The sequence below is a fragment of the Pipra filicauda genome, unplaced genomic scaffold (assembly GCF_003945595.2).
Source record: "Pipra filicauda isolate LSUMZ 115617 unplaced genomic scaffold, ASM394559v2 scaffold57_size4234018_pilon, whole genome shotgun sequence".
Lineage (NCBI taxonomy): Eukaryota > Metazoa > Chordata > Aves > Passeriformes > Pipridae > Pipra > Pipra filicauda.
This window is the reverse complement of record NW_024104731.1, coordinates 500,624-570,441: the sequence shown is the minus strand read 5'-3', so window position 1 is coordinate 570,441 and position 69,818 is coordinate 500,624. Positions and strand designations below refer to the sequence as shown.

Sequence of the window (69,818 nt, the reverse complement as noted above, 5' to 3'; positions counted from 1 at the left end):
CGTAAATTAAGTTGTTTTGATTCCTAGCTAAGTTCTGAAATAAGTATTTAGACTTGATTCAAAAATCCCTCCCTTTTCCCGGAATACTGATTTTTCTTACCTCAACTGTGTTTTATTTTAGCCATAGGTAAGTTTTAGAAAGCTATTATGCTCTATTTTGCCATTTTGCTTTCTCTTCTAGTTGTCAGCTGGCCTGGGTAAGTGCCCAGCAAATAGACAGACTTCACAAGCAACACTGACTCCAGCCATGAATGAGTTTAACACAGCTGGCAAGCCTTTATGTGATCAGTCTGTAACAGTAGGCAATGAGGTATTTCATACTTGATATTCTGTGACTTAAAAAAGTTCCAGGTGACTTGGACATGTTTTTAAGTACTTGGTGTGGGGAGTGGAGTGGTAGCCTTTTTAACAAAACTTTTATAACTTCTTTGTTTTGTTTGTGGAAAGAGGGAAATCCTGACCTGAACTGGCAAGACATTTTTCCCTAAATAGAGTGGTTATTGCCAGCTATTAATGTGTAAGCTGAATGAATTTTGAATTTTTACTGTGAACGTTTGATAGTGTATACCATAGACAAGTCATCCATAAAGAAAATGATGGAAGTATTTGAAACCTAGTTTATCTTCAATGCATCTTGCTTCCCTTTTTCCTCCAAAATTGTCTTAAGTAATGATCTGGATCTTACATACTCTCTCTGAAAATTATGGTACCGTTATACTCTTAATTCTTCCATTTTACTTCAAAAAGTTATGGTCTGAGATGAGAAGACATGAGATTTTAAGAGAAGAACTGCGACAGAGAAGAAAGCAACTTGAAGCTTTAATGGCTGAAGATCAGAGGAGGAGAGAGCTCGCAGAAACAGTATCTACTGTAGCTGCATCTGTTAAAAGTGAAGGATCAGAAGCTCAGTGTACTCCACAGCAGAATAAGACAGAAAAGTAAGAGCAAAAGTCACTCTGTGTTAAGCAGTGAGTGCTTCTGTTTAGTGAGATGTCAGTGTTGGGGCTATTTCCTGTGTTTGTCTGAGCACTGAATATGATGATATAGCAGAGCAGTAAATTAATTTCTTGACTTCTGAAAGTGACTGTTAGTTGGCAACTTGCCAGTTTTGTGGGGTTTTCCAGCATATTTAATCTCTCCTGTTTTATAAGTGGGTAGAAGTTACCTAAGAAGAAAAAAATTAATGGAAAATGCCAAATGATCAGAATAATTGTTCTTCATCTCTGTCCCATTTATAATAAAGTAGTATTTTTCCAAGACAGTAAGTAATTTCATTTAACTGTCCCAGTATTAGAAGAATACAAGTTTAATTTTGCATTGGTGAGATAATGTTTTAATGCATTTTGGTGCAGCTTGATTAATTGCAGATAGACAGACGTGTAATTGTCAACAGATTGTTTTAATAATGTGTCATAAACTTAAAAAAAAAATACTCCTTTCCAAACATCCCTGTTCTCCCCTCGCCCCTGCAATGTTCACTAGGACAATGGCTACCTGGGGAGGTTTTACCCAGTGTGCACTAGAGGAAGAGAATGGAGATGAAGACGGTTATGTCTCTGATGGAGTTGGTCAGGCAGAAGAAGAGGAAGAAGATGCATCGAGTTTGAATGACAGCTTCTCTATTTATCCCAATAACAACATACCAGAAAATGCCTATTTTGTTAAAGAAAACAAGGATAGGTTTGTAGCAATACTTGTTGATCTTATGTTTGTCAGAGTATATTTGGAAGGGGGTAGAAGAAGCATTAACTACAAGGCATCCTTACACAGGAAGGGGAAACTTCTTTCTGCATGCTAGGGAGATGTGAGTAGTGGCATTTTCTTGTCTGAGTCTTTGTAGCTGCAATGCATATGACTAATTTGGTTATTTCTTCTCTTTTCAGTCTTATTAAATGTCTGCCATTGAGCTCTCCAGTTGTCTGGCAGAGGCTCCTGATGTTCCTGTGTATTTTTAATCAGCTTAAAAGATAATTGATGTGACATTTTTGCTGTCATATAGATCAGTCTCTTTGTAAATAGTAGCTCAGAGAATTAAACTAACTCTGAAATTTTTCCTTTTAAATTGTTGGCTTTTGTAGCTTTGGAAACTGTTTTTCAAGTCTTGTGAATATTTTTAACTCTGGCTTACCTGATTGACTTCCTTAATAAGTTTTGTGTGGCTAAATGAAAGTGCTATGTTAAAAGTAATCTAAATATCTTCAGATATTCTCTCTGGTTTTGATACCAAAATAATTTCGGTAGATAGTGGCCTTCTAGTCGGGGGCTGGACTTGTTAATGTGCTATGTTAGTGACTTCTGTTCTTACCTGAATTCATATTATATAGCAGTAAGGGACAATACTAAAAAAAAATCCAGAAACATCATCAGTTGGGGAGATCTTATTTTCTATTTGTTTAGGGTAATGTGGGATTGACAAAATGGCAGGGTGATTAGCTGTCACACTCAAATGGCTTGTGCCAAGTGACTTGTTGACGTACAACTGAAACGTAATTTGAATAATGGACGTATCATTAGAAGTTGTTTGAAATGTTGGATTTTTTTCCTCATTCTTCATTTTTTTCCAACCCAGGTGGAAAAACTGCCGTCCTCTTTCAGCAGATGGGAATTACCGTCCAGTGTCTAAGACCAGGCAACACCAAAACATAAGTATGCGGCGTCAGGAGAACCTTCGGTGGATATCTGAACTTTCTTATGTGGAAGAAAAGGAACAATGGCAAGAGCAGATCAATCAGTTGAAGAAACAGCATGAATTTAGTGTCAGCATTTGTCAAACTTTGATGCAGGATCAGCAGGTAGATATGAAGAGCAGTTGATTTGCTGTTCTTACTTTGTCTTTTTTTTTTTTTCCCCCCTAAATCTTTCCTAGCAGTGACTTCTGGTTTTGGTACTTTGGTCACTGTTATGTATTTTCTTTCCACAGACCCTCTCTTGCCTTCTACAGACATTGCTTACAGGCCCATACAGTATGATGCCACATAATGTTGCATCTTCACAAGTACATCTTATTATGCATCAATTAAACCAGTGTTACACTCAGCTGACTTGGCAGCAGAATAATGTCCAAAGGTTTGTTGACTGTATTAGTGCTTAACTATGGATTTTGAAATGCTTCAGTAACAGGGAACATGGTTATGTGAATAAAAGATTACAAATAATGATTAAATATGAGACTTTTGAACTTTTAAGTTGATTTCAAGCTTTTGAAATTGTGTGCAACATTTCTGGTTGGTTTTTTTTTTTTCAGAACTGCTTTAACACCTTTGAGCAGGTTCTTTTTGAGTAATCCTCCTTTAAGAGAACCAAAAGTGGGCAGCTCTTCCAAAAATCTTTTATGACAGCTTTATTTGGCTTTTTTGATTTAGGCTTGCTTTCCTTGAATACACTTTGTGTCTGTAGTTTTTGCTGGACTACCTGGCAAGATTCTGGATTCTAATGGTAATAGACAGCAAAACAGCTTTTTGTCCTTTCTTGGTGTTGTCAGTTAGAATTTATGCTTCTTACGTTTCATTTGGATGTCCTGTTTTTGCCTTCTGAACAAATGATCTTTTTTGAAAAAAGTTGTAATAGTCATTTTAATCGTTGCATGGAAGTTCAAGCTCTATATCTCTGCTTTGTATTTGGTAAGTGGTATAAAACTGTCCTCTCATACAGTTTTTTAAAGTAATATTAACTTCAGTTCTACAAATATTTTGTGTATTTGGTTGTTTCTATTGAAATTTCCTTTTCAGCATGCTTATTTCTTTAGAATGTAGTCAGTTTTTGTTGTTCTTGTAACAATATTTAACCTGTAAACATGACCACTCCTACAGAGCAGTTGGTTTTAATCCTGTGCCTGTCTGTCACTTGAGCTTAAAGAGAAGTTATTTTTTTCTTGAAGTTTTTTTTTATTAGCTGAATGGAGCAGTTCTGTGCATACATTATATGGTGCAGGTGAAATTATAGGAAGCTCAAATTACTTTACTGTAAATTGACAGTGTTTCCTTAGCATTCTTCTTTCTTTCCCAAGTCATTGTTTTTTCTTGTTTTCAAGGTTGAAACAAATGTTAAATGATCTTATGCGCCAGCAAGAACAACAGTGTCAAGAGAAGCCATCAAGAAAGGAGAGAGGCAGTAGTGCACCACCACCTCCATCTCCTGTTTTCTGTCCATTCAGCTTTCCTCCCCAACCTGTGAACCTCATCAATGTTCCAGGATTTACTAATTTTTCTTCCTTTGCTCCAGGTGGGTATTACTATAGGGCTGAAAAGTAATATGAATTTCAAAAGCTTCCATTCCCTCATTTAATTGAAATCTTAGTGTGAACTTGCTGAAACTCGGTAAATTTTCCTTTATATTGAGATGATCTTAAGCAGAAATTTAACATTTATTCCTGAAGAATTGTATGTTTTTAATTCAGTATGAAAAGCAAGACCTTCTCAATATGAATTTGTTTACAATTGAAAATACCAACTCCATAAAGTTAAGGTTTCAAATGTTTGAAGCATTTACATACCTTCAGCAGTCATTTAATAGTGTTCTGACTAAGTGAACCCTCTGATTTCAAAGTGGCACCTGGTAATTATTTCTGTTTTTCTTAGAACTTCCAACACTCATTTTTGTTCTATATACCTGTAAATGGAATGTGTGAACTAATTTTTGTTCCCATCAGAGCTGCAAAGTAACTGTTGACTTGGATACAGTATTCCTAATCTCATTATCAAATCTACTTTTGGTGTTGAATTTGAAATGGAAAAAAAGTAGGTATTTTACTGTATAATCCAAAGTTGCCAAAACTGTCTTAATATATTTCAGTCTTTTCAAGAAGCCAGGAAGTAGGTATAGAGCTAGACTGTAGATTGCAGATTCTAAAGTCTGTTTTCTACTTTGAGAACATGTTAAATTATATGGAACTTGCACAGAAGAATAGCTATGTTCAGTTTGCCAATACCATAAGGATTTCAAGGTTAAAATTTAAGTATTTTGAATCTGTAACTTTTTTGGCCCTATAAATACTTGAACCATTGGACTTTTCTTGTAAATTTGACAGTGTTTGAAGTATTCAGGCAGACAGAACTTTGACTTTTTTTGGAACTGTTATTTTTATTTTCACTTATAGGAGCTCATTACTCGGGTTTCTTGAAGGACCTTTATCTCCACTGATGGGATTGTAGTATTCAGTAGTGTTCGAAACCTGCATTTAAGATAAATTCTGATTCTTATGGAGCTTTCAGGATGAAAACAGTTCTTGCTTACTTCCCCACTGTGTTTTTGCTTCATAGTTTTATGTTTCCACACAGTCAGTATGTCTCGAATTGGACTTTTATAACAAATAAATGAGGTAGGATCTTCTGACTCTCTTGTTTACTTTGTAGGTATTAACTATAATCCAGTGTTCCCTTCTGGTTTTGGAGATTTTGCACACAATATTTCCCCACACAGCAGTGATCAGCAGGAGCAACAACATCCTCTAGACAATAATGCTTCTGGTAAAACTGAGTATATGGCATTCCCCAAACCTTTTGAAAGCAGTTCTTCTAATGGAGCAGAAAACCAGAGGTATTTAATGTCAAAGTGCAGTTCTCCTTTAATAATTTCTCCTCCCTTTCTTCTCCCTCTTCTGGGGCTTGTGGGAATTCATCATTTGTTGAGGGAGTTTATTGTAGTAGGATTATAATAGGTTGAAATAAGTGATAGTTGTGAATTTCTGTAATTTTCCACTTCAAAGGGTTCTCTAGATTTTTTTTTTCCAATGTTCAGTTGGTGCCTAATTAACAAGGGCAGATAACTTGCATTATGGATAAACTGTTTTCCTGGTAATACATGCTGTTTCTATCTGAGAGACTAGGTTATGATATATTGAGCTCTGTCTGTCCTTCTTTTTCTTTCTGACAGAAGGAGTCATAGACAACCTGAAGAGGAAATGGAAAAAAGATCAACTTGGTTTAATGATAGCCAGGAAATGAAAAAAGATGATCAGTTTCAGCTGAGAGCAGGTTTTGCAGTTTCAGTACAAAATGTTGCTTCTGGTCACAAAAATCAGTCTGATATGAGCCAGAGAAGAGAGTTTGATGAAGAGTCTTTGGAGAGTTTTAGTAGCATGCCTGATCCAGTAGACCCAACGACTGTGACAAAAACATTTAGGTCTAGAAAAGCATCAGCACAAGCAAGCTTGGCATCAAAAGATAAAACACCCAAATCAAAGAATAAGAGGAAGAGTTCTTCTCAGCTAAAAGGCAGAATTAAAAATACTGGTAGGTTGTAAAGTGATCTTAAATACTGTTGCAAACTCAGCTTGGATTGTAATCATTTCATCCCAGAAAGTTTGCTCTCCATAAATAGTACCTATAATAATGAAAATAAGTTACTGAAATATGAGTTCATTTTACATAATGTAACTACACAAGGTTTTTTAGTATTTCAGTAAATAGAAAGCATACCTGATTAGAATATCACGATCGTGAAAGGATCACGGATGCAGATACATGAAGATCTGGAGTAATCAGGAACTGGTTACATCTTCATTGTCTTCATGTTCAAACTGAATGATTTGCTGAAAGATATGCTTCAGTAAAATACTGAATGAGAACAGGATGACAGTACAAGATGTATAGTTGTATTGTTGCAGTCACTAAGCATTTAGTACTACTGTATGGCTTCAGTGTACAGAGGAAAATTTTTGGCTAGGAAACATCATTGGTGTTTTGCATTTTTAAGAATGCCCATGAACAAATTTTTAAGAGTAACAAAACATTTGTAAGTTTGTTTTTTTGGTTTTTTTTCCTCCCATTAGGTTATGAAAGTGCAAGTGCTTCTAGTGTGTGTGAACCCTGCAAGAGCACTAAAAGCAGGCAGTCTGATGAGGTGGTTCATGCAAAGGTGTTTAGCAAAAGGAATCGGGAACAGCTGGAAAAAATAATTAAATACAGTAGATCTACAGAAATGTCTTCAGGTACTCTTTTCTAAATGTCTAATTGTTTTCTGAACTCTGAGTAAAGGACTTCCGTACTCAGTTGCTAGTGTTATTAATACCTCCATACTTAGTTGCTAGTGTTATTTAATAAGTGGTGTATTTTGACAAGAAAACAGTACTGTATATTTAGCATATGGATTTTCCATTTCAATTTCTAAGGATGCTTCAAACACAGAAGTGAGTAAAAAGTTTGATACTGATTGCTTTTGTGTGTTTTCTGTAGATTAAAGTACTTGATAAAAGTAATTTAGAAACAAACCTGTTACTGTAAGACAAGCAAAAATGTAGCCAATCTTGCCCAGTTGTTGGTGATTTTATGGAAGGTAAGGGCACAACTGATGAAACTTTGCTGAGTGTTTAAGCTACATCCTGTACTGCATACATGTCTTTTTTCTAGTCATGCTTAAATGAGCTCCATCAAATATAATTCAAATTCAACCATGTAACATCACATAAACCCTTACATTTTTGCCATCTGCTTTTCTTATATCTAGATCATAAAAATACTCTCCTGTGTCTTTTTAGGTTCTGCCAGTGTGTTTGTTTCGTTTGAACGATGTAGAAATTTTAGTCGTCACAGAACAATATCCAGCTTTGCCAGCGTAGCTGTGTCCACACTAAGAGCTGTTTATTAGTATGTGTAGTAGCTTTTACTCGTCAAGTGCTCACAATAAGCAGCTCTGATGTGGTTTGGATAACTAAGCAGTCTGCCTTCTGCTGTTTTGTATAGACCCTGTCTTTATTTCTGGTGCGCATTTTTGTGTTTATCACTGTCTATCCCCACTTTCCTACAGCGCATGCTAGGAGAATTCTGCAGCAGTCTAACAGAAATGCATGCATTGAAGTGCCAGGTAATGCATTCACTGCTTAGCTTCAACAATATCCTATTACTTTTTTTTTTCTTCTCTTTGCTTTGGTCCTATAACTCACTGTTTAGCAGATGTTCAAGATTAGTGCTATTGCGGCACCTTCCCTATAAACGAGACAAGAAGTTACTTGTAATTTGCATGAAATGCACTGTTACAGACTACTTCGAATTACATTGTGGACAATGTGTTTACCGCTTTGTTGATAGTAACAATTACAAATAGAAAATATGCAGGTAGATAGTACAACAAAAAACTAATTTTAGGAGGCATTTTTAGTATGTTTAAAAGCTGCTATTATGTTTTATTAGTGGGGGAGGGAAGCAATTTATGATGACTTCTATCAAAGGTGGAAAATCTTGCCTTTGCTCAAAAATACTGGTAAACTATTTGCAGATAATCATATTGCACAGTAATGTTTGCTGTGTTGCTAATAACTTCATTAACTTGAATACTAACAAATACACATCTGTTAAACTAAGCTGAGTTTTCCAAATTTAACTTTGCTTCCATTCAGCACTTTCCAAATTATGTATGTAATAATTGTTGTGATGCAAGGATAATCCTTAATTTTCAAAGGAATGGGAGAGATAAGGAATACATTGTCTTCTGATACCTATGTAATAGGGCTTAAGGGTAGGAGGTTTTATGTGAACTCAGGAGTGATTCTAGATATGTATGAGAATGTAGCATTTATGCTTGTGTGGCAAGGAGTGGTTTTCTTGAATTCAGTCTTGAGCTTTCTCAATGCTGTGTCGCAAAAGTGTGGACTACTTGTATAAACTTGAGACTTTTGGTTATCTTGTGTGAAATATCTTAAAACTCGATTTTCAGTGTTCAAGTGCCTATTCTGAAAGCAACATTGTGGTGTGTACAATATTCTCTTTTATAAAGAGTACTTTCTAAAGGTATTGTTGAGAAGTATAAAGAAAATTTTTCCTATGAATGCCTTATGTTATATTTTGTACATAAAAGATTGCATAATTTCAGAATGTTTAAATATTTGCTCTTCAGGACATGAGTAAGCTTTACGAAAGCAGCTATATAATGGAATCTACAATGATTGAGATATAATTTGTGTACCTGTAACTTGCATACCTGATAGGCAGTTGTCTTTCAAATGGATGCCTGTCACAGACTTAACAAGTTCCTTTCTTTTTCTGCAGAAACTGGTAGTGATCTTTCTATGTTTGAAGCTTTGCGAGACACAATTTATTCTGAAGTGGCAACTCTTATTTCACAAAATGAGTCTCGTCCCCACTTTCTTATTGAACTTTTCCATGAGCTTCAGCTGCTAAATACAGATTATCTGAGGCAAAGGGCTCTGTATGCTTTACAGGTATGCACAAAATTGTTGATCTTGTGTATGAATCAAACAAACCTTAGATCCCTTTTTACAGCATAGATTTATTACCTTTTCCAGGATATAGTAACCAGACATTTATCAGAGAACAATGAAAAAGGGAAGTGCGCAAAATCACTGAATTCTGCAACATGGATGGCATCAAATTCTGAACTCACTCCCAGTGAAAGCCTTGCCTCTACAGATGATGTAAGTTTTCAAATTCAGAAGCTGGTTTACTGGCAGCTTTTTCTGTATTTCAGTTTACGCGCATGCTTGTCTACTGAAATATTCATACTGGTGATTGAATTTGCTGAAATTAGTATGGACTTTTCTAAACAAATAGTTGCAAGAGAATCTTTATGCAAAAGTGATAAAATATGGTAGGATTCTTGATGCTGCAAATGAATGATGTGTCAGGAATGAATGGAACATGGAGGGGGATGTAAATAGTAAACTGATATTAGGAAAGAGCTCAAATCCTTTTCTGCGTAGGATCAGGGCAAGTACTTATCACAAGATTCTCCAAAAATTTTTACTTTTTTTAATTTAAGAAATCACTGATGCCTTCTTACAGTTTCTTATGAGTTTTATAGTTAAGTCTTTGAAAGAGATATGGTAGAATCACCTGATAGATATATATCCTGAAAGCAAGGTTCTTCTCTAGTCAGACCACCTGGTGACACGTCTTGATACCACAACATGTGGCTGAAAAGAATTGCTGGCTTGTTGACACATCTCTGAGAGTGTGGTGCATTCTTTCTTTGTATTCAGTTGTTTGGTGTTTTTTAGGAAACTTTCGGCAAGAACTTTCCTACAGAAGCATGTCAAGATTGTGAACAAAATGATGCAGACAATGGGAGTACTATGTCTACATCTTCAAATTTTGAACCCTTTGCCACTGATGACCTTGGTAAGAATGATGTGATTTAGTGTTGTGTTACTCCTTCCCTCCCAAAATGCCTGCAATTCTCTATGCTTTAGTAGTACACTGTTATTTGATTTTTAGTGTGTAATCATATTTTCTAAACCAAAATATAGATAGATTAGCTTCTTGTGAAACACTTTGAGTTGATCACAGTGTGTAATAAGATATTATAACTCAACTACAGTTATACGTAGATTTCAAAACTTGTGGCATTGAATTAATTTTTATAATTGTTTACTTGTCTATCAATTGAAAACTTTTTATATAGATTAAAAAATGTTTTTATTCTAAATATAGGGAACACAGTGATTCACTTAGATAAAGCTTTGTCTTGGATGAGGGAATATGAGCGTATGAAAATTGAAGCTGAAAGTACCCTTGACTCTGAGGGCTGCTCTAGTAATTTTCAGGGTGCTTCTACTGCTAAATTAGAAGGTATGCACATATACACATATTTTGCTTAAGTTTTAGAAAATAATTATTCTGACTATGAAGAATCATTTAATTGGCTGAATTGCTTTCCTCTAGTTATATTGAAAACCTAGCTAAGTTTCGAAGGATATTTGCCTACTTAAGGAAATACAATTTATTTTTTAAAAAGGAAAATATGTTTTTGAAATTGATATTTCTTTAATAGTAATATTGAATGTCTTAACTGTGCCTATTTTTTAAATTAAAACGAGGTCCAGGTACCAGTGAATGTCAGCCTGTGCCACAGTCAAGTGAAGTTTCTGCTGTTCCATGTCCTCGTATAGATACTCAGCAGCTTGACCGGCAGATTAAAGCAATTATGAAAGAGGTTATTCCTTTTCTGAAGGTAAGAACTCTTTGTAATATAGTGTGAATTAGAAGAATAGGAAAAAGATTTGCGTAACTGGACAGAAGAATGTAATTTAAAATTGATCACTTGCATCTTAGAAACAGCTATCAATAAGTATGTGTTAAGTTGCAGACCTTGCTGCTGATGAAGTAAGAACTGAATTCTTCCGCAGAAAGGTTCTGTGGAGCTTCTAGTAGGAGAAAGAAATGGTGAGGTTTCTAGATTTCACAGGGCTGGTGGACTTGACATCAAAAAGAATAGAGTTTGCTTGCTTTGGAGCAAATAGGAATGTTTGAGCAAATATTCTGAAATATTTGCTGCCTTTCAGCAAAGAGAACTGAGATAACTGATTAAAACTGTTACATATAAGGTAACAAGATATTTTTAAAGAATAGCTCTGAGTTGTTGATTTTTAGCATTATTTTCTTAAGTTTACAAAGGTCTTTCAAGTTGTTGAGAGCTTGTCAACTTCTGTGAATACAGAGCAGAAATGTACTGCTTTAAAGAGGGAGAAATAGTCTTTGCGAGGTGAAGAGCAGAGAAGATTGCGTTTTAAGATGCTTAAGTCGCCTCCCTGTTCCCTTTTATAGTAGGCACAGTATATAAGCTTAGGTTTGTGTAATAGGGTTCTCGGTTGATACTAGGTTTAAAAACTGAATACTGTTGCCATGCCAGAGTTGCACTGCCTGAAGACTTCTGTTTTGCTTGCAATTTTAGAGCTGCATGTAACAGTAGATATCTTAGCATACACTTTAATACACAGCCACAGTATATGAAGATTCTTAGTTTGTCTAAACATTATGAGATGGCATGTACTCGTATTGGAAAAATATATAATATTGGAAAAATAAAGCTTTGTGTCATGACCAGTCAGTCATTAGAGAAGTATGGTCTTTGTGAGATGGATTAGGACCTGTTTGTGGAGTGCTGTTCCTTCACTGGACAGGTGATTTTTTTTTATAAATTAGTGTCAGTATTTCAGTTGATGGCTAACTTTTCTTTTGAAGTGATAACTAAGCTCATTCTGTGATACTTGTTTAGGAACACATGGATGAAGTATGTTCTTCTCAATTACTGACATCAGTAAGACGTATGGTCTTGACTCTTACACAACAAAACGATGAAAGTAAAGAATTTGTGAAGTTCTTTCATAAGCAACTTGGCAGTATACTTCAGGTTAGTAGTTTTTCAATGCTGTTTTGCAACTCTTCCAAGTTGGCTAATGAGCAACAGACGAACCAGCTTCCCTGAAGTTGTATTTTACAGCTTCGATAGCATAGCTGCAGTTCTCCTTCACCTTTGATACAGTGATGAGGTGTTATCTTCTTTCCCAAAATTTAAGATTTGCCATGCACAGAGCTGCTTTTTCGTCACTGCCATATAATGAGAGGTGTATCCCTGGCCTGTGGCTGTCTTCAAGGAGAGCTCTGGTGATGCTTTTCATGGATATTTTATGTAAATTCCTGAAAATCAGTAGTTTGCTCCTTTTTTTTTTTTTCTACAAGCATGCAGTTTAAAACATGAGCTTACTTAACCCAGTGTTATTTGACTAGAGATTCCACTTAAAATCTGTTTAAGACACTAAAACATTTGAAAAAAATACAAGCTATTATATACATAACTAATTTTGAGTTACTGGGAATATGAACAATACTTAGTCTTTGAAGTTTGAAAGCCTGTTTCAAAAACTGAAGAATTATTTCTTTTCACAGGATTCACTGGCAAAATTTGCTGGTAGAAAATTAAAAGACTGTGGGGAGGATCTTCTTGTGGAGATCTCTGAAGTGTTATTTAATGAATTAGCCTTTTTTAAACTTATGCAAGACTTGGACAACAACAGTATTTCTGTAAAGCAGAGATGTAAACGAAAAATAGAAACTACTGAAGCGATACAGTCTTATGCTAAAGAGGTTTGTTTTATTGTATTTTTGAAAAACGTAGCTTTTCTGAGATTGTTATATATGTGTATTTCCTAAACTAGTTTGATTACCTTATTTCATATGTTGTATTTATTTATTTATTTACTTACTTATTTTACTAATTAGTACTGTGTAATCACAGTAACCAGCATGAACTGGTTTTCATCAATAAGGACAAGTCCTGCATTATAAATGATGCCTGTTACAGATAACTAATTGTGTAGACTTGGTACATAATTCAGAGGAAATATTTTAATGGTTAAATGTGCACATAGGAAGGAGTAGACAAGTGTTGAAATAGTATTAACATCTGGGACCATTGAGTAATTGGTTTAACCCCAGTAGGCAGCTCAGCCCCACACAGCCTCTTAATCACTGCCCTCTGGTGGGATGGGGAGAGAATGAGAATGGTAAACGGAGAAAGCTCATGGGTTGAGATAAAGATAGTTTATTAAGCAAAGCAAAAGCCATGACCACAAGCAGAGCAAAACAAGGAACTCATTCACCACTTCCCATGAGCAGGCAGGTGTTCAGCCACTTCTGGGAGAGCAGGGCTCCATCATGTGTAATGGTGACTTGGGAAGGGAAATGCCATCACTTTTAATGTCCCCCCCTTTGCTTGCTCCTTCCTCAGCTTTACATACTAAGCATGATGCCGTATGGTGTGGAATATCCCTTGGCTCAGTTGTGGTCAGCTGTCCTGGCTGTGTCCCCTTCCAGCTTCCTGTTCACCTTCAGCCCACTTGCTGGTGGGGTGGAGTGAGGAGCAGAAAAGGCCTTGACTCTGTGCAAGTGCTGTTTGGCAGTAAGAAAACATATCAACTGTTTTCAGCACAAATTCCAAATGTAGCCTTGTACTACCTACTCTGAAGAAGTTCGACTGTCCCAGCTAAATATTTTGACACATTCGGTGTTCTAGTTCATCATCTCTTCAGTTATGCCTGCAGGTTTCCTTGCAGTAGCTTAGTTTGGCACCATCTTGACCAAATTCGAGTAAGTTCTATGAAGTTATCATGTAGTTGCTTTGTTGGCATATGCAGAAAGAATCACTTTTTAGACTTGCAGTATAAAATATACATAAACTTTCCAGAAATATTCAGGACTTTGGGCATATTCTTGCTCTAAAAAAGCAAGTTTGGATTGGTTTTCACACCATTTACATTTTTAATTTTAGTATTGCTTTTATTAGGAGCATAGCTGGTTTTTTTTAAAGTTGTATAAACTGTTTACAGAACAAACAATAAACTAGATTATGGTCATGTATTTATGATTTCAGTGTTCTTTCGGGTTTCTCTAGAAACACTAATAGCAAAGCAAACCCTTAACTCATTCTTATTTTAAAATGTCAGCAGAAGATACTTTTTGAACCTGTCATAAAGTCCTACAAGTATTTTTAGGAGTGCCATCAACTATATTTCAAGATAATTTAACTTAGATGTACCAATAGCATGGCTAGTAGGAGGGAGACTGTGGAGTGCCCTGGAAAGAGGCCAGAACACTCTGAATCAAAAAAGATTTGGACATGAGTTCTTGTTTTATCTGAAGTTACTCATTGGGCGCGTGTTACATAAAGATTTGGTTTATACACTGCTTTGAGAAAACATGGAACCAGCTTAGGTTCAAGGTTTCCTCTCCTCTCCTGGAAGACAGGGAATTGGGTTTAAGGTCAATGTTTACTTCATTGCTGCGGCAGCACTTCAGACAGAGCCAGAGATGAGCCAGAAGTGGTAGGTTCTGGTTACTTTGCACAGACCTGCACAATTATCTCTGTATGGTTTTCTCACAGCCCTCAACTCTGGAATCCCGATGCAGGCACATTTTATCTTGCACGATTTTTGTGGCTCTCTTGATTCCAGTAAAGTAACCAGTATTAGATTGCTTGCTGAAAAGCACAGCGCTTTGTCTTGATCAGAATTAGAATCATAGAATGGTTTGGTTGGAAAGGACCTTAAAGATCATCTAGTTTCACCCCCCTGCCATGATGCATCTAATTGCATATGTTAAATATGATTCAACCACAGACTGTAGAATTAGCCCAATATAAACATAATTGTTTAAATAAAAAGGGCTAGCACAGTTTTTTAATGCTTTGCAACTGTGAAATTTTGAAGACATCTGTGTATACAGAAGTCCCTGTGGCTTACTGCCGTTTTAAGATAGCAGTTCTTGGTAAGATTGGCATTTCAGCCTGGCTTTCATGAAGCCCTGGTTTGGTTCACTATTTCCAAGTTATTTCAGTTTGGAATTGAAGATAATTTGTGTTTCTTCTAGGCAAAAAAAGGTCTCCAGGTGGATGTTTGTTCATCTGCTGAAGATGTCGATGAGGACAAAGTATGTGTATGCTCTCAACTGTCTTTATTCTTCAGATAGTTTCACAGATCGCTAAGTCTTACTGTTCTCTGTTATAGGAATCAAGTATTTGTAAGGATCCCATTTCCCAGTATTTAGAAATTTATTAATCTGTTATTTTCAGTGATTTACTTTATCAAACTAACAGAGAAACTTGCAGATTCCCTTCTTAAGGAGAGCTTAAATATTTTTAGCAATTAACATTTTATTTTTTAATGGTATGGAATAAGTTTTTTTTACTTTCCATGTAAGGGAGAAGGTAGATGTTCTGAGTTGGGACACATGGTATTTGAGGTTTCAGAGCCCAAGTCTGCCTGTGCTCTGAGTATTAAATATAGTGCTCAGAATTTCTCCTTTTTCTTTTTAAGTTTGCTTTGAAAACCAATAATATAATTGTTTGGGGAGATGAGTTGTGTATGAAGTTTTGTATTTTCTGCTGGAATGTTCAGCTTTCTCCAGTCAAGGGAATGATATAGGTAAAGTACTAAGTAGAATGTTGATTGCATTCCTAAATGGGCATAGGTGTGTGAATAGGCATGTATGCTCATGGAGTCAGTGCTTTCTCTTAGGGCTTAGAGCTTCTGTCACACTGGAAGTAGAAGGGGAAGCTGTATATCACTTGTCATGGTTGCTGTAGAAGAGTCCTTTCAAGATCTGGAGCCAAACTCAGGGCTTTGTTCATATAGGAGGAGCAGAATTTTCTCACTCAGTGTATTTAGCAAATCATTCAGCAGGGAGACTGCTGAGTAACTATTGCTAAAGAAGTGAGAAGCTGCTGTTAGGAATATTTTTACTTCTCATTTAGAAGGAGCAGGAAAGTTGCTAGAAGGTAATAATGCAGGTGTGTCTTTCTTCTTGCTAACGACAAATCTAAAGAACCTTTTTTCAACCTTTTCAGATAATGAAATAGTAGTTACGAAGTCCTTGATAGCTATGTCTGAACAGTGCATGATCTCTCATAGGAAGTTCTGATGGTCTCTTTTAAGGAGTAGCTCTGCAGTATTCATTTCAAGGCCTCAAGGACTACTTAAACAGGTTTTTAGTCTGTAGATCCTTCTTTATTTTTGAGAATTAAAGGTGACTCCTTGATGCAGAAACCCTAGTTTAGTCTTCAGATAAACAAACATGAAATTGCACAGTATTCCTTGTTTCCCTAGGACAAGGATGAGACTGAAATGGTTAAACAAGTACAGGACTCAGAAACGTGTGCTGGTAATGGAGTTCCTGAAAGCAATAGGTCTGATGCGTCTGATCAAGAGGAAGATGAGGAAAGTGATAGTGGTCCAGTGGCAATAAGTAAGTCATGTTTCTACAGCTCATTATTCTGTGCTTTCACTGTAGTTTTGAGCAACTTAATTTTACAACAAGATTTGCATGAAGTACTACTGTGTAACACCTTCTCTCACAGATTTTCTAGTCAGTCCTTACTCAGTGAAAGCTTTGCAGTACTGTATTTACTAGTGTCATGTGAAGGGTTAAACATTCCAATTAGAGGAGCTTTTGTTCTTTGTAATTAGTAAAAATACATTAGAATCAGATTCATTGTTATGTATCTTGTCTCAGCTAAACCTTTAACCTGAATGATGTGAAAGCTGCTGAAATTTTATGCAGTTTTTAATTTAAATAATGCGGGTTTTTAGATATGCTTCTACTTAAACTTGCCTGTTTTTATTAGTTTTTTATCCTGTTTTTCATCTGACACCAACTACTCCTGTCTTGGATTCCTTTACCATTTACATTCTTTACACCAACTTGTTTAATAACTTAGATCACACCAGCACAGTGGTGTTTGTTCATAATATAGCTGATGTAAAGCATATGGATATTTGAAAGTTAAGTCATTACTGTATCTTAATTTTAAAGAATGTTTTGGAGCAAAACTGATCATTGCAGTGAATTCCCCAGTGGAATTTGGCAATATGAAGGTGATTTTACATTGATTTGCCTTTAGGTTTATCAAAAGCAGAAACCCAAGCTCTGACTAACTATGGCAGTGGAGAAGATGAGAATGAAGATGAAGAAATTGAATTTGAGGAAGGACCTGTTGATGTGCAGACATCACTACAAGCCAGCAGTGAAACAACAACTGAAAATGAACAGGTATCACCAAAACTGTAAATGCAGAACAAAGCTATGCTGGTGCACAGCTTTTCAGTACATATTCGTATGTAACTCAGTTTTTCTTGTTGCACTGTTTTCTTACTATAGAAAGTAGAAGAATGATACAAGAAATTGCATGATACCAATAGCTGCTACATAAAAAATGTAGCATTCCTCACCTGAATTTATTATTGGTATAGCTGATGCCAAAATGGATGGGTGGACACAGACAAAATTAATGTTTACATCTGCTGTCAGAGAGAAAAAAGGTTAAACAGCAAATGAAAAGTTAAACTTCCAAAAAAGGATCATGTTTTAAACCTTTAACTGGTTCTTTCTCTGTTTTCAGACATCAAGTTCTAGTTGTGAGCCACTGACTCCTGTATTCTAGCATGTCTTTGATTTGTCTTTCCTCTTTATCATGTGATGATTTTTTGTAGAACAATAATGAAATGTTATTGTCATTTCAGTGTTAGTTGTCTTTAAAATATTTGGATGTGTGTGACCTGGTTTTGGAGACTTGTCATGTCTTTATATTTCAGTAAATAAGATTGACTTCTGAATCTCTTGAAACTTTGGTTTACTCAACAGGTATTAACATTAGAAAAGGACATAACTGGAACATTTTACTTTAAAGGCTAAAACAATAGATCTTTTCTGTGGAACCAAAGAGTTTACCTGGCAGCTACTATAGTGAAAAGAAAATGTTCAAATAATACACGTGTGTCAGTGTTAATGGTTTTGTAAACTATTGTTGACCAGCTGATGAACAGGGAGAGTGAGACTTGCTTTGTTTCAAACTAGTGAAAAGATGAAATCATGGAGCAGGTGTGCAGTGTGTTTCTAGTTAGTAAATTAGCCAATAAGATACGAAGCTATCAGTAGAATTTGTTGTAACTCGTTTTTACCTTCCCCAATAGAATTCAAACCAAGAATTGAGTAAGGCAAAAAGTGGTGAGATTTTGTCATCAGAACAAGAATCTGTTAATATTAAAGGTAAGCCCTGTATGCAGTAACTGAGGGACTAACACTTCCATAAAAATTTGCATACTGTGAGAATTATCTTGGACGTTGCCTGTGATACGTGTAATTAAGAGAAAGATGATCAAATTTGCAAGAGCTTACTGGACTTTTTCATGGAACTGTATCAGTTGCCTAGATATGTCTGTGTTGATACTGACACAGCAAATCTTTTAAAGAGAAAACCTGGAATAATCTGAGGTAGGTAGATGTGGTTTTGATGCTTGATGTGAGCATGAATTTTAGTTGATTGTTGCAGCCCTTGACATACAAGTGTAGCAGAGTAAATTTGTTACAGTATTTTGATGTTTGGATTTGTCTAGTATTTGCTTTTTCTGCTACTACCCTTTTACTAGCAGTTGAAATCACTTTGTATTTTAAAGATTTAAAGATCTGTTTTTTTTCTGTGAGTAATGCTGTGTTGTAACTGATTAAGAACTGAGAAATCATTTTCTGTCAAAAGATGGAAGCCCACCGGGTGGTATGCACGTTACTTCTGATGTAACTGTTTTTACCATCACCCTTCCTGTGTTTTTCTGTTGCAAATACTGGGTTTGTTCTTGGCCTATTTTTGTAGACTAAAAGCAATATTTGAGTAGATCCTGTGTGGCAGAGTGTTAAGGAATTTATTGTTCTGTATTACATCTCCTGATACTTAGAATGGATATTTTATAGTAGGTCATTTAGTTCTGGGAATTGTTTTTTCTGGGTTTTGTTTTGGGTTTTTTTAACTGTTTTGAGTCAGAAATCATGTCATGTACTCTCATGTGATAATTGCTTATACTTAATTGTATGAGAATACGAATAACTCATGTTTTATTTCAGTCAGCTTTGTGTTGATCTGAGAGACTAATTCACTTTCATTGCTCATTTATGGCTTTGGATCATAATTTGTAAGAAAATAATAATCTAGCATTTTTGTACACTCAGAACCTTTTACTATCTTTGCCAAGATAAAACGTAATTTTGTGTTTTTAGGTGAACAGGATGTGGCTACAACTGTGCCTCATTACCTCAGTGTCAAGGAGAATACACCACCTTTAACAATCAATACCCCAGAATCCTTTATAGCAGCCACTGTGAAAACAGAAGAATCAAGCTCATCTTTACCAGTAAATGAAACACAAACATTAGATACCACATGTGCAGGAAACAAATCCGGTGCAAGTTCTGAAAGCTCCATGGCTGGCAGCCCTGATACGGAGTCCCCTGTGCTAGTGAACGAATATGTGCGTATATTTCGGTTAAGATACATCCAAGAGACATGAGAAACTTTTTTCTATTTCAGTGTTATTTCTAGTTTGCAGACTTGTTGGGCATTGTTTTTTTGATATACTTTATTAGTCAAAAAGTGAAAATAGAACAAAATAGCACTATTCTCTTAAATATCACTACTTTTATTAACAGGAAGCTGGTTCTGGAAATGTAAGTCAAAAATCTGATGAAGATGACTTTGTGAAGGTTGAAGACTTGCCCCTCAAACTTGCTGTATATTCAGAGGTATTTGGCTACTATTTGTGGGGTGTTGTTTAGGAGTGCATACCTAAATGTCTTTATTATCTAGACAGCACAAAAAATTATCCAGAATTTTGAGATTTGCTTTCTCTGTTATGAAGGCAGATTTAATGAAGAAAATGGAAACAGAGGCACAAACCAACAGTTTGTCTGATGAATTACTGGATGGAAGTGGAGCTCGAGATCAAGAATTAGTAGGAGATGCCCAAACTTTGAAAGAACCTGGTAAAGATTATTTTCTAAATCTTACATGCAAATTGGGAATACACTCTGGAACGCTAGAATTCAAATATCACTGAAGTAAGGAATTATTGTGGTGCTGAAAGAATATCAGGTTTTGTTACCAATAAAGTATTTGAAAATACTTTATTGATATGAAGGGATTTTGCCTTCCTTGTCTCTTTGATATACTTCTGTTAGATTCTGTCGCTGATAAAGTCATAAAAATTAACATATGTAAAGTGTATGTCACAATGTAATGGTTTTGAAACTTAGTCAAGTGGAGTAGTATTTTTGTTTCATGTTATGCAAGCTTGGGTTTAATTGTTATTATCTGATTTAATAATGCTCAATATAATTTTCTGACAGACTGCTCGGTGTTTTTGTGATAGAAAAGTTCAAGAGACTTTTCAGAATAGTAAAATATCTCTTCCAGAAAAGGAAATTATTTTTCGTATGAAGCATAAAATGAGGTAGAAAAAAGTTAGTGTGTATGATAGCAATAAAAATTTGTCACTTTCAATAAACAGTATTTATGCAGCTACAAAAACTTAATGGTAATGCAGGTCAGAGAATTTTTTTTTTTAATATAATGTTGATATTGTGACAAAATTGCAGTATTAGAGACTTCTATTCTATTGTTAGACTTGTAATTCTCCGGTGGAGAATACAGTAAGGGTGTATATAAAGACATGAAATGGGTATTCTCATAGTAGCAGTTTTCTGCTAGTGTAGCTAGTTCCAATTCCTCAAATATGCATTTTTTTAATGCATTTGCAGTCACAGCATAGATTTTTCCAGAACAAAGTGTGAAGAAAGGTGCATCTTTCCTTCCATTTCATTCACTGCTTATCAGCATTCTGCTTGTCACAGCCATGCCAGCATAAGTCGTGCATGCCCATTTGATGGATACTGATGCATATGCCTGCTGTGGGAGCAGTCTGGCTGGGAATGCCATGCCACACCAGATTTGTAGGTAGCACTAAGCCATTCTAATCTGTGTATGTGGGGATGGCTGTAGCTGTTCCAAGTAATCCATGGCTCAAAATGCTTGTGAGGATGAGATATTTCATCAAGGTGCTTCAAGGGATCTAGAAGTTGAAATGTGGTCATGAGCTGTTTTTGATGCCTTGTAGCTATTAGATAATGATGAGTGTACTCTTACTTTACAGAAACTTTTGGAACTCAAAATGCATGAGAATAACCTCAAGATATCTGCATTTATAAACTCCATGTATACAAATGCATACAGAAGATCAGCACTAATTTCCCATAATTCTGGAACTGTATAAAAATGTAAAATTTTTGACGCACTGCCTCTTAGGATAGGTATGTGAACTTCTGCCTGTGGCAGTTTAAACAGCTGGAACTGAATTCACTTCAGTTTTGCTGCACTGTTCTTTTTCTGTCTTTAATTTTTTATTTTTTATTGTGACTTGTTTAGTAATTTTAAAATTGTTCAAAATAGTAGTTTTAAATAAAGTTTGGACTTGTCTGTAAATTTTGTCTTTTGAAAAATTTTCCTTTGGCTTGCAAACTGGTTTTCTGAGTTTGTTGCTGGAAGTTAACTGACTTTAAGTGTTGGCATACTTGTAGCAGTTTGTTACTTCTCTTACAAGAAACACTGCTCATTTTCCTGGGACAAGAAATTCTTGTCTGACTAAGTTTCTCCATCTTCTGCAAATACGAGGTGTAGACACAGTACATACCTACATGTTGCCTTTATAGCCTAGAGTACAGCTGGTTTGTAACAAAAAAGTTCCTGTTCATGGCCTGTGGAATTCCTTTGTATCAGCACATTTATCTGAGGTGAACTTAAAATACCCCAGGTGTGTAGTTAATTGCAGAAACCAGTGGTATTTTCCTGCATTTTCTGTTTTGCACTTTCAGTGTTCAAAGGAACAAACCTGTCTGAAAATGCCAGTATCCTTTCACAGGTAACAGTTAAAAATGATGTAGAATCTGTTGCTAAAGTATTTGACTTCAGTTGGAATTTCCTAAATTTCCTTACAAAGTTAATGTTTTAAAAAAACAGTCAGCAACTAATGGAATCTAATGGTAAAGGTGGAATTAGAATTGTAGAAAAGTAGATTGGAAAACTTTCTTCACTTTTTCAGACCAGAGTTGCTAATAACACTGAATCCAAAAATTGAGCTAGAAGTAGCTTATTCAGCAGATCTGCTGCATTATAGACATCCCGTTTACCTTAAACACAAGGCTTTTCTCACAGTAGTTAAAAAGCACTGGTCATCTTTAATTCAGGTTTGCGGTGCTTGTGAGGTTAGTGTGATAATATGGCTATATACCATGGGTGACAGTCTAGTGACAGTGAAGCCTAAATATGTGTGAAGTTTAAATAAAAAGAGAATGTAATTCTTTTGTGATTTAATTTTTTAGTTTGTTTGGAGTGTCTCTAGATATTATGAGTGAATTTTGAAATGGCAGCTTATGGTCACATGCTTCTCGTGTCCAAAAAAGTTACTAGCAAAAGGTTTGAAGACAGTTTAGTTACTGTGCAGACTTTAAACTTGAGGACATGAAATATATTGTGGCAAAGGTAAACCTGTGAACGTGAACCAATCAAAGTTATTAATGACTAGTTTAGCCCAAGAATCACTCAGTAAACCTAAAAGAGGACATTTTTTATGAAGTAGAACAAGATTATGTGTGCAGGTTTGAAACAAGTCTAGTTTATATGGTGAATCATTAAATTCTAAGCTCAAGAAAGAGCATGAGCACACACCATTCCTGATTTCTTGCCCTGGCAGGGTGCAAGTTTAATCTCAGCCAGTGCCTAAGCACCAAGCAGCTGCTTGCTTACTCCCCCACCAATGGGATCAGAGAGAGAATTGGAAGAGTGAAAGCAAAAAACCGCATAGGTTGAAATAAAGACAGTTTAAGAGCTAAAGCAAAAGCTGTGCATGCAAGCAAAGCAAAATGGCAGGCAGGTGTTCGGCCACCTCCAGGAGAGCAGGGCTCCATGAGGCATAACGATGACTTGGGAAGACAAATGCCATCCCTCCAAATGTCACCCCCTCCTTCTTCTCTGAGATGTATATGCTGAGCATGATGCCATATGGGTCTGGAATATCCCTTTGGTCAGTGGCAGTCAGTTGTCCAGGCTGTGTCCCCTCCCACCTCCTTGTGCACCCCCAGCCTCCTTGGTGGAGGGGTGGGGTGAGGAGCAGAAAAGTCCTTGCTCTGTGTAATCCCCACTCAGCAATAATGAAAACACCCCTGTGTTATCTACACTGTTTTCAGCACAAATCCAAAACACAGCCCAACACCAGTTACTGCGAAGAAAATTACCTCAGCCAAAACCAACATAGTGTGTGTAGGAAAAATGCACTGAAATTGTATTTCTTTGGTCATACTTCCTCTCCACCGTTTCATCACAGAATGGTTGAGGTCAGCAGAGACCCCTGGAGGTCAGCTTGTCCAGCTCCCCTCCTCTGGTAGGGCCACTCAGAGGTGTTTGCCCAGGTGGCTTTTGAATATCTCCATGAGAGACTACAACCTCCCTGAGCAACCTGTGCAAGTGCTCAGTCACCATTACAGTACAGTGTTTCCTAATATTCAGAGGGAACCTCCTGTGTTTGTTTGTGCTCTTCTAGTCTACTTTCATTATCCCTTACTGACGTAGCAGAACTGTTGAAAAGTTAAGCTCTCTCTTACATTCTAATGCCAGTCCTTCTGGCATACTACATATGTAGCTCAGTTCAAGTAGAATTTGTTTCTTGCTTAAAAAGAGCACAGGAGAGTGTGAGGTAGGAGAAGCAGAATCTTGTGCTTAATACATTGCTTGCTCCTGTACCAATCTGGACCAAAGTGAATGTTACATCTTACTGTTCAATGCCCGTTGCACAGTTCATCACTTGAGACAGTTCTGTAGAGCAACAAGTACAAAGAAGTGTGATGATTACTTTTAGGATGAAAGTTCAAGAGGCCAGAGCTGGTTCTCATCTAATGCTGATGCAATTCAGTAACAGCTCTTCCCTTGGAAGGAGATTGCTGTGTGGCATCTATCCCTTACTGTTGTGTAGTGAGTGACTTAACAAAGTAATGCGAGACTGGTATAGAGCAAAACCGAATCATACTGGACTTGGACTCATCTTCACTACTGGAAGTAACTGCTACTTTTGAGAGGAAGGTGGAATAACTGATTTCTTACAATAGATTGCATCACTGCTTTTGAAATGTTATTTTAATCAGATCCCAACGTGTCCTAAAATGATTCATGCTCCAAAACTAATTACATCACTTACAAAGTCTAAGCATTAAGACAACAGAAAACACATAGTAATTTTGGGTTGCTATGGCTGCAATGTTAGTATTTTGAACTGTAGTACCTACTACAGGATTACTATCTTGCATAGCCAAGAGTTGAAACAAAACTTAACCCTTCAGTGGTAAACTTTAAAGAGCATGAGTTAGAAGCCTTCACCCATTCTATACAAGTGTGCATATTCACACAGTAGCATTTACTCAAAGACAGACCGAAACATTTCTTGTCCTACTTTTATATAAACTTCTCTCTCTTCTTTTGTCATAAGAGAGACAAGCTCTGGATTTTCACTGACTTCACCATATGCACGTGGTTGTCCAGCTACCGTTAAAATAGGACCTAGAGTTTCCTGTTCCTCTTGTTCAGAGTTGCTGCCTGCTGCTTTCATTCCTGCTCCTCTTGAGCACTTGGCATCCTCTTCAAACTCGCTACTATCACTGCCTGATTCATGTAGTTTGCTTTGGACAACAGGAGCCTGATGTGTGCTAGATGATGACTTCAATTCATGGATCAGAAGAGTCTTGAGGATTTCATTGTTGTTGACAGTTTCTTTAACAGTTTCTTCAATTTCTTTAGAAGCATTTACTCCTAATACACAATACTAAGTATTAGAGGGGTCAATAGCTTACAGTTACCACAGACATCCTACATAGATGACTTTTTCTACTCTGGATGTTTTCTACTCACACTAGAATTCTACTGAAAGTACAGACATTTCCAAGAGCTTCCCACTATAAAGATTACCACTAATGTTATTGCATGGTTAGAGCCAGAAGCTTCAGGACCTGGTACCTGACCTCTGGCTTTAGGAATACTACCCCAGTCAGTCTAAAGGCTAGTTTTTAGAAACTATGATAACCACTAGTGCAGAATTGAAGCATTATTCTGTCTTCTAAACCAAGCTCACTACATTTTCAATAGGAAGGCTATATTTAAATGCACTAAGGCTGATGAATTTATTTGCTAATGCTTAAAACTTACCACTGTTGTTGGTGGCTATTGTTGCTCCTTCCACGGTGCTCTGTGACAACCAGATAGGTTGCTCTGTAGTTGTTTTTTCTCTTTTCTTTTTGCGCTTTGAGTCTTGGACATCAATAACTACATTTTGGGTGTATGTAATGCTGAAAGAGGAACTTCTGTATGCCCATTTTTCAGGGCAGCTGCAGGATTCCAGAGCACTTGAGCCCAACTTCTGATCAAAGCTAAATGGAAGGTCACATTTTGAACGGGTAAAATTCAGGGAAGAACACCCTCAGTTCCCATAAAAAACCCCAAACAAACAAACAACAAAAACCAACAACCCCCCTCCCCCAAACCAACAAACAACAACCTCAAACAAACAAAAAGAACCCCAAAACCATGTTTTGTCAGCAGACTAACAAGTGCTCTGGATTAAAACAATTTGCATTCCCTGTTACCTCATCTCAGAGGCAAGTGGTTCTGAACCGTTGATTTTTGCAAGGTTTTTTCAGTAGTGCATCTCAAGGTGAAGCACACTGATAATGTTACTTTCTCACAGAAAGAGCTATAAGCACTAGTTGAAGGAGAAATCTGAAAAATAAATCACTTAAAAAAGGTAGCAAAAATAAAATTATAAATGCATAGCAATAATTTAGAATGCCTTAGATATTACAGACTTCGTTAAACAGCAGACTGTACAGAACACAGCAGAATGGAGTACAAAGTAGGCTGCAAGTTGAGTATTTCAAAGATTTTACACTGGAAAGTTGTTGGGGTTTGCAGTGATCAGAAGTTCTAGAGGGTTATGTTTATACCTTTCTGATAATTCTGGTATTTCTGTTGGCTGAGGCTCCAGCAAGTCATATGGCAGAACAATATCTTCAGTCTCACGCAGCAGGACAAAGACAGGTTCCATCTGCTCATTGAACTTTGCTAACAAGGTTTGAGCATCATGCTTTGGAAATGCTGAGGCATCTTCCTCTACTTCAGTGTTGCAGTAAGTGCAGTGGAAAGTCTCTGCAACATTTTGCAAATTGGAAATTCTCATGTTCATAGGATGCAAAAAGATCAGCAGTACTTTGCTAAGCAGTCCACAGCCTGGACAAGTACCAAAACATTGCAGCTTTATTTGTTTGTTCACATTAACTAGGTGAACTCAGTTTTACAGGCAAACTTGAGACAAACTGATATTCAGACACTTTCTATGCAAGAGGAAATGTCTCAGGAGAGAAATTTAAGTTTACTTAAATACTGACCATCATCAGATCGTAAGGTTTATTTTTTTATTCTTGGATCTCATCTCAGTTCTTAATGTAAGGGAAAAAAAAAGACATTTGCAAGTACAAATAGCATCTGGATTTAGTTCAAAAAGAGTAATTTAGAGTCAAGGCATATGCTAAAACTCTATATATAGAGGCCTGAAATCTGATTCCCAACCCCAGATCATATATTCAAGATTATTCTTCCTTTCACTTGGCCTGTACAGCACTTTCTCTGCCACTGACATCCCAGCTTCTTGTGTCCCAGACCCTTGTCCACCAGCAAACAAGAAGCATATCCTAACAAACATGCTTTTATTGCAAAGTTCACCTAGGAGACAGTTTTGTGTTATCAAAGTTATTCTCTAAGATAACAGCAAATAAGCAATATAAGTAATATACCTGTAAATGCATCAAAGAGCTGATTGACTTCAAGGTCTGTGTAAGTGCTAGAGCAAGATGGACATATAAAAGAGGACCTGGTAGTTGAATTCCTCGCATCCGCTTCTATTTTCCGGCGCACATGATCTAGTTTGTATTTTACCACATCCACCAGCACCTTGTAATTGATGTAATAGTAATTGTGCCTTGTGCTCTTCCCACTAGGCCCCGTTTCAACTCTCATACGCATTTTCACCAGCTTGTCTGCCTTGAGCATGTTGAGGACAGTACGCAGCTGTTTACGTTCATACTTGAGCAGCTGTAACAAGTCATCCTCTTTCACACAGGAGTAGTGGATCAGTATATCGAGGGCCAGGGCGTACTCTACACCATAGAAACCACGCACTACATACTTGGCCAGACGCTTTAGGGCTGCTGGGACCTCTGTGATAACATTTTGCTCCTCCATCAGGAACTGAACCACCATCAGAATGAGAAGTGCTGTATAACAAACAGAAGGGGGGGGAGCTGCAGTGAACCTTTCTCAGTCCTCACAGGCAGGAATAAAGCATGTCATTTACTGTGCTGTGCTTTTGCAACAATCTTCACTGAATAGATTAATGTAAAATCCTTAACCTGCACCTGGGGATTGGGAAGGTATCAATAGATATCAAAGACTGCCTAAACTTGAAGTACAATGATGACACCTGAAATATTCATGTCCTCTCGTGTAAAAATTCACAGAAGACATCTAGGAAAACAGGTTACAGAAAGCTCATAATAATCCTCCTTACAGAATACAGCACAGTTAACTGGTATGTCTAGGTCTGCCTGAAGTATCTGTTTGCACTCACATTCAGACAGTAAAAGTAAAGCCTTCAAAAATAAAGCTCAGGACAAGAAATCTTTAGCTTAGTTCATAACAACATGTGAAATAGACAAAACTGTATCTGCCTTTGTGGCAAAGCCACAAGAAGTGTTTGAGCACCTGTTCAGGGATTTTTCTACTGGCTGCTGTGGTCAGACAAAGGCCTTGCAAAGCTGGGGCACAGGACGCTCCAACTTATCTGGCCCTCACTCAGCACAGCGTGTTTGGGGTACCGCATTTCCTCTTTAGTGCTCTTCTGCCCTATAGAAGAAGGGCTTCTGGCCATAACAAATTCCTAATCCCATTAACTGGAATGTAACTAATTTTCAGCAATCCAACTGTCATAACTGTTTCTTATTTGTAAGGAGTGGAGGGAGAAGAAAAAACAAATTGAGGTATGTTTCAATAAAGCTACATCCCAATTCCCTTCTTTGAGGCAAAGGAATACATTAGTATTTGATGCTGCAGCCTCTAGCCAGACTGCTTTGCAGAGAGCCATGAAACGTGCAGCCAAATAGTGCTGGTCAGAAGGTGTGCTGGTAGCAGGATGGCATGTTATGGCACGGTACAGTGCCAGGCCTGGCACCTACTGCAGGTGGTGGTAAAGCAATTGCTCGAGCCCAGGTGATTGCATGTTGCTACACAGAGCTTCTAGGAAACCAGTGGCTTAAACTTAGCAGTAAGGAAGGATAGACAGTGTCCTCAGCCAGCTCCAGCGCCAGAGATGAGGAGCATGGCTTTGAGCTTCCTCAGGGAAGTGCTCTGGAGAGCACTGAGCCTTGTCCTACCACACCGTGGGCAAAGAGCCCTTGGCCTCCAGTACAGGCCCAAAGGAAAGCAGCCATCACATAATGCTGTAACTCAGCCCAGCCCCACTGAGGAGTGTCAAGTGCAGCCCCAGCACCTCTGTTGGAAGCGGTGCCACTCATGTACATTGGTCTGGGCTAACATCTCAGACAGGGCCAGGGTGCCCTCTGTCTGGGTCAGTGTCACATGAACTCCAGTTGGATTGTGGCACTGTTAAACAAAAGAACAAAACCATTTCTACATCTAGTCCTTGGCTAATATGGGCAGAATGCTGACTCTTAAAGGACTTGTATTAGGCACAGGTCTCATGACTGTTTCTTCTTACCCTAAGTCAAATAGAGAATTAAATTATTTCAAAGGGAGTGTGATAAGTAGATAATATCATTAAGGAAGAAGTAGGACCTGAACTGTAAGCATGAGGTTTGCTGACCTATCAATCCTCTGGATGACTCCTTATCTCAACTTGTACTGCCTACTTGTACTTGTGTCTCTAAAGCAAGCACTACTCTGAAGTGCTTCCCAGCACCTTGATGTTAAAAGCTTGTTAGGTCCAGTCTTATAACCATGCCATGGAAAGAAAAAAAAACAAACTCATAGAATTCCCACAAAACCCAGAAAAACACAACCCCCCCACTACAGTCACACAACAGAACCTCACCTTCCCCCCACCATGCATAAACACCTACTTTAAATATCATGAACACATCCTGGGAGACAAAGGAGAAGCCTTTTTCAAGAACAAATCCATAGAACCCACTGCTCATTTGCAGGGGAATTTTAGATATGCAAGCCTCTGATTCAATGGAAAAGGAGATGTCTTTCTTTTACAAAAATGACTGAATTCAACCTGAATAACAGACATTCATGGAAAACACAAACCCCTCAAGAAATTTTCCTTTAAGCTACAAAAGAATCAAAATTGTATGTATTTTATAAAAAACCCTACATAAAATCAAAGCAGGGGGGAGCTTTCTCTACTGTGCTCTGCTATATTTTAGGTTTTATTTCTCCACTCCACTTTGAAAAACCTCTCTGTCTTACAAACACCAAATCTGAAGTCTTGCAGTTCAGGAAAACTATGGATTTTTAAAAGTTGTTGTGTAGTTTTCAGTTGACAGACAGCATTTCTCTTTTAAGAGAAGCTGGAGACCACCATTACTAAAGAAAGAAGGAGGAAGTGTAGTGGCTTTTTCAGAGAGAAGGTCTTTAAAGAGAAATCTGCTCTGCAGTTCAGCTACGGTCTATGTTAAGGAGACAGGTATTTTACTACTCATGTAGATTTTTTCCCTTTTTTTTCCCCCCAGCTGATGGCATATATGGACAAGATATTCTAGAAGTCACAGTCTAACTTCATCTGCTTTTAAAGTACTTATTTTTTATGAGGATAGGAGCTACCTTTTTATTACATTGATTATTTTTAAAATTATTCAGTAATTTAGATGTTTGAGTGGCCCTTCTGCTTATAGTTAATATGGAGCTATTATAGCCTTTATCAAAGAGATAAAGGCTATATAAAATGCAATACCTTGTTTGCCCCACAAGCAGAAACTGCCTTTAGTATCCTCTTTCTTGCTTTGGGAAACCTACACAGAGTTGCTGCTTGTGCCAGCAGGAAACTATTAAAAGCAGAATTTCAAGTTAGGAGGCATCACAATGAGCAAGTTCTGCAAGGTTTCTCTGAAGCCACATGCTTAATTAACATTTTCTTTGAGCTGAGTGAGAAGACAAAGTACCCATCTCACAATTTAAAAGGCACTAAACCAGAAAGATTTAGTAGCATTTTATCAGACTTCAAATAACCATATCACTTGCAAATCAGTTAAAAGCCTTATCATTACCTCTCTTGTATGGGCAGAAAACTTCAGGCTGATATTGCAGAAAAATTGCTCCTTTCTTAAGAGCCCAAAGCAACTGCAAAACAAGCTTAAGTATTTCCCAGCCTTTTCCTAGACCTATCTGTGATAAGCCCTAATCATTACCCAGCTGGTGCAAGAGTCCCCAGATCACATTTCATTAGCAACTTAAATGAGTTCAGCCTTACATACATTGTGTCATGATAAAGTTATAAATCTTATTGCTCAATGAAATCCACCTACAACAGGCAAGGACTCAAAATGTGGTGACTGCAATCTTTGATTAGTGTTTTCATTAGCATAACTTTAGAAGACTAAAAGTAACATCATAATTAATTCTATTTGTTGTTGTTGCTGCAAACCAACTATTTAGTATAGATAATTTACACATTTTGCTTAGAAGCTTTCAGAACCAAACCAAACTGGAAAATAATATCTTAAAAGGTAAAAGATGGAATTTGTATGTTTAATAGTTTCTGTATTTTTACTTATTAATTATTTTAGGTGGTTTATGTCTTCAAAAGGAAACAAAGACGATTTTTTCACTATACTTCTCTGGAAGATAAAGTTATGGATACTAATATTTTATGGGTTAGACATCTGTGTTTAAAAACAATGTTGAAATAAAGTTGCCAAACACTGCACAGTCCAGGGTTAAAATACTAAATTCTATTAGGACTGCAATCATCACATTCCATCTCAAATCTCTGCCTCTTTCAGATTGTTTTATATATATGGGCAGTGGAGGCTGGTGTTTTGCAGTGACGTGACTTATGTCTCCTTGGTACATGTTGCAGCATGCATTGTGCTTTCGTTACAGCTCTGTATTGCTGGAACTCTGACTCTCCGGCTTACCTGGTACATGGGTCCATGGAGAGACCCCAGGTATGGGTGTTTGCATAGGACAGGTTGTGGCACTGGCATTTATAATGTAACTACAGAAGTCAGTGCCTCAGAATAGTGGATGCCAGAAAAAAATCCCTCATATTTTAGCAGCTGTATCAGGAATTTAGGTTCGAAAACATTTGTAAGGTTTGAGACTGCTGCTCAGAAAGTGCAAGAAGTGACTGTAAAAAAAATTCATGAGATTAGCTCTGCTCTTGCTTGTGATTTATAGTAGCAGGGATTGGTTTCATGCCTTATTGTGGGAAAACCCTGCTGCTGCTCTTTTTTTGTTCCATTGATAAGAAACCATTTGGCAGATACTTACAGCTGAGAAGTATAATTGGCATGAACCTTCAGCTATAAATTTAAAATGTCCACACAGGTAAAATTAAACAGATATACTTCATTCCATATTGTGGTTCTCCAGCATGCTCCTTTGTTGTCACGTTACACTGGAAAACGCAGAGGAGCAAGACTACTTGCTGGTACCTGTTGGGTTTAGTCTGTGGGAAGTGTTTACAATAAATAATACCCGTGGGTTTCCTCACCGACTGTTTTGAACAGGGAAAGTGTCGCGTAACCTCAGTGCTGTTATTCCTGTTACAGCCCTTGGCCTGTGTGTGGAACCAAAACACGAGACACGAAACAGCTTTCTAAATTAAGAAGAGTGATGGTGTGGCTGGTAACAGGGCTTTCAGAAACAGGAAATGGCAGTCCACCTGTGCAGGCTGTGGCTGACAATTCCAGGGTTGTTCGGCAGGCACAGCTAACCCCCACGTAGCAGAGGTGCTGGCTCAGCTCTGCACGCTCAGACCAGGAGTGAAAACTGCCAAGCCAACAAAAAGAAAAAAGTAAAATGTGGTCTGAGAAGGCATTTCAGACTGCAGGTAGCCCTGGCACCAAGGGCCGTGGGAAGCAGGATTTGTGCCAGTATGTTGTTGTGCTGTTGTGTAATAGAGACGTTATCAAAAGTGGGAGCTTGAGACGGGGATAGGCAAAGTCACCTGGCTCAGTTCCAAACCCATTTGGGTGGCTGGGATGTTTATCTGGAATGGTGTGGGCATGCACTGCACTTGTAGGCTACTTGATAAAAAGAAAGCAGATAATCAAATGAGCAGTCTCGGGAGAAATAAATATAGAGTCTGATCAGAGGTTGAAGGCAAAAATTAGTGGGTTGCTGTTTTGGGGGGCAAAGGTATTATGAAGATCCTCACAGAGCAAATAGAGTGTGCTTGGCCCACTGGCAGAGCAGGAACTAGTGTAGAAGGCCTGGTGGGAGGTTGTGATGCACACCTTGAGTAAATGGGATCTGTGTTAAGTTTCTTTATTGTACTCTCTGGGCTCAACATCTGCTGCCCCTTCTCAGACAGACAGGTGGAAGCTACGTTCTGCTGTATATTATGTTCATCTCATCAACTGATACCCAGCCTTCAGTTTAAAAAATAAAATCTCTAGCTTGTAAATTCAAGCACTACAAAATAAAAAACCACCAGGATTATATTAAGAACCTGTATGTAACCTGCTGCCCTGTGCACAAAGGGCTCTTAATCACAGTCACCTCTCTTCTTCCCCGTGCTGACCCTTTAAAGAAGTCTCTGCCTCAGCTAACACGGGAGGTGTCCATGTTCAGCACTCAACATGTGACCCTGAGCTCTGCTTATTTTATGAACCATCCAAACTTTGCATTAAAATGATTCATTTTCTTATCAGTTTCCCTATGGTGCTCTCTCTGTATTACTTACTTCCATGATCCTTGAAGGCCTGCTGGGTTCAAACTAAATCAACTTTGTTTGAGGGCTTTAGACTTTTTGCATTAGTTTATGTTTTTGTCTTCCTGATATTGAGAAAGATCAGAGAATACTGTGCCTGTGTTACATATGGAGCTCTGAGGTACAGAGTTCGAAATGAAGATTACTGAATAATTTTGAGAGCCTGAACTGAGAAGTAAAATATTAGGATTCACTTTACAGTACTTTATATGATTGCAGCATAGCTCCCTCTGTCTTGATTGCCTTTGTGATCAGTACTTCCAAAATACAACCCCTGGTATCACAGACTGGGCACCAGCCAGACACCACAATCTACTGGTTTGCCTGGGCAGCACGTGGCAGAACTGGGGTGAGAATTTAGTTGTCCCAGTAGGTACTGAGACCTGCCTGGTCTGTAACACCACCCTTTCTTTTGCAAGGCATTATCTTATTTACTGTCTTGAAAACTGGAACAAAGCAGAAGCCTTTTGCCTTTGTTATGCCATCCTCATTCATCACAGGAACGCAGCCTGTCCTATGCAGTGAGTGAAACAAGGGATCTCTGTAAAAGGAATTTTGGGATCATACAAAGAGACTGTATCTGATTCAAAAAGGAAGGGGAATGAGTGGCTCCTATGCTTCTTGGCTTCTGGCTACTTCACAGCCTTAGTATACTTCTAATGCAACTTATCTTGCTTGTAAATCTGAAGAATAGTTGCTTGAGATAACATGTATGTTTAATTTCAATATTCTTTTCTTAGAGGATCAGTTTAGAGCTACTGTCTCTCAGCATAATTTGAAAAAAAATCTTGCTGCAGATGGGGAGGCACATTTTGGCTCAGGCTTCAGCTGACAGGAAAGGAAGGGTCAGTAGAGGAGCATACTGCAGTTCATAGCCTGCCACTACTGTGTCTTCCTGTTCTGTTTTACTTCTCTTTCCTCTGACATTTTCTGACACTTTGGCTCTTGCTTCTCTCTCTCTTTTTTTTCCTTCTCTGTTTTCTCCTCTCCATCCTGTCACTTCTACTGTTTCCCACCTGGTTCACGCAGAAGGTTCATGGAGCCGGACACAGCTGTCTTAACAGGGGATGGTGCATGTACACCTCTTGCAGGAATGCAGATATAACATTTTGGGGACTAAGTTGATGCAAATTATATGTAACTACCCAAAGGTTTAAATACTGGTGTAATTCAGATAGTGAGTGTAGCTTGAGAAAAGACTATGTCTAATCCGAACTCCTCTAGGTACCTGAATTAAAGTTCCGCTTTGAAAACATGATGGCAGTGCAGCACTTTGTGATCTAATTTTACTACAGAAAAAAAAAATATTGTTCCTACTGAAATACAAAGAGGGAAAAGCCTAGGGATGAATTTTTTTCTACATTGTGTATCTGCTGAATAGAGACAGCTTATCAAAATTAAAAGAAAGACAAAGACTAACAGTGGAAAACCTTAAAGCAAACCTTATGACTGGAGTTACCTTCAGTGCAGAATCCCCAACAGAGGCAGTCTTACTACTGGGATCCTTCTATTGCTCATGCATAACCCTTGAGCTAGGAGAACAAACTTTGCAAAACAAATTAGACTGAGATTGTCCCATATGCAATTAATGTAATTCAGAGCTGATTCACCATAGATCAGAAAATGTCCTGAGTACAGTGCTTCTTGGTATGTAAACAGGCTAAGTCCTTTATAATTATTGTCCTCTCTTCTAAGACAGCGTGTGGGAGCAGACATAGTTACAAAAGACCTTTGATTCCACAAATTATGATCCTCTGAAAAACTCGGAAGCAGATCTAGAGGGAACAACTGCATGGTCTGCTTGCTTCTTGATCACAGCTTTTGGTCAATGGGTATGTTGTGTTTCCAGATTCTCATAACAGTCAAGGCAGCTTCTTATAAAATGCATAAGTATCTGGAGTTTTCTTCCCAAGGCAGACTGTGGCTTCTGCCACTGCTTTGATTGAACATTACTCCTTCTGGCTCATCTTGTTCTTCTGGTGCAAAGGATGAGAGGTTTTACTGCTCAGAGAGCAAGGGTGTGCCTTTCTCACCAATTCTGGTCCTCCAAAAAGAGAAGAGTCCATCTGATGATCCATGCCATAAGCAGGTAATTTGCCTGCTGTTGCCACTAAGATGAAATCCAAGCTTTTGAGCTTCTTCTTTGCATTTCTTTCTCCTTACACCTGTAACCTAAAGAGCTGGCTGTGTGAAAGTGGAACGTGTGTTTGTGCTGGGGGGAAAAAGTATTTCACTGATAGCTGTGGAGCCTGCCTAAAGCTCTCAACTGCTCCCTGTTTGTCCACTCTCCATCATACCTGCTCAGTCTACTGAAAGTCTATTATTTACTCTTGCTGCTTTCATTGCACGTACTTGCCAGGATATCCATAAGCACTGCTCTGGAGTTTTGCTTCTAAGCAAAGCCTTAACATGCAACTGACTCTAATGCAAACTCATTTGCTTGTGTGTCCCAGAACTACTGCTTGATTTTGATAAGATTCAAATTTTTGGATTCTCCTGTCCTCATTAGCTGCAAAAATTTTGTTTTTTAGCATGGGAGATGCCATTCTTTCTTCCTTTTAAATGATATGGGGCTTCACTGCATGGATTCCTGAAACTGTAGAGGTGTAATATTTTCTTGGCAAACTGACATATATTTTGCATTTAAATGCCAATGCCCAAACAATAATTTATCTTTCCTGTTATACCTTAATCGAGTTTACAGTAAACTGGATTAACTCTTTCTATTTACATCTGCTAGAAGCTAAAACACTGTGGCTGCTTTTCCTAGAACTACACTATGCAGCAGTAACAAAAAAGTATGTCTGTTTTCTTGCTTACATATGCAGGTTTATTTTTTTTGAAACCATTTGATAACTATCTGGAGTTTTTCACAACAGAACTAGGAAAACTGTAAATCTCTTATGTAAACTTAAAGAGAAAAATATATATATGGCTGCTTACTTGACCTGGGGAAAAAAAACTAAAAAAAAGTAATCAGACCATCCTCCTTGTGTTTGTGAGGTACAAACTGCTGTACAACTATGTGTACAGCAAATTAATATGAAGAAACACACCCATTTTCATTATTTGTGTCCTTCTCTTTAAAAAAAAGGCAAATAAATGAAATCCCAACGTCGCAAGTAGCTGCAAACATTTCTTCAGTGAAATAGTCTTAGCTTCCATCACAGTGCCTACGGCAGCAGAAGCAGGGGGAAGGCAGTAAACTGACATTAAAAATGGTTGTAACAAGAGCAAAGAAATCTGTAAAAAGAGCAAATTAAGCTTTTTATCTAGCTTTAGAAAACCTTCAGAACAAGTGCTTTCAGAGTTGACAGATGAAGGTTAAATCAATAAGCAATTAATCACATTCATCACTTTTTGTATATTAAGGCAGACACAGTAATACATAGTTGTTGGGGGGTTTGTTTTTAAACAGCTTTGTTTATTTTAGTCAATAGCAGGCATAGGCATTCAAGCTCTGGACAGACATTCATGGGATTTAGCTGTGCTTTTGCAATTATAAAGCAATTTCCAGTGTGGAAATGTAGATTTGTCTTGCACAAGGGACATACCAAAAGATTATTAGTTAATGACTGTAAATAGTCTACACTGCCTTGCTCTACATATGCTAAAGTGGGACAGGACTAATTAAGCACGTAAACTTATTTTTAAATTACAAAGTAATTTGATTATGGCTGTTACACAACTTCATTCCAAATAAATCTGAACAACCCCCTACCAGGTTAAGGTCCGCACTCAGAAGCATATGATGTGTTCTCCACAGTACAGACTATAACATCTGACTTGGTTTAACTGTTTTATATGAATCAAGTGTCCCAGGAGCTGCGTTTCACACATGCATTTTTCCCCTAATTAAATCATGCTGTTATGTTGATTTTGGTTTACATAGGTTCAATATTCAAAATTGAGATTAAAAATGTACTCTGGTAGTACAATCATGCTAACACACTTCTGCTTGCATACTTCAGTTAAAAAAAATTAGATGTACAACTAGACTGGCCCTTTTTAACATCAGTTTACATAGGGGGATCAACGCGCTTGCAACAAACGTGGGTAGAGCCCTTCCCAAATCTTCGTTCGCGAAGCCCAGCCGTGATGATGATGATGACATCGGGGGATGTTGATTTCTGTGTGTTTTCAATGTGTCATTGTTTTACATCCCTCTGAATCGCTTCTTGCTGTGCTACTACAAGCGTTGTTCTAAGGCCTAGAATATCAGTGCTTCATTTTCTTCAACCAGAAGCCATGTTTCTTTATCAGCAGCTACCTGTCAAATAGTATTCCTGTTGTCCCTGCTTCTTCCAATGCTGATGGAAGGAGAACCTCTAATGAGAACAGAGTTTGCAGTAAGATGTAACCTGGCTACTGAAACAAGGGATTCTTTTAACCATAGAATACCAGGCTGGAAGGGACCTCAGTGATAATCCGGTCCAACCTTTTTGTCAACAGCAACAGTCTAGACAAGATGCCCCAGCACCCTGTCCATCAGACTCTTGAAAGTACCGATGTTGGGGAATACACCATTTCCCTGGGGAGATTATTATGGACAATCACTTGTTTTCCCTTCTGTAGATTTCTTAAATTTGTAATTATGGGGGAAAAAAAGCTGTAATACGCTTTAGTATTTGGAACAGGGAGCTGTAGTATCCTGTGTTCTCAGCTTCTGCACTACACTAATACTGTTCTGCATATCCCATTGTGACTGGATGTCAGTTTTAATCGGAGTGCCTTACGCAATACTGTCTGCAGACACCAAAGAGAGAGCTAACACTTTCCTAACACCAATGGCAACTTAAAATTCCTGGATCAGTGGGACTATGAATATCAGCTCTTTCCTAGGGTGGTTAAGGAGAGGTTACAAGGGAACTACCATATATACCAGCCCCTAAGCCTACTCTCCAGTGTGTTCTCTTTGCGTGTTACAAAACACAAGAGTTGGCACTGGAAACTAGTGCCAGCAATGCAGCCAGTGGCACAGATGAAAATACTGCTTCCTTATCTGCTTCCTAGGGTATTAGGGTGCTACTACTTCTATTTCCAAATGACCTTTGTTTTCTTAATTTGTATTTTGGCCAATGGTGCAGCCTGACCTGACTTCCCTTCCCCACTTTCCAAAGAAACAATCAATCAAACAAAATCCTTCCAAAGCAACCCAATTACCCTATTATGGTAATAACTTTAACTATCAGTTTAAGGAACAAATCATTTTTTCAGACACCGTTAAAATCAGTCTATTTAGAAGTGAAAGCCCTTTATGCCACGTGATATGTAATGTGCACAGTGACTTACACTGAAGTACGAAATCAGTGCATGTGTATTTTGGTCAAAGAAAGTAGTTCTTTATTGTATTAGTATTTATTTTTTTTGAAAACAGAAAATTCTGTATTAAAAAAAATAATTTGTTAACAGGCCAAGAAAGAGCTTCAGCAAAAGAGCTTTAAATCAGTGGCAAGACATTTTTGGCTCAGATCTCATTTTAGATATTTCCCCAAGACCTTGTTTCTGTGACTAAACATGATACTTGCTAGGTTATTTTATAACAGGGCATATCAGACATATCCTCATATTAGACCAGATGCAATTCATCTTAAGTGCTTACAAAAGAATAACAGAACTGTATTGACCCAGATGGTCTTGTACCCAATTCTTTTTCATGCTTGGTAGGTGCCATTTTAACTTGTGTGCTTTAGAAGTATTTTAATCTAAATAAACCAAACCAAACAACAAAAATTAACAAACCCACAACCAACAACAAAACAAGAATACTGTCAAGACTGAAGAGATCTAGAGCTAACTGCTGAACTCATTTGGCAGAAATGGCTGAAATCACACCAGACACTCTTTAGAATACATTTCTTGTCAGCAGTACTGCTGTTAGAAAGCAAGGAAGTCCACTGTGAAAAAGGGTCCTTCGTTGTTAGAAGCTCATTGACATTTCTATGTAGCCATTAGATTTCTGAAGAATGGAGTTAGACTGACGAATCTCTTTCCAGAAATATTCAGACAAGCAGCTTCCAACATAGGAAAGGTACAGGACTACCAGGGACTACAGGGATCTGGGCATTCCCGCAGGTAAGTCTCTGTATGACCATTATACACCTCCATCAGCGTTGTGCACACAGTCAGCTAACAGACAGTGGGAGGAAGAAAAAAGAAAAAAATCCTCATTACAGCAACTAGTGAAAACCTGTCTCTGTATCAGCTGAACAGTTCAACTAAAACAAGCATTTACCTTCTTTAGTCAACAACATGCAAGTATAAATTGCTTGTGTTCTTAGTCAAGAATGCTGCCTCCACTGAACATAGTAACTAAACTTTATAATCCAAAACCTCTTTTCACTCCTTCCTTCAGTCTTTTTTTATTCTACACATCAAAACTGCAAGTTCAGACTAAAACATCTTCTGTTGCAAGATGAATGTGCCTGTAGTATGCCCAAACCATGAGGTATATTAACTTGTTTCATGCTAATTACAAAGGCATATATCACAGATTAATTCAGATTAGAAGGGTGCTCACGATGTCTGTAGAGCAACTGCTGCCTCAAACCAGAGCCAGCTATGAGGAAAAGGCTCAGGCTACTTGGAGTTTTAAAGCTGTAGGGCCTTCGGAAAATTGCTATTCCAGCAATTGCATTTTGCATTTACAAAGTAATGTGAAATTTGTTTTGTTTTTACATCCATGTTTTCCCCTGAATGTATTTCTGTGACCTACTCCTTAGATGTACAGTAGTTAGTGGTCCGCCCCGTACTCTAAACTTTCTGCAACAATAGAAACATTACCTTATTGAGGACAGGCTTTGTGGAGAGAACATCATAAATCGCTGGTAAGGAGAGGTTCTGAAAGAAAATTATACACTGATGTTAAGGAACGTTATCCTATTAGTATAAATGCTGAAAACAGTAACTTTTTTACGGCTCAATTACATAACAACATATAGCTATAAGAGCACATGATACCCATACACCTTGAGATCAGAAGAATGTAGGCTGCAAAAACGTGAGCAGACCAGACCTCAGTAGAGCATGGGACACTGGACTATATTTGCTGCTTGACAATGTGTGTTTGAATTTCACTGATGTAAAACTGCCCAGAAAACACTGAAAGTCTTTCTCAAAGTATCTCCAGGTTTATCCCCTGCATATGCAGCTGCTGAAAATACTTGCAGGAAACTTGCCTAGACAAAGAGAAAGCCCAAAACCAGGGAAAAAAAAAAGAAAAATAAGCATGTAAAGGGCCAGCTGGCACTTTTTACCAAGAAGCAGAGACACGTTACCATAAAACCGCCAACCACTTCTATCATTACAGCTGTGCTTGAAAATAACCTGAATGCTCCTGGCTGTGTCAGGTCAGTACTGTAACGTGGGAGTTGCAAAACAGCAGGATATGACATATTTGGAGGATTTTTACCTCTTGTGTTGTGTGGTTCAGGCATTTCATTGCAGGTCCTCTACGATTATCCAATACTAGTGGAGGCTTCCAGCGATCGTAGTTTGTTTCTAACACATACCACGTGCCTTTCTTGATATCAAGGCTGGAAAAGACATCTCTGTTTGTGTTTTGCTTCTCTAAGTATATAGTAAGTACATATATACAGTATATACTATATACTGGTTTTTTTAGGCTTGCTGGGGTATTTTTCAATGATGGTAAAGAAGTAAGTTTTTGTACAACAGAAGTTACAAGAAATAGCGGACACTATTATTGGTGGAACCTGTACTCTTCTGGAAGGCTGAGCTGGGTGTCAGGTCGAGCATACTCACTCCCAGATATCCAGAGCAGCTGTCCTGGAACGAGTTATCACACATCCTTCTCCAGAATTTTTTCCACCCAGTATAAAGTAAGCTGGAGCCAGCAGTCTTGTTTTGGCCAGTTTGTCTTTTGCATCCTGGTAACTGTGGATAAAGTAGTGTTGGACTATTAACTGCTATAAATGGTTCAAGTACTGAAGGACAAGTTACACAGACCCAGGAAAAGTCTGGGTTGTTACTAATTTGGTCTTTCCTCCCCCTTCATGTACATATGAGGAGAAAGGACCACAATGAAGGAACACATTTAAGCAAAGCATCTCTACTCATTCTGAATCTAAAGTATGGTTGTTTGGAGGTGCTCTTTGTACTTTTTCTACATTAAAACATGAATAAAATGATGATGACATACTGTGTCATATTCCACTGAATTAATTAATTGCATGACAGCTTTGTTTCTGCTTACTTCCTATATATACTATATACTTCCTTTAATATAATATCCAACTACCTGTTGGATGTGTTTTGATGCAGAATGCTGTTATGCTTTTAGATACCTGTGTACCAGGTTCATTAGAAAAAAAAAAATCTGAGAAAAAAATTTGAGGGATCGTGTGATGTCTTGGCCCCCGCTCCGGAGTACCAGCAATACCAGAACAATTTAATGTTAGGGCCACTAGGAAGGTATCTGTATCACTGGATACGAAGCATAGATCCACAGTATTCAAGCTAGTTGAAAGCAAAGCAAGTTAAAGCAGTAGAATATTTAGAGGGAGGGGAAATACCTTGTAGCATTCTCTAATACTGTTCTTGTAAGAAAGCCCATCCACATACCGTCTCTTCTACCAAGAAACCATTCGAAGATTCCTGCAAAATATCACTGGTTACACTAATTTGTTTTCAGACAGTTCACTCATGCAATTACAACTTTCACAGCCTTTAAAACAAGCTGTGTGTTATCTTACTCATCTGGAATCTATTCATCATTTTTATTAAGGTCAATATTTACTATTTATTTAGGTAATTGGTATGCCCAAGTTCTGGAAGACTTGTACAGAAATAATAAAAGAAATGAGCGTTACTCACCCACATAACCACCGTCAAGACTGAAACGCTCATTCATTGTCAGTGTGAACGAGTTCTGAAAAGCATTAAACAAGCCAACCTTCATCCATTGCCAGCTCACTAGTACTACTAATAAACAAGAGGTAGCACTGCAATTTAGAAGTCAACTGAGCTTCTTGTTTGTTAGACTCTTCCTCTTCGAGTAATAGACTGCAAGATCAATCCCATGTAGAGAAGAACCTAATTTATCACTGCCCGAATAAGCAGAAATGATAATTCATAGTTTTCTGACCCAGCCGAGCAATCAGCAAAGCATGCTTTTATGCTAAGCAAGTCAAGCCAAGCCTGTGGCCATTTTTTCTTTTGGTCTGTGTTGCATTACTGAGTAACCAGTTTTCCTTTCCCTGCTGTATGTCACCTTCTTCTCAGACCTGTGCGTACTATTCCAGTTTAAGTCCCAGTGCTAAGTACAGCCTGATGTGTTACTGGTATTCACACGGGTGTGCAGCTGCACTTGATTCAATCCATGCTACTTGCAACATGCAATTCAAACTCAAATTCTTCTAATTGTTTCTTTCAGAGAAAAATGGAATTCAGCTACACTGGATCATATTCAGAATGGACTCTTCCCAACTTATTTGAGCCAAAGACAAAAATAAATTGATACAATGGAGGGGTTTATATAAGGAATGCTCTACTACAAGAAGGGCTACCTATAATAGAGAATAAAGGGAGAGCATGTAGAAAAGGAGAAGTTGTAGAAAGCTGCAGATCCTGGTATAGTTCTACATCTTAAAAACCAGCTGTACAGATAACCCTCAGATTTCAGGTACCTATTAAACAAAAACTCAATCAAAAAATCTTAAAATTTAGGAGTTCTTTTTCTACAAAGCTTTGGAGAAAGAGTTAAAATAGCACAAGTACGCCATTTCACCTCTGGGATTACAGCAGTAGCTATTAGCTAGCAAGAAACTAACCACTTGAGCACTTTGTAATCAGTCCTGTTCGTATTCAGAATTCAACGCTGTTTTTAAGAATTGTCCAAAGCGAAATATTTCATTCAGGCAATCTCCTTTCACAAGGAAGATTGCAGCACTGCTTTCTTTTATCTTTTTTCAAGTAGCTATGCTGTGTACCAGAACAATTAAGAGATCATTTATTAAAAAACATCCCAAGAATGACTGAAGCATTCTTAACAAACTGTCAATGCCCCTTCCCCATACTTACTGGTTTGACTCCAGACACCATGCCTATGTATCCTGCAAAATTTGTAGACCTGAATACTGTTTTGTTGTTCCTCTGGAAGTCCAAGAGTACCACTAAAGGCTTCAGTTCTCGAGTTAAAGTCCACGAGTTATTTTTAACATCCCACCTGCAGAACACAGTACATAATTTGAAACTTCCCTCTCTCAGTAGCTTTTAAAATCTCCCTTCACAGCATGCAGGCATGCTGTGTGTGATGCCTATCCTCTGATCTTACTCATGTCAAGCAACACCACTGCTCCATAGCTACCTGAGCAGCACCAGCAAGGAACAACTAAGAAGTCTAAACAGATGGGCAGGCAGTGAAAATAGCCAAGTTTTGTTTGACGTGAGAGCATATACAGTGCTTAGGATTAAACAGCACCACCAGGACAGCTGGTTTGTTGTGAACACACAAAACTTCTTTCTGTTCCTGATGGCAAAGGCAGCTACAGGTACTGCCTATGACATCAAACCTCGAATTCTTACTTTTCAAAGAAGAGAAACCACACACTACTGGATTTTCTCTGCATGAAGGGAAGTCCCAAGTAAGATAAGCCAGACCGGTTTGTAGGCAAGAGAGTGATAAAGATCACTTAGCAGATCCTTATATTTTCTGAAAACAATCCAGGCTCTGGGAACAGCTTTGAAGTTTCTTTAATTTTCAGGGAACATGTTCACAGTATTTCTGACAAATGAGAGAAATTCAACACATGCAAAACCAAGGGACTGGTGGAGTTACAGTTGACAACAAGTGAGTTTTTGATAGGCAGGTGAGAATTTTAATGAAGATGAACATTTAAATTCCAACTGGACATTGAGCATCGTCTGGATGAGTGATGTTACAAAATATACTGGGGTAATAAAAGCAAATGCTGAACTACCTGATCATGGGGTATGAAATGAGAGCTAAGAGAGAATGCAGTGCTGGGCAACAAACTACAGTGTTTGTATCCAAATGAATGACGGTGTTAGATCAGTGACTCCTGAGTGGAAATGATGAGCCATGGGAAGTGCCAGTAAAGTACAGTACAGTAACGAGGGGAATAATCCGAGAAAAGAAAAAAGAAAAAAACATAAAAAAGCCAAGCCTCAATCTAATCCCCATTTCACTGCATACATTAAAATTGATGCTTCATCCTATCATGTAAAGAACAAGACATACTGTGCCTCAGAGATAAGGCACATACTGTGCCACAGAGATAACCATTCTGTGGTTTGAGACAGTTTAAATTGGAGCTGAGAAAAAACTTAGTGACACAACTGGTCTCGATGCACTTGGGGCAGTTTGACATAACATCAGCAGAATAATCCTTTTCATTTTAGCCTTTTTGCACAACACACAATGCAGAATTACTTGTCACTGTCTTAACAACATCCAGTTCATCAGTTAGACTCAAAAAATGCATGTAGAAATTTCAAGTTCAGCTAGCTTTTTCTTTGGGTTGAAAAAAAAAAAAAGTCACAAGTTTAGGTACTTACCCTAGAAAGAGTCCAAAATCCAAGTTTCTGGCATGGTACAGTTTCCCTATACAACAAACAAACAAATAAGATTTTTTTAAAGAAAGAGACAAATTTCAGTTTAGAAATGCAAGAAATGACTAAGCAAGCAAATACCTGGGAAAGTAAGCAAGGAAAATACCATTTCTAGTTGCCTTTTTCATAAGCACAGAATAATGGTGGGGGTTTTTTTGATCAGAGAAATGTTTTGCCATAACTGAGATCAATTAATCTTGCAGTCCATCTGGGCCTCAGATGCTTTCCACATTATCTTAATGCAATGACAATGCAATTTTAGCTTCCTCTAAAAATTAGACATTTGTAAGCTGTCTGAGAATCCCTTAGAAACTTCCTAAGCTGGAACAGGTGCAGACAAGGGCTGCAGAACTGAGAAGGAGAATGAAAGAGTCTATCTTCTTAAAAGAGAGAACCGATTTTGTCAATCTCTAGCACCATACATATGCAATAGCTAGAAACTAGATGCAAAATCCCACATGGCAATGAGAAAGTTTCAGGTGTCTAGCTGGTGTTTCTTTCCCCTAGAAAAACAAACACCACCTACTAAGAAAACCTCAACCAACCAACTACAAAAAAACCCCCCAAAGACTCCCTAAACCGACAAACAAAAAATTCAACAAAACCAAACCCAAACCATTTTTGAAAGTATTTCTGTCTTTTCTTTTTTTTTAACCTAAAACACCTGTGATCTCTTATTCCCTTCTCAAGGAATACCTTTTTATTATCCTTGCTTTTAGTCTCTTTACTAGACCTTTTTGCCTGCAGCTGAGGAGGACTGTATTTGTATAATTGAGGTGGAACCTCTTCTACGTAAAAGAAAACTATTAAAATTATTCTGGGTTACATTACCTGTGTTATCTTCCGCCACTATTGATGTACATACAGTAAAAATTTCATAAAAGATGTTAAAAATAACAATTTCCCCTAGAACAAAAAGAAACAAAGTTCAATAGTTTTGAAACTTTTACCATGAACAGGAAAAAAAATGGTTAGAAACAAGCATACTGCAAAGTTCAGTATCCTGTCATATTTCTATTAAGAACTCCTGTTTAAATCTTATTTGATCTTTGAAATAACTGGTTCAACAAAATCAAGAGCTTTCTGAAAGGCAAACAGAAGGATGAGAATCTCTTGGCCTTCTGCCTTACCACAAAGAAAGATGATAGTCATTGCTATTTCCTCCTCTGGAAACTTCACAAGAAGCTATAAAATTCACTTAAAAGAAGAAAGTTGCTATATGTACCCCTACTCCCATAAAGGAGCAGCTGCCTGGCACCAGGTGTACTGCTCCTGTATGAGGGAAGCAGTGGGAACAGGTCAACAGTCCTTCTCTGCCTCCATTCTGAAAGAATTCCGTGCCTACTTCTCACCTGGAATGGCATTCTTTTACAGGAGGTGCAAAGGGAAGGCAGAAGGAAGTGGCAAGGATCACAAGGGAAAGAAATCACAGCATGAGACTGGGCTTGCCCTTTGTATGTCAACAGCAGACACACAGCTGAACGATGAGAATAAAAGATTCCCCCAAATTTTGGTGCACAGGAGCTGAGACCTGCTCCAGTTCCCAAAACTTAGGAGTGAGAAACCACAGCTCTACAGAGAAGTCCCAGCCACATGAAAGGCTTATGTGATTTTATTTTGTTCTCTAAAATACTGTTTTTATTTAGTGTGAGATGCAATTTATTGCTTTACTTACTTAATTAATAATTTGTTAAGGTCTCAGATGACTACAACTAACTGCAGACTGGTAAACATACTAATTTTACACAAGTCTGAATTCCTAGTTTTCCACTATGTTAATGAGTGTTAAAAACTATTACCCAAAGGAATCCCAGAGGAATTTGCAATCCCTTGGAGTTCTTCATTGAAAGGATAAGGAAGTGTGGCGGTCAGATGAGCCTGAAAAGAAAGGTTTTGTATGATGTATGTTTAAATTAACACTATTTTGTTACTCCCCAACAGGTACACCCCTCTCACAACTACTGAGTATATAATTTCTCTGCAGCCAGTAGAACTTGAAGATGTTTGCAGAGTCCTTTGAAGACAAGCACATACTTAGGAAAAGTAAAAACTATTACTTATCAAAATACTGACGTGAGCAATGGAGACTAGCACAGTATCTTAGCAGCAATAGATGGAACAGAGTGAAGTGGGATTTGTATATATTAAAAGCTCAACTGGAATTTAGCTTAATGTCAGTGTTTATTGGCATCCCTAACTTTCCCACATTGGTATGACTACCTGTATGTGCTGCCTTTATGTCAACCCCACTCAGGCACACAGGGATATGCTGCAAATAAAAATGGGGAAGAAATCTGACTTTATGATGTGTCTACCGCTACACTGCTTTCCCCTGTCCTGATTCCGTGCCAAAGCTTATTTTAATCTGAATCAAATTATTTTTTAAGATGAGGCCTGGTCAAAGTTGTCCCTGTAATCAGACCCTTATTACAGTTTACAAAACCTGATTTTATGCTACTGTTTAAAAGGAGTAGAACATTGCACAAAGAATTCCAGTGAAGTGTTTTGTTACTTTAACTAAGTCAGTAGCATATTTGCCTAGCGTGACTAATCCAAACTTGAAAAGATCTTGGGAAAAATTAGAGGAGGAAGAGGCACATGCATTTTTTGTTTGATGGTTTCAGAGTAATTCAGAGTTGACAAGATGGCAAAATTTCAGAGTGACTCTCTAAATAGCATTTCTGTTCTTTTCTGGAAGTGGAATTAAGAACTTGTAAATTAGGAACTTTTAAAGTTCTTATCTGTCAAATTTAGTAGCATTTTAATTCTGATAGTCAGAGCATACAGTAATAAAATAATTAAGCTGAAAATACTTACAATTTTGTTATCCACTATGTCAACAACTTTGCCGCTGGGGAAGAAGGTATTTGCTATATCTTTAATATTCTGGACCACAGTCTTCAGCTAAAAAGAACAAGAGCTTTTACTGAATAGAAACTCTTAATCATAAGAATTGCTAGAATATTAACAAAACCCCTTCACAGACTTTTCAGAAAAACATTTCGTTGAGAAAATATGTATTTAAATAAAGTGCTAAATGTGGTGTCCTTGGTGAGAAAAACACCTCCAACCCTTGACACTCTTGAAGAGAATCACTCTTCAACCTTTGTTCAAGTAACTTTCTAGATTAGTTCCAACATGTCCTTCTACCAGAGAAAATGGATTACAGGAAACCCATCCTCCTCTTGTGTTCCTTTGATCATATTTTAATACTCTGCCTTGTTCTATCTTTAAAAATGTTAATTACAAGCTCTTTGCTTAAGCACTGGTATTTTTGAAGACAAAAATACTTGACAAAGTTCTTATAAAAGTACATGCTTTCCATTTGTGACATGTGAATGGCCACAAATAACAGTTCCTTTCCATCTAACTCCAAAGTACACAAGAGATAAAACCTTTCAGAATTTAAGGTGCAACCTGAAGCTTCCAACACCCACTGGTTTAAATGAGACTTTAAAAATAAATATTAGCATGTAAGTAGAATTTGTCTGGCTTTCAGAGTTGAAAGCTCAAGGTCAGCAGGGGTATAGCAAAAAGCCCTGGCCTTATTTGAGAAAGTAATTATTACTGAATTGAATTTTTAGCAATCTTCAGAAGAACAGCTGTTTTAAGTAGTTTGAAATAGGCTCAAGTATTTTAAAAAATATTTTTGCTGTGTAAACACCAGTGCTACAACCAGCATCCCTGAAAAGGGCAGGAAGTTCTTAATTTCCCCCTTGCCATTTCACCATCTCAAGCAGTGTTTTAAGAGAAGCAGAGAGGTGCAGAGGAGAAGGGATGCTGCCTCAGTTTCACTTCAGTTTACTGAGGCTGTCCCTTTGGTGTACTCCTCAGTGCAGTTCATCCTGCACTGCTTCATCACTAAAGAGATTTGATAAATCAAATTGCACACACTTGCTCTATGGCACACTGTATTTCATTCCTCTACATCCCAAACATCAGTACCTCTACATTTGATACTGCTAGGTCAAGTGTTGAACAGAAAAAAAGATTTACTCAAGCATTATTTTAGGCTAGAATCATATTAAAAAAGTCAACTCAAAATATTATCCCTTTCATATAATTTTAACACCTGTATTCCTTTCCAAAACCTTTCTGAAAATAAAAGGCCATGTGCTAGCTTTATACCTGCTAAACTTCAAACAAGCTCTGTATATCCTACCTCTGTCTTTTTGTCCTGCATCAAGTTATCCCATCTTTTGCTGGGAGGTAAATCAAGATTTATGACATATGTGGGTACATTCCCTTTGAACCTGAAAGATAAACACCAGAGATCAAATTTAAAGAAGGCTCTGAAAAAACATTTGACAAAATAGGTGCTTCCCACCTGTAACGAGCATTTTCTAGATCTGCAACAGGAACGAGATTCAAGAAAAAACCCTGTTCAGACTTGCAAATCACAACTTCTCTGTAATTTGCTAGACAAGTTGAATCAGATTACTTACGTTGGTCCAGAAGGAGGGTACATTTTACTCCTGCACTCTTCTCCATACTGTAAAGACAGTGACACGTTACTATTTAGCTTCTTTGTTAAAACAGTATTATTCTAGCAGACTTAGTTTTGAATTAAACCTTTAGGACTAGTCAGTTAATTCAAAATCTTGGGACTTTGGAAAGGGTGCAGAGGAGAACAGAAGAGGTAGGGACAAGCAGCAACTTCCCCATGCTGTCTGACAGACCTTCAGACAACTTGCCTAATGTAGTCCAGGGCAAGCACAAGATCATGATAAAGACACAAACCCACTTTTACTCAGTGTGATTTAATGAAGAGCACTTTATTTACTTACTACTTTATTTACTTCTTTATACAAGTTCAGAAACCTTAAATCTCAGGATGGACCAGTTTGTTCTGTTTGTCCAATTCATAATCCCATTTTATAGCACCATTCATCATTATGTTTAGTGTTCAGTTTCACTGTGTAGCTGGGGTAGGGAAAGCACACTGAACTTTGTGCATATTACTCAGCTGGCATAATGAGCTAAAAGGCAGGACTTTGGATTTAGTGCGGAAAAATGCTGCTGAAGTGGTGCTAAACATTACGAGAGGTGCATTTCAGGAATATAATTAAAATAGGTACCTTCATTACTGCAAGCATGGCTAGTTACAAATGAAAGTCTGAGAACTATTTTAGGTGTACTCAAAGTGAATGCAAGGGTGTTTTCCCATCAATTACATAAAGCATGCATATAAATACATAAACATATGCATATATATGCCACAATGATAACTGCACGTTTTACCCAGTGAAATACAATCAACTGCCTACTAGGTGCCTGCACTTCTGCTTCAAGCCAGTTGAGAATAGACCAGATTTGGTCCCTTAGCTATCTGAGAAGTTCAGTAAGCTCCTTAAAGCACAATATGCCCCACTAAGAAAAAAACAAAGGTACATGTGCTGTTCTGGGAGTCCATACAAAGGCTCCCAAAGCACAAGTGTTTGAGAGACAGAACAGAAATAAAAATACGTAGGAATCCTTCCACCACTCCCCTTCTTCCCCACCCTTGATTTTGAATATTTATTTGGTTGTATTAATTAGATTACTTTACAAGTGTGCCCTTATAATGCATTCTGGCTCCAATGAAAACTGGGACAAGATCTCCAGCAGTGACCTAACCGAACAAACTAAACTGGAACAAGCTAAACAATGTCCATGTTCTCTTTGGTCTGATCCCATTATCTGGTTTTAAAGCATTAATATAGAAAACACAATGTCTTACACAATGCCACGGACTTTAAACACTGGCCTAATTTGTTACAACTGGAAACAGCAATTCTAAACTGGGATTGCCTTCTCTGTGTTATCATGTGCTTCTCTTTGTATTGTTTCAAATTGCTGGGAGAAAGCATGAAATGAATTTTGGCTTTCCAACATGTGAGACGAAGGTATAGGACCAGCAGCGAAGTGTTTCCTAGATTTCACTGCAGTGCTGTTATAGCCTTTGCATAGCTGGAACAAAAGATCAAATGCAAAAGGCCATTTAATTTTCAAAATGAAGAAGTGTCAAAACAAGGAGGGTAGGGAAGGATATCAGATGACTAATTAGGCAACAGAAGTCACAGGCTTTGTGCAAAGTCAGACAAATGCTTAACAGTATTAATGCAATTGTCTTGTGAAATTTTCCATCCTGCAATACTATAATCAGTTCGAAAAAGTGACATTACTCATGCATCCTACTGCAGTGGGTGCACAGATTAGGACCTTCAGGAGAAACTTGCTCTCAAAAATATGGTTCTTGACAGATAAAGCCTGTAACAAAAAATTATCTCAAAGGGATGACAGTTCAGTTAATCTGTCAGTATAGGCCATGTGCACATGGAGGAAACAGTGGCAATCATGCAAACTGATTTCAGAGGACTGTAGGTGATGTTCCTGGTGCTAAAAGTCACCTGTGCTAGCACTCTTAAATGTGACATAACGTCACTCCTGACACTTCATCCTGAGACTTTAATCCTGTATTTGCAGCTATTTTTATCTTTCCAGACCTTTGCAACCTAAGTCACAAAAGAGGTGAAGAAAGCAACAGTAAAAGGGGGAGGTAACAGAGAAAATGTTTCCTCCTTATATTGCAGTAATTTTAGGTTCCTCATCTGTCTATGGATAAAGCAAGCTAAAGGAACGAATAATTCCTGAAACAACACATACATCTTTCAAAACTGCTTGATTATCTGAAGAAAGTCAAGATTATTAGTAGTGTCTTTAGGTAAACTATTATATCATAGAATCACAGAATATCTTGAGTTAGAAGGGACCCACAAGAATTATTGAGTCCAACTCCTGGCTCTGTGCAAGACACTCCAAGAATTCCACCATGTGCCTGAGAGCATTGTCCAAACGCTTCTTGAACTCTGTCAGGCTTGGTGCTGAGACCACTTCCCTGTGAAACCTGTTCCCGTGCCCAACCACCCTCTGGGTCAAGAACGTCTTTCTAATATCCAACCTAAACCTCATGAGGAAGCTGTGGACTGCGATGAAGTCTGCCCTCAGTCTCCTCCAGGCTTAACAAGCCAAGTGACCTCAGCTGCTCCTCGCATGGCTTCCCCTAGTTGTCTAAAGACAACTAGAAAACTAGAAGTGTTTTGGCTTCTGTTTCTTACATGAAGTTTTAACAAGGAACAAAAAGTTGTTCCCTTTTGCAATCAGCTAAAGAGTAACAGTAAATCTTTCTGACAAGGTAAAAAGAAAAAAAAGACGCCTAAAGGATTTTCTTGCAGCAACAGAAAAAATCATCAAGCACTTTTTTAAAGTAGAATGAAATAAGGAGCTAGGAAGTTAGTGCTGTGGTCAGCAAGATTCTCCTCTCTGCTGAGGCCTGACAGTAGAGGAGGAACAATAAATGCTGTGCAAGAGAAGAAGGAACATTCTTCCAGCACAACAGAATTGCTGTCACTTTCCAATGTGACAAGCCAGAGGTGGTCCCTCAGAAAACATCAGCAGAAGCTGGCTCCAAACAGGAGGTTATCACTATAAATTTGCTTTTCAAACATGTATTGAACCCCCTAGGAGGAATACAGCTATTCGTGAGTGGTGATGTAATGCTTTCTTTGTTTGGTTTGGGTTTTTTTGTTTGCTTTTTCAAAAAAAACAAACAACCTACTGTTGCCGGTAGGTTGCATATTTTCATTATCTGATGTACTGCTGACTTACAAACTTGGATGCACATAATGAGGCAAAACCAGATGTGCAGCACCATAGGATTAAAACACTAAAAGGAAGATGACAGAGTGGAGCAGAAAGAGAACACGATATGGGGAAAGATGGAAATAAAAAGAAAAAAACTGAAGTAGCACAGAAGATTTATATTACAAAAAAAAAGTAGAGTGGAACAGGAACCAAATAGCTAGAAAATTGTTGAGATGAACTCCTAACTAGGAAGAAAAAATCAAGTAATAACAGTTATTAATCACTGTAGTAAAGAAAATTAATGCAAGGTTTAATGACTGCTGAGCAAATATTTTGACACCTAGCCTAATTTCATTAATATGACATAGACTGAATGTCGCTTTTCCAGTCTAAGGAATGCCAGCACTTTTTAAATTACCCTCAAATATATTTTTGAAGTGGACCATCTGTGGCATCCCTCCTTAATATTCAGTGTTTCTGATCTTCATATGTAAGAATAAATACAAAATTACCTCTTTGAGTTATTAAATACAATTCCATAGTTTAAGGACATTGCATTCAGTCTCCTTCAGTCAATCTGTTATATTCAGCATCTTTTGGTCTATGAACTCTGTGGTCTAACACATTTTTCTCTCTGCTCCCCTTCCCTCACATGACAATGCCAAAGCAGCACTCTCTTGTGCTGCAGCAGTCCCAAGGCTGTTCAGATAGTTTAAGAGTACTCTTGCAGCTCTGAAGGAATGGTGATCAAGCCAATTTAAATTGCGGTTTGGACAAAAAGTTCAGTATGGTTGAGGGGGCCTAACTGAAAGCTAAAGGGACTGACAGTCTGCTCCACTGAGGTGTAACTCAAGACATTTAGCTGCCATGTTCTCTGTTAATGAAAAGAACCCAAACAGCTGTATGTAGGAAGACAAAAATTGTTTATTCTCCAGCAAATGATGCAATCCAGTACGTCAAACAAAACCAAAATATCCAAGCCTGATATCTGGCTGCACAGCAGCACAACTTGCAATCTGGACACAGAGTGGATTAGATGCAAGTGCAAAGATGTACCAAGTACAATCAAATGCAAAAATCAAGCTCTAATGACTAGACTTTGCTGATGGCTGGCATTTTCTTCTACCACTCCATACCCCAGGATACTTTTGGCTAAAATTCTGACGGTGTTTTAAGCTAGAGCTGGCTTATAGTATTGGGAAACTTCTTTGAGATGGGTAGGATGGGACTGGAAGGAGAGAGGGAAGAAGAGAGAGACGAGAAGAGAGCCCAGTTCTGTGTAATCAGGAAGCTAAGAGAACATGGGTCATCCAGATGTCTACAGTCCTTTCCTGTAATTCTCCCCTCTCACAAATTCCATATTCATTTTCCTGAAATCAATAACATTTGCTATGAAAAGCCTTAGAGCGAAGGAAGTAGATATTCCCAAAATATTTAAAAATAGATTGCAAAATATTATTTTGAAATCCAGAGATATTTAAAACCTGTCCTCTTTACAGAGGACGAGGAGATTCAGGAACTGCTGAGATCAGAGTGCTTCGCTACTTCAGGAATAAAAAATACACCAGGAAGCAAGAGCGGCTGTTTACATGTCCAGAAGATGGGAGCCAGCCCGTTCCAAGTAACTACCTCTGCCCCATCCCAACTTCACAATTCCACCAAAAGTTAAATATTTCACTTATTCAGCTTATAAAAACCCTAAACGTCAAAACAGCCGAAAGAACAAGTAACGACATCCCAAGCCGGCCTACTCTAACACTTCTCCTTGGGTGAGCTACAGCAAATACCCTCAGCAGATTCCCAGGTGTCCCTACTTTTAGCAAGCCCGTCCTAACTTTCCTTTGGAAATCGCCGCTTTGGCGTAAGAGGGCAACACTGACCTTACAGACGCACATGAAACCGAGTGCAGGAGCGAGCAAGGACTTGTACAACACACCCGTGGCACAGCCCGTCCCGGCCGCGCCACAGGAGCCATTAGGAAGCCGCCGAGCCCGTGGGACAGCGGGACACCCCGCACATCCACACGCGCGGGTGTGAGGACTCGCTCGGCCTCCGGCGTGGGGAAGAGCGGCCGTCTCCCCCCCGCCATCCCCCGCAGAGGGCTGGGGGCGATCCCACCCACCGCGCCGTCCCGGCTTCCCTCCCGCCCCAGGCTCACCGGGTCCGGCGCCCAGGAGAGCTGCGCCAGGACGAGCAGCGCGGCGAGCACCAGCAGCGCCCGACCCCAGCTCGCCATCCTCCTTCCTTCCTTCCCGGCCCCGCTCCCTCGGCGCTTCCCGGAGCCGCGGCCACATGACATCGCCCCGCCCGGCAGGGACAGAACCCTCCCACCGCCCACACGGGCCGCCTCTCCATTTATAATACAGCAGCGGAGCCCATTTTCAGCCGCACTTCCACAAGGGGGAAGCTCCGTACAGGGAAATCCGAAATAAAATCGCGTCTCTTTGGAAACACTGAGAGCAAACCCGTGGCACCAGTTTTCACTTCGTAAATGCTGGGATTTTTAATTACTCTGTGTCCTTGGGAAGATTTTAGGCAGGCTTCGTGCTAAGGAGATGCCAGGCAGGCGCCTTCTTTAGGAAGACTTCTCTCTATCTTGCCTGCTTAGGAGTGCAGGAAACAGGCAACGGGGCAGACTAATGAGAAATACAGGACATGAGATGTATCCAGCCATAAGCACCTTGCGTGCTATTTGTTCGTTACTATACATAAATGGTATCTATTTCATAGAATCGTAGAATGGTTTGGGTTGGAAGGGACCTTAAAGATCATCTAGTTACACCTTCCCTGCCCTGGGCAAGGATACCACCCATTAGATCAGGTTATTGTAATATTTGTTGTAATATCAAGTACAAGTCAGCAGCCAAATAAAGTGCATACTTCAAATAACTTACACTAAAAGGGATCATTTTAGTGTGAGCAAATAAACATTTAATGATCATATACGTTAGCAACAGTTGTGGGAAGCACTATGACAAAATACTCAAAACCTTCTGGGATGCCTTGTGTTTTAGCTTGTGTCATGTGCTTTATGTAGTGACCAAGATGTGTCATGTGTTCTTAGGCACACACAGAAGAAAAGTGATACAGTCTTTAATATCATGACTTAATTGCCTGTGCAATTAACTGTCTTACAAAACAAACGGGGGGTGTCAAGAAAAAGAAGGGAAGTCCTTGGCAGAAGGTTGTTTGGAAAGCTGCAAGGAACTGCAGAAATTAAGAAACAGGAAGGATAAAATAAATGTAATGTGGGAAAGCCTTGGGTGAAGGGAGGGAATGCAAGTGGGTAGGAAGGAGCCAGCTCAGAGCATAAGCTGGGAAATTGCACAGAGCTTTAGAGACCAAAGCAGAAAAGCATTAAGCACTGGTAAAAGAAGATAGAGAACCAATCTGTGGATTTAGAAAACAAGGAAAATTACAGCATAACAGGATAAACCTTGAGATTTTCACAGGAGTGCTCTTTCAAAAATAGGAAATCAGGCAGTTTCTATAGGATCTGGAAAATATTTTCAGTTGAAAACAAGTACATATAAGACAAAAATCCTGTATTTACTTGCAGATATCTGAATATACTATTATGGACTATGGTAGAAAAAGTGTGATTAAGTTGGTCCTGTTATTTTCTAAACATCTGCAGCCCCTTTTGCTCATCTTTTACTTCTGGAGTAGACAGCTTTTAGGGATTTTACTACCTTTGTCTAGATGCTTTATCATCTTTAGTACATTTTGAAGCCTCTTTGTGCTTCTGGTTTAGTTCTTCCACTGCTAAAGAAACTCTCAGTTTAAGAAATAGTCAGCATCTTCAGTAGCCATGTTTCTCTGACTATGGATATTCTGCTGTATTCCTATCAGAATGTCTTGTCTCCAGGGTCCACTCCAAAACTTTAGGCCCTCGATTTTGTTGCCTAGGTTTCTTCTGGCTGTTTTCAAAAGTCTAAGTCAGAAGAAAAAAGCTTCTTAAGATATGCAGTTAACTCGCTAACTGTACTAAGACACCTGGTGTCACTCATACCTAGAATTTATGTCCACCTTCTGCTTTCTCATACTCACCTATCCAGTACTGTATTACCACTCTCCAGATCTCTTCCTTCCTCCAGAAGCAGAGGCTGCACAAATTACTTCCCCTTTTCTGTTTTAGTTAAATTAAAGCTCCTTGTGCTAACAGTACTGCCAGGACACATCTCCAAGATGACTCCATGAATATCTCCAATGGGAAAATATCCCAATGGGATATAGCATCAGTTAAATATACGGATCTTCACTGTTGTGTCATACCTTTGATTTCATTTTCCTGGGATCAGATTTCCAGTGAATTTCCCATATCACTGTTTCTGTGTATCTCAGAACATGTTTTAGCTAGAATCTAGTATATCATTAGTCCCAACACAGAAGGCAACCCCATTGCTACTATAATATCCTTATTCCCTGCAAGGCTGCCAGTCCCTCGCCAATTCTAGTACTTCCTCCTCTACTTGAGGCAGTCTCATTTCATTTGCTCTGCCATTTCTTTTTGCTTCACTTATTCCTAGCCCTATAACAAAGATGCCTCTCAGTTCTGTTTCTTCTTTACTAGCACTTAGAGCACCTGCACCTTGCATCTCCTATTTACACTAAAATGAAGGGAATTTTCCATTTACAGGGGTAATCCTCAGGCTCTTATTCAGCTGCTGAGTACTCCTTTCAGAATTCTTCTCACCAGCATAGATTTCTGCTTCCAGATGCATCCACATTTGAAGTAATCATCTTTCTGAGTTCTACCAGACAAGTTTTTATTCAAACAGTAGATTCTTGAAAGAAAAACAGATGCTGTAATATCAATCTACTTCAACCATCAACATTCACTTCAGATGTATTTAAGATTCACAGTGACTGTGGATCAATGACACCTGCAATGAACTGTCCAATAAGGTCATTCTGGCCTGCAGCCTGCTCCTTGCAGTGCTGCCTCTTGCTCAGTGTTTCTGGGAGTAGTTTTGGCACTAGGCCACTTCCACGTCCATGATGTTGTAATGGTTGTACATCAGGTTACTTACATTTCTGGGGAGGGACATGTAGCGTGGTACCTACAACAAGAACTAGTTAATGAGCCCTAATCCCCAGTCCTAAGCCAAACTAAGGAGCTCTGGAGAAAAATTAATTATGGTTTTGTTTTTTTTTTTTTTCTCTGATAGAACAGCTCACAGCTATGCTGCATTTTCATCCAAGAATTCCTCAGACTGGCCAGGAACATTTGCCAACAATCATCTATTTATTTCTAGCTCTTAGCCTTCTCCCCATAAATTCAGCACTCACACCTCTGTCAGACCCTGAGCATGTGCAGTGTATCTTTACCAACAGTACAGGAACTCAAAATATGGCCTTTACACAGTGTGGAAAAGACAACATAGCCCTCTTCTTTACATTAAGTCACAGAGCATACGGACACACACAGCAACTGAAAAGCCCCTAAGCTACATATACAATCAGTTCATGTACTTGACCCTTTCTGCTATTGGTAAAAAGCTATGCCTACATGGCTCACCCATTAATGAGGTGTTGATTTTTATTTGAGGGCAAGATCACTAAAAGCCAGGGAACTTTCTCTCTGGACTAAATCAGTGTAGTCTGTCTCCCAGGGCTTAAGGTATATGGCAAACAGTTTGCCATTGGTAATTGATATACCTTTAATTTTTCTTGAAGTCATTCCCTTAATACAAGTCAAATATGCACAAGTGATACAGTTAATAAGATTTTATAACTGGGTTATCAATATGTGAGAAAATTTTAATACAATTCTGAAGATACTTAACAATTACTTAAATAAAAAAATTATAAAATATTTTACTCTTGTTTTCAATTTGACCCTGTCAAAGATGCAGAAGAAAATGGACCAGCTGGATGTCACTTGCAGTATCTATCCGCTTTCACTTTTGCTCTCCTATATGAAAAGAATGAATGAAAGAAGATTTAGATTAAGACCAAATACAATTACACCTGAGTGTTTTAGCTGTCTCAAAACATTAATAATAGCCCAGGAGTGTTCTCACATCACCTGCAATTATCAGAAATAGTTTTCTGCATTCTGCCCACTGAATTAATGCAAATATTTATACCATATACTGGTACAAAAGGCTTTAAAAATTCAAGACAGTTTCTAAAGCCTCAGCTCAGGGAGAAAAAAAAATATTCCCACCAGATAACACAATGATAGTCCTAATAAACGCTATTTCTCTTTAAAATGCAACTTCTGTCTCTCCAAAATGTTCTGGGGTATTGAAAAATGTTAAAAATTAGCTTAATTTTTAGGATTAAAAAGATTAATCCCTCAATAACTCTGCAGTAAACACATTGAACAACCTGAATTAATTTACAGTCCAAACCTGCTAACTTCAGCTAAAGAAGTGAAAATTCAGATTAAAAAAAAAATAATAAAAAAAAAAAGCAACCCCAGAATTCAGGCACAACACTCACCACAGAAGAAATGCTCAACAACCCGCCTGGAATCTAGCCCTCTTTTGTCCCCCAGGTTTACTGTAATTCCATCTCCCAGTAGTTTTTTTAATCAGTACGATATTTCTTGTATTTTGAAGTACCTGTCAAGCAGCATTTCATGAAAAGTGCCTTCTTTCCTGGCTTTTCTAAGAGCTTTTGTATCTTCTTTGCTTATTTTAAGTTTTTTGTCTTGAAAACTTTGGAATTTCTTTCTGTAAAGGGGAGAAAAAAATAAAAAGGAAAATGTCTAAAATTTTGTGTTTCAACAAAACAACAGTGATAAGAGTCTTAGTTTCTATTATGCAGCAGACAACTGGCCTAATAAAATTCAGCAAACCATCTCAGTACTACGGTTGCACTAAGGCTCCTGTAGGTGAAAACTATTCAGGTTTTATTTTTTGTTTTGGCAGTCTAAATAGGAACGAGCCCCTGTGTGGTCAGGAATTCTAAAGAGCCCCGTCTTCAACTACTAGCATAAGAAATCAGGGAACAAAAGTGTATTGGATGTAGGTCGCAAGGTGCTGACAGTGGGGGGAGCTGCAGGGAGTTTTCTCTGTGAGAAAAGGCCAGGAGCTGCCCTGTGCTGTACAGAGCTGGCTCTACAACACACCCACTACAGGACACAGCCAAGTCCCATCAGCAAAGCTGGTGGCGCCTCTATGAAAGTGTATTTAAGAAAGGGCAAAATGCCACACAGGCAGGGGAGAACAGAAAAAAGCCCAGAATTGGAAAATGGCAGTGTGAACATCAAGGACAGAGAAAAAGAGGGAGGAGATGCTTCAGGCACTGGAGCAGATATTACCTTTCAACTCATGGATAAGACCATGACAGAACAGGGGAAAAGTGAGAGAGGAAAGGAGTGGCTGAAAGAAACCAGTGTGTATTGACTCATACCCCATCCTGCTTTGGGGAGCAGGTAGAGGAATCTGGAGTGAGGGTAAGCTTGGGAGATGGGGAAGAAAAGGTGGTATTTTTAAATTTTGTCTTTATTAGTACCAAAATCCATTTAGCAGGCAACAAATTTAAGTAATTTTTCACTGTTGGGTCTGTTGCCTGTGACAGCATCTGCTACATGATCTCCCTGTCTTTATCTCAACCCATGAGCTTTCTCCTCCTATTTTCTTCCCTTGTCCTGCTGAGGAAAGAGCAAGTGAAAGGCTGGGTGGGAGTTTGGCCCTTTCACCAAAGATAGCCCCAAGGAGAAGTGAAAAAAGGTACTTGAGCCTGTTACCAGCTCTAAAGTACGTACACATAATTGATTTCACACTGTTTAACGTTTCCTTTGTCTTCTTGTGGAACTTCATCTTTCTTCTTAGCTTCTCTTTCAGCACAAGTACGAATCTAGTAATTGAGAAAAAAACCCAAAACAACCAAAACAAAAAACACCTATATTATGAAATTGTAAGCTACAGGTTAAAGATGACAACATATCCTTCATGACAGAATGAGCCACAGTGACTTTTCAAGTTCACAGCTTTCTAACTGGTTAACTAGAGACTACTGCAATCAAAGCAAGAGCTGCCTGAAATATGGGGAATATTAAGTGTAATCCTTAATACTACTGTGAGACATAATTGCCTTCATCTCAAAGGAGCACCATTACAGTTCTTAGTTTTGGCACAGACAATTCAGAGATTGATCTAAAAATATTATTGCTCTGACTAGTAGACACCTACCTCTGTGTGGAGAGACACATATATTTTCCATGTTCGGATAAAGTCAAGATAGTCTTTTTAGATTTTCCTAAAAGATCTCCCCTTCTGCATCACTCTGATAAATCCTTCTCTGTCCCTGATTCAGTCATAATTCATCTCTTCCATACTAAGCTAATTAGAACTACACGGAATATCACATAGACTGTCTTGCCCTTTAACATCTTGCCCTTCTGGAGTGGTAGAATATCTTCCTATCTCTACTGGAAGTACTGAGAATTTATGCAGCCTTGGTGCTCATTTACCTTTCTTGTGGCCAAATCACTTGACAGCTTACAGAAAGCAATTATAACTGTATTAACAGTAAATTGTGGCACAGAGACACCTGCTTGTTTGAATATCCCTCCCAATCCTGTATTAATGGTAGAAGTTAGTGATTACCTTTATCATTTCTTCTTCCCCTGCAGTTTTGCTTTTGGCTTCTATATCTCCCTCTTCATTACATCTAATAAAACGGCTATTTGCTGCTAGTAATGCCATTTTCTTCTGCAGAAATAACATCCCACATTGTTAGAATAATGAGATTGTACATAATCCTTGATTCATAACATTTATCCTCTACAATACATCAAAAATCTCTGTAAATGTGTTTTATTCTGTTATGTATGGGTACTTCAATAGCTAGCCAGAAGACTTGCTGGCTTCTCCATTCTTAAGATGCTTATAGCTGCCAAAAAGCAGTAACTTGAAATATTTTAAGAACTTCCCATTATAGGAAATGCACTGCAGTTGGGAAAACATAATATTAAAAGTTACAATATGAAAGAGACTGCCAAATGGTTTTACTTCACAGTCAAAAAGTATCAGCATAGATTAATTCAAAATACAGTCAAACACTGGGAATGTCAAATGAACTTTTCCAAATAGCTTACATCTTGGAAGACAGGTTCCCATTGCTCTCTTGATCCTATTGCATCGGAACGTCCAACAACGAGTCCATCTGAATTTATACCAAGATATTTGCCATAACCAGATTTCAGAGCAATCCTCAAAGAGAAAGTGCAGGAAAAAATAAACAATGTTTTTAATTTATGCAATTCCCAACATCCAAGTTACCACAAACACATTTATTATTAGACAATGTATTTAAAGAGAGTATTAAAACATGTATTCACACAGAAAACAAAGACAGTTATCAAACAAAACTTGAAACACTGCTAAAGGAATTACCTTGTATCAGACAACTTTACTGCTGTAAACTGCTCAGGAGGACTAGGGCCTTCGTCATCTGAGGAATGCATTTTCCATTAGTTAAGTATGAAGTATTAAACATAAAATATTTTAGCCTATTAATACTGCAATTTCAAACATTGACCATTGCTAAATACTATTCTTTAAAATTCTCCTTTTTTGAGAATTCACAGTTAAAAAAGCAATGCAGGTGCTCATTTATGTTCATGTATTTAGAGTGCTTAAAACAAGACATAAAATAAAGATGATCCTTGCATAAAGAAATTTGCAGTTGAGAATGTTTTATAATTCTCCTGGCGGCTTTGAAAACCTTAACTTCCTTGTAATGTTACTTTTTTCTTAACAAAATGCATTATGGTTCAAGCTATTGTAACTCAGCTCAGTATCCTAAAAGCTACTAGCCTCTCCATCCCTCAAAACCAAAATGAGAGAATATTGCCATCACTGGTTTGATCTCATCCTGGAGGTGAAACATACACACTGTCAGGGTTCTGGAATAGTCTGTGCCTGAGTGATGGCTCTCAAATTCAAAGAACAAGCTAATTATCCCAGCACATCAGTAGCTCTCTTGTGCAGTGACAAAACAAGCATATTGAGAGAAGATGCAGCAATAAGCCTTAAAACTCATCTGCCTTGAATTTCACTCTTCAAATGATGCCATAAAGATTTTATAGGATTTAATAAAAATTATACTGCTTTTTATCCAGCAAGTGGTATGGCCTTTAACAGGTAATCATCTCCAATGCAGTTCAATTTATTATACACATAAACCATGGAGAAACTAGATGAGTGAAACTGATTGGTAGTCATTAGGTTTAAGTCATCTGCATGCTTCATCTATAACTACTGCATTTGTAGTAAACTGCTTTTAGCTGTAAAACTGCTTGCCTTTAAGTGATGCTAGTTTTAAGCTTTTAGGCATTTCATTGTTCAAACTGCTTATTTTCAAATTTTCTGGAACAAACCTTTATGTGGTGCTCCAAGTGTAAACAAGCCATTGTCAAGGGCGTGGATGTAAGCTCCTTTATCCATTTCTATAGCTATAGTTCCTGTAATTTCACCAAAATTACTGATAGCCCACCAATTTCCTGTAATACAAAACCATGACAGTTTATTAACCAAGTAATCCCAACTTCTGATTACAGCAGTTCAAGAGATGATATATATGTGTCTTCTCTGAAGAATTTGAAATTCTAAAGATAAAATTTCGATTTGCTATCTTGAGATCTGTGTGCACTATTTTATAGTCCAGAGCCAGTTTAATGGTGAATGGGGTTGCTGCTGCATCAGAAAGTCCTGCTCTTATCCCTACCCTGTCATCCCTAGTTACAAGCTCCTGTGCTTTATCACTTTTTTCTGTTACTCTATAGAGCAAGTTGATTTATTCAGATGACACAGCAAAGAAACACCTTGCAAAGAAACACCTTTTTCCCCCCTCTTGATCAGTCTCCTGCAGTTTTGGGGTCATATCCAATCATTATTAAGTACTCCAGCAAAACAGAAGCAAATACGCTATTTCATCTTGCTCTTAAATTACTTCATGTGAGCTGTAATCCTGAGACTTCAGTTGTTCAAGCCAATCTGTGTTTGAACATTTGAGTCCCACAGAATCCTACCAAAGTTAAAGGTAATCCTAGCCATGAGCATGACTCAGAATTATGACTTTTATATTTTTTTGAACAGTAAAATTTTCTCCTTGTATATTGTCTTAAAAATATTTCCTACCTGATTAAGATAATAAGTACTTTCAATTATTCAATCTGAATATGGTGTCTTTTTTCCACATGATAAATTTGTCAAGTTAATCTGCCATGAGCAGAAATAACCTTTTCCTGTCTTTATACAATACACAGAACTATTTGTCTTGTCCTACATAGTCAGGGATCACAGATCAATGTATGAATTTTCCAAATTTCTCCCACTTTTTCGAAATCTGGCTAAACTAAAGAGTACAGAATATCTGTATCATTCTTCTAATGTAAGACACAAGAGCCCATTTTCTCATAATTTGTTTTTAACACAGGAACAAGGATGACTTCCCCCTGCCCTACTTTATCTTATGCTTATATACACATAATAAAAAAATTATCTTTATCCTGTAACGTGCACTGTGCTACAAAACACCTCTGTATCTCTCACGATTTTGTGGTTCTTTCTAGCTGTTTTTGTTTTTGAAGTGAACTGTCATCAATCAAGAACATAACAGTGCCAAGAGGCAACACTGTAAAGTTATTGTTCATGACTGTACACACTTTGATCATTCTATTTTACGAAAAAGTAGTTATGAGTAGTTACATTTTATTACTGGTTAATGTTTGTGTCTTCAGTTTCAATTTAACTCAATAAGTAACTGCATTACAGTGCTTAAAAGTCTCTCCTCCTGCAGCAAATACCACTGGGGGGTGGTGGTACTGGAGGAGATATTCAATCTGATAAGCACTTTCGGATTATCTAAGAATATATTTAGCTAAAAAAAAAAAAAAAGTGGAAAATCCATCCCATTGGCATCAGAAGTTCCATTTGGAGTCTAGAAAGATCCCAATATACAAATAACATGTTGTGAGAAATAGTTATAAATCTCTATAGGAACTACACTTAGTTTACAAAGTCCTATAACAATCTCTTTAGCTTCTGCTATATCCCCTACAGCTTCTATTCTGTCACGTAACTCCCGGAATATTGCTCACCAACAATATCAAGCTGCTCTGCTGCATCCTCCTCCCTTTTCCTTTTCTTCTCCTTGTGCTTTTTCTTGCTGCAAGGAGAGATGCAAAGAAATGAGAACGAGCCTCCGGCCCGGCACTTTCACCCCTCTCTCTCACGGCCTCCCGCCCAGGCCCTGACCGCAGCCGAGAGCCCAGGGCCCGACCCCCTGTCCCGGCCGGGAGCCGAGGGGTTCCCGCCGCCGGGGGTCGGGAAGGGGCGTGCGGGGCAGCACGGCGGGCAGTGCGGGGAGCCCCGGGCTCCCTGACCCGCGCTGCGGCAGCCGCTGGCCCCGGGGAAGGGCGGCGCGGCAGGCGGCCCGCTCCTCACCTCTTCTCTTTCGACCCTTTAAGGACGAGCTTAGTGGATTTAACGCAGGAATACTCCGCCATGTCGGGAAGCGCCGGCGGACAGCGCCGGCTCCGCCCCGCGCCCGGGCGGAAGCGTTCGGTCCGCAGCGCTGCTTCCGCCGGGCGGGGAGCAGGGACCAGGGACCGGCGGTGTCGGTGTTGCCGCGGAGCACGTTCGGGTTGCTGGACACGGAATTTGGGAGGCGGGGGGTGGTGGCAATAAAACAAGAAGAGTTTAAAATTACGTTTAAGAGCCTGTCCCTCAGCACCTTCCCCTTCGGAGTCTGGCTTGGCTCCCTGAGTTGCTGCAACGCTTTGCAGGACTGCAGGCAAAGAGCGCTGAGGAACTTAGCGCTCAGAGCTTCCTCTGCAGCCTGCGCGTGTGTGTAGTATAAAACGTGTAATGGGCATCAGCAGAGCCCTGGAATGTGATCCCTCTGCCGAGGGCACCAGACCTTGCCTCAGTGGCGGTGTTACACGAGGTGGGGTGCCTGGCAGTGCTGGTGCGGGAGCAAAAGCTTCGAGGGAAGCAGATGAAGACGAGCTGAGGAAATGAAGCTTGTAAACCAACAAAGTGCACCAAGCTAGGGGCAAAATGAGGTTTAAGACAATTTTTTCCCCATCTTGTTAGCCACTTGGTATTCCACAGAATAAAATCTACCTCAGGGTTTCCCCTGGGGATATAAAACCACATAACCATTTTTCTCACATTTTTAAGATACCAATAATCCTTCTTTGGGGAGCAGCCTTACTAGCACATGTGTGATTAGAATCCCTATTACAGCAGTAATTTGTGTTTAGTCCTTTGCTGTTTCTACTCCACAGTAGTGAAGTGGGGTTTGTGCCCAAAAGGCTGTCTGCTGACTACCATAGCTGGTCAAATGAAAAATACCATCCCTATCAAATCTTGTCTTACAGGTACACATACAGAGATTGTATTCGATTGCTTCCTTCTGGTTTCTGAGTTAATTTCCTATCTACGCTTGCAAGTTCTCAGTACCTAAAATGTATCTTCTACAAATAAGAAATGAGAGTCTTATACATGGCTCTGTAAAGGCTTTCAAAATCACCGAAAGCATGGCCTGGTGATAAAGCTTGGCATGTATGAAGTCCCAATGAAACTAACCCTGCAGTTGGTGAACGACTGCAGGTCATTCCACAGATACTTTAATTGGATCTTTATTTACTCTGCCTTTTTTCACCAAAATCCTTTGAATTTCTCTCTGCATGCCTAAGATGATGAACCCCATATTTTTGTCTGTGAAGCTGGAGTGGTTACACCTGCTATATTAAAATGAAAGCAACAGTAATGGACTTCTGGGAGTTTTTGGCAATTCCCTCATTTTGGAGCTTTGGGGAGAAGGTGGTCAAGAGTAAGCATTGGGCTTGTCAGCAAAAGCAGTACCTGAATCAAGCTGCTGGTGCATGTGAATTCAGGATACTTTTTTTGTGTGTGTCTCAGGCATGCTACTTCCCTACTAGTGTCTTCATCTGTTGCGGTTTTTCACTGGAAGACAGTCATCTCCTTGATCAGTGTTTGGGAAGTGGATAACTTAAAGCAGTGTGTTGCTGTGGTAGACAGTATGTTACTTGACTGATTTATGGACTTACCAGTCCCAGGAACTTGCATCTTGCAATTGTTTATTCGAGTAAAAGCTGAAAAAATAGGTAGAATTGAAAGCTGCAGACAGTGATGGACAGCTTGCTGGTCTCTGCATGGAGCTGTAATGAGGGAAGTATTGCATTAGCAAAGTCTTGCATCAAATCAGGTTGTGAAGGTCCTATACATATTTGTCTATGTGAAGGATCAGAGAAGATCCAGATTTCCAGTACAGGATTGAATATATAGCTGGACTATTAGCAATCTGTTCTTTTATTTCAAACTCACCCTCAAGTACATTCTATTTTCTATTCTCATGTTTCTAGAGATTATTGCCTGAATTGTTGAAAACTTTTGATAGTGTCTTAGAATTTTGTAACCAGTAATAGAGTGGTTGTTGGTTAGTTTGTTTCCTTGTTTTTGTTGGTAGATACAATGGCTTGTTTGCTGATGAAACATTTTATAATCATAAAATCATAATCACATGGTTTGGGTTGGAAGGGACATTAAAGATCATCTAGTTCCAACCCACCTGCCATGGGACCAGGTTGCTCAAAGCCCCATTTGACCTGACTTTGAACATTTCCAGGGCATCCACAACTTTTCTTGGCAACCTGTTTCAGTGTCTCACCATCCTCACAGTAAAGAATTTCTTCCTAATTTCTAATGTAAACCTACTCTTTCTCAATTTAAAGCCATTACCCCTTGTCCTATCACTACATGGCCCTATCCATGTCTCTTGTAAAAGTCCCTATCCAGCTCTCTTTAGGTACTGGAAGTTGCTCTAAGGTCTCTCTGGAGCCAACTCTCTTAGCTTTTTCTCATAGGAGAGGTGCTCCTGCCCTTTGATTGTCTTCATGGCTCTCCTCTGGACTTGCTCCAGCAGGTCCATGTCCTTCTTATAATGGGGGCCCTGGAGTTGGACACAGTACTCCAGCGGGGTCTCATGAGATCAGAATGAGAGGGGGAGAGGTACCCTCTGTGACTTGGGCTGTGTGGCTGAAGCACTTGCTGGTGAAGACCAAGGCAAAAAAGTTGTTGAATACCTCAGCCTTCTCCACATTTCGGGTAACCAGGTCTTCCATTTCCTTCTGGAGAGGGTCCACATTTTCCCTAGTCTTTGTTTTATCACTGATGCACCTATAGAAGCTTTTCTTGGTGCCCTTGACATCACTGGCCAGATTTCGTTCTGTCAGGGTTTAGATTTCCTGGCCTGATCCCTGACTACTCGGTCAATTTCTCTATGTTCCTCTCAGGCTACCTGTTGCTTCTTCTGCCCTCTATAGGCTTCTTCTTTGTGTTTGAGTTTGTCCAGGAGCTCTTTGTTCATCCATGCAGGCCTCCTGGCACTTTTGCCCAGCTTCCTCTTTGTTGGAATGCATCGCTCCTGAACTTAGAGGAGGTGATCCTTGAGTATTAACCAGCTTTCTTGGGTGCCTCTTCACGCCGGGGCTTTATCTCATGGCACTCTACAAAGAGGTGAAAATCCTTTCTCCTGAAGTCCGGGGTAATGAGCTTACTATGCTCATTCCTTCTGGCTGCCCTGAGGAACTTGAACTCCACCATTTCATGGTCACCGCAGCCAAAGCTGCCCTTGAGCTTCACATTCCTTACCAGCTCCTCCTTGTTGGTGAGAACAAGGTCCAAGCACAACACCTCCCCTTGCTGGCTCTTCTGTCACTTGGAGGAGGCAGTTCTCCTTTTAGCCAATATATTTGTGTCTCTTCAAGCTAATTGCTCAACACTGAGCAATTTTAGCAAATGTGATTGTATATGACTCTTATCACTAAATACCTGTTTTGCTGGTTCTAACAGATATGCCTATCAGGCAAATATTTTAGTAAAGGGAGTAAGAAAACGGAGAAAGCAATTACATCAGAATTAGAAAAAAGCACAGAGGAGATGAGTGAAGCAAAAAAGAATGTCAGCATGCTGATCACTCAGCAATCCTAGCATACTGACTTGCCATTCAGTGCTTATTTTGTGGTTTATTTTGAATTCTTTTTAGGTTTTGATTCTGTGGAGAGCAAACCTGCAGGAATTCTTTATTGTTTTCTTAACTGTACTGTAACTTTACAACTTTATTTATGATAGGTTATTATTTTTTGACTGCTCAACTGTGCAACCTTAGTATTTGCAGAGTATTTGTACACTTTTGTCAAAGTGGGCCACTGTCCACTGATACACCATGACTAGCACTTCATAGTACGCAAGTGGTTGCCTGAGAGGTCATATGAGAGAGGAAAAGGTAAGAATATAAAGCATTTATAAGAGATTTAATACCTTAAAAGTTATTAGGAATTATCTAACTTAGATATTTAGGTTTTTATTATTAACTTTAAAAAAACCAAGAACAATTAAAGCAGTTTAATGTTTATTGTATGATGGAACTACATTTTGCTATTTGTCCACCAGATGCTGCTATAGCCCCAAAAATAAATGCAGAGTAAGAAATTGGAAAAAAATAAGAAGTAGTTTTTATTTTCATTACAACTCACCCTTACATATTGTGATGCTGGAAAGAATTACACACGTGCTTATGTTTTGTGTAGGGAATAGTCCCAGTGAGTTCAATTAAGCAGCTCATTCTGTGTAAAGTCAGTTGTGGTTGTAAGCTTTCTTAGGATGGGGATGTATCAGTTATGTTTACTATCTTCTTAATTTGCTGTTTCCTCCATTATGAAGATAACGAGGGAAAGACAGAAGGACAGAGACAATACATTTCTTATTTTAATAGAAATGTGGGGTTTTTTTTCAGGCTTTCATAATGTAAAATATATTTTCTTGTTGATGAGTATAATTTTATTTAAAATTCTTAAATTTAGTGACTACAGCAAGAAATAGGCAGCAGTAAAGTATATGCAGACGGTGGCAAGACCTTTCCCTGCATGGCAAAGCAATGGCATCAATCAGAAAACTGTATCTAAAATGGTACCACTTTAGAAAACTATTTAAACTCTAATTTGCTAGTTAGTATTTTTGAAATTAAAACATTTCCAATATGTCCTGGCTGTGATTGTTTAAAAAAAAATAACAGTTGTTTTTCTTTATGGCAATGGAAATAAATGGAGCAATTGTAGAAAACAAATCACTTTTTTAATGACTAGATTTTCCTGCCAGCTTGGAATTTGCCGCATGTGCATTTTGTTTTGAATGCCTAAAGAGTGAAATCATTTGCCATCTCTCATGCAGATGGGGCAGATTGGCTGAGGTGTCATTTGCAAAATGTGCACTTGCATCATTCGCGTTTGAAGGGGATCATTACAAGCAATGTTTTCCATAGACACTCAGGATTGATGGAAGTGGAGGGCTGAGACTCGGCGTCCGTGGATATAGTCTAGTGTCATAAAAGCCTGGACCAAAACTGAGGTGCTTTGGAGTTTTCTCTCATCTTGTTTATTTATGCTAGGAAATATTAAAATACCTCCCCAAACCAGAGAAACTTGAATTAGCTCTCTTGATAGCCAAGTTGGCAGATTATA

At 38.5% G+C, this 69,818-nt stretch overlaps 4 protein-coding genes across 26 annotated transcripts in view; 1 reads left to right on the top strand and 3 right to left on the bottom strand.

Annotated features, from left to right (window-relative positions):
- The window catches only part of PCM1 (pericentriolar material 1), a 41,871-nt gene extending 19,471 nt beyond the window's left edge, over positions 1 to 22,400 (top strand). For 10 of the 23 annotated variants that reach the window (XM_027735335.2, XM_039387589.1, XM_039387592.1 and 7 more), the window contains 25 exons: positions 182 to 310; positions 748 to 938; positions 1,483 to 1,680; positions 2,570 to 2,792; positions 2,921 to 3,066; positions 4,031 to 4,221; positions 5,352 to 5,535; positions 5,872 to 6,230; positions 6,770 to 6,928; positions 7,744 to 7,800; positions 8,982 to 9,154; positions 9,239 to 9,367; positions 9,950 to 10,070; positions 10,383 to 10,520; positions 10,769 to 10,902; positions 11,947 to 12,081; positions 12,618 to 12,815; positions 15,096 to 15,155; positions 16,331 to 16,469; positions 17,125 to 17,273; positions 18,194 to 18,269; positions 19,272 to 19,522; positions 19,701 to 19,793; positions 19,910 to 20,033; positions 21,200 to 22,400. In XM_027735335.2, the coding sequence (XP_027591136.2) occupies positions 182 to 310; positions 748 to 938; positions 1,483 to 1,680; positions 2,570 to 2,792; positions 2,921 to 3,066; positions 4,031 to 4,221; positions 5,352 to 5,535; positions 5,872 to 6,230; positions 6,770 to 6,928; positions 7,744 to 7,800; positions 8,982 to 9,154; positions 9,239 to 9,367; positions 9,950 to 10,070; positions 10,383 to 10,520; positions 10,769 to 10,902; positions 11,947 to 12,081; positions 12,618 to 12,815; positions 15,096 to 15,155; positions 16,331 to 16,469; positions 17,125 to 17,273; positions 18,194 to 18,269; positions 19,272 to 19,522; positions 19,701 to 19,793; positions 19,910 to 20,033; positions 21,200 to 21,225 (3,783 nt within the window). In that variant the 3' untranslated portion in view covers positions 21,226 to 22,400. The remainder of the gene's footprint in view (positions 1 to 181; positions 311 to 747; positions 939 to 1,482; positions 1,681 to 2,569; positions 2,793 to 2,920; positions 3,067 to 4,030; positions 4,222 to 5,351; positions 5,536 to 5,871; positions 6,231 to 6,769; positions 6,929 to 7,743; positions 7,801 to 8,981; positions 9,155 to 9,238; positions 9,368 to 9,949; positions 10,071 to 10,382; positions 10,521 to 10,768; positions 10,903 to 11,946; positions 12,082 to 12,617; positions 12,816 to 15,095; positions 15,156 to 16,330; positions 16,470 to 17,124; positions 17,274 to 18,193; positions 18,270 to 19,271; positions 19,523 to 19,700; positions 19,794 to 19,909; positions 20,034 to 21,199) is intronic. The other 13 variants (XM_039387596.1, XM_039387608.1, XM_039387606.1 and 10 more) reach the window with 8 other exon arrangements.
- A 2,108-nt stretch (positions 22,401 to 24,508) lies between these two features.
- On the bottom strand, positions 24,509 to 27,390 carry LOC113995414 (general transcription factor IIE subunit 1-like). The gene is made up of 4 exons (XM_027735456.2): positions 26,934 to 27,390; positions 26,088 to 26,289; positions 25,294 to 25,514; positions 24,509 to 24,900 (listed from the first exon to the last, which is right to left on the bottom strand). The coding sequence occupies exons 1-4, from the start codon at positions 27,379 to 27,381 to the stop codon at positions 24,509 to 24,511; spliced, it is 1,263 nt and encodes a 420-aa protein (XP_027591257.2). The 5' UTR covers positions 27,382 to 27,390.
- Positions 27,391 to 36,486: 9,096 nt separating this feature from the next.
- Positions 36,487 to 54,574, bottom strand: ASAH1 (N-acylsphingosine amidohydrolase 1). The gene is made up of 14 exons (XM_027735403.2): positions 54,468 to 54,574; positions 49,132 to 49,178; positions 48,849 to 48,939; positions 47,504 to 47,590; positions 46,486 to 46,564; positions 45,518 to 45,592; positions 44,633 to 44,678; positions 43,136 to 43,280; positions 41,930 to 41,984; positions 41,629 to 41,710; positions 40,859 to 40,990; positions 40,506 to 40,629; positions 39,878 to 39,934; positions 36,487 to 39,223 (listed from the first exon to the last, which is right to left on the bottom strand). Exons 1-14 carry the CDS (start codon positions 54,543 to 54,545, stop codon positions 39,134 to 39,136), a joined length of 1,188 nt encoding a protein of 395 aa, XP_027591204.1. The 5' UTR covers positions 54,546 to 54,574; the 3' UTR covers positions 36,487 to 39,133.
- A 643-nt stretch (positions 54,575 to 55,217) lies between these two features.
- On the bottom strand, positions 55,218 to 64,814 carry FRG1 (FSHD region gene 1). Its single transcript, XM_027735402.2, has 9 exons — positions 64,717 to 64,814; positions 64,371 to 64,438; positions 62,649 to 62,771; positions 61,663 to 61,720; positions 61,365 to 61,479; positions 60,874 to 60,978; positions 60,030 to 60,121; positions 58,882 to 58,992; positions 55,218 to 58,226 (listed from the first exon to the last, which is right to left on the bottom strand). The coding sequence occupies exons 1-9, from the start codon at positions 64,776 to 64,778 to the stop codon at positions 58,190 to 58,192; spliced, it is 771 nt and encodes a 256-aa protein (XP_027591203.1). The 5' UTR covers positions 64,779 to 64,814; the 3' UTR covers positions 55,218 to 58,189.
- Positions 64,815 to 69,818: the final 5,004 nt, after the last annotated feature.

What these genes read in the sequence shown, in the direction of transcription:
- LOC113995414 (XM_027735456.2), bottom strand. Translation starts at nt 27,381, where the DNA reads ATGGAGGAGCAAAATGTTATCACAGAGGTCCCAGCAGCCCTAAAGCGT. An exon ending in ATACCAGAATTATCAGAAAG is followed by an intron (nt 25,515 to 26,087) that starts GTATAAACATAA and finishes CCTTCCATTTAG; the next exon opens with CTTTGATCAGAAGTTGGGCT. An exon ending in AATAGCCACCAACAACAGTG is followed by an intron (nt 24,901 to 25,293) that starts GTAAGTTTTAAG and finishes ATTGTGTATTAG; the next exon opens with GAGTAAATGCTTCTAAAGAA.
- ASAH1 (XM_027735403.2), bottom strand. Translation starts at nt 54,545, where the DNA reads ATGGCGAGCTGGGGTCGGGCGCTGCTGGTGCTCGCCGCGCTGCTCGTC. An exon ending in TGCAGGACAAAAAGACAGAG is followed by an intron (nt 47,591 to 48,848) that starts GTAGGATATACA and finishes TGTTCTTTTTAG; the next exon opens with CTGAAGACTGTGGTCCAGAA. An exon ending in GTATTAGAGAATGCTACAAG is followed by an intron (nt 40,991 to 41,628) that starts GTATTTCCCCTC and finishes CTTTATCCACAG; the next exon opens with TTACCAGGATGCAAAAGACA.
- FRG1 (XM_027735402.2), bottom strand. Translation starts at nt 64,778, where the DNA reads ATGGCGGAGTATTCCTGCGTTAAATCCACTAAGCTCGTCCTTAAAGGG. An exon ending in AAAGGGTCGAAAGAGAAGAG is followed by an intron (nt 64,439 to 64,716) that starts GTGAGGAGCGGG and finishes CTCTCCTTGCAG; the next exon opens with CAAGAAAAAGCACAAGGAGA. An exon ending in GGGAACCTGTCTTCCAAGAT is followed by an intron (nt 60,979 to 61,364) that starts GTAAGCTATTTG and finishes TTATTTCTGCAG; the next exon opens with AAGAAAATGGCATTACTAGC.